This window comes from Canis lupus, chromosome 21, assembly GCF_048164855.1.
Source record: "Canis lupus baileyi chromosome 21, mCanLup2.hap1, whole genome shotgun sequence".
NCBI classification, from domain to species: domain Eukaryota; kingdom Metazoa; phylum Chordata; class Mammalia; order Carnivora; family Canidae; genus Canis; species Canis lupus.
The window spans coordinates 10,843,917-10,903,179 of record NC_132858.1 but is presented as its reverse complement, the minus strand read 5'-3'; the positions used below and the strand labels follow the sequence as shown (position 1 = coordinate 10,903,179).

The 59,263-nt window shown below is 59.1% G+C and overlaps 1 protein-coding gene and 1 long non-coding RNA gene across 2 annotated transcripts; one reads left to right on the top strand and one right to left on the bottom strand.

The window, feature by feature from the left end:
• Positions 1–432: 432 nt before the first annotated feature.
• On the bottom strand, positions 433–28,843 carry MUC6 (mucin 6, oligomeric mucus/gel-forming). The gene is made up of 32 exons (XM_072792031.1): positions 28,786–28,843; positions 25,884–25,946; positions 25,210–25,450; positions 25,013–25,139; positions 24,753–24,843; positions 24,562–24,671; positions 24,202–24,409; positions 23,923–24,045; positions 23,521–23,641; positions 23,257–23,395; positions 23,039–23,143; positions 22,824–22,896; positions 22,598–22,735; positions 22,252–22,413; positions 22,071–22,165; positions 21,844–21,976; positions 21,485–21,734; positions 21,322–21,374; positions 21,117–21,226; positions 20,509–20,660; positions 20,229–20,370; positions 20,035–20,145; positions 19,460–19,645; positions 19,144–19,383; positions 18,900–19,056; positions 18,640–18,780; positions 18,418–18,480; positions 17,996–18,028; positions 16,943–17,170; positions 2,377–16,257; positions 1,554–1,656; positions 433–1,226 (listed from the first exon to the last, which is right to left on the bottom strand). The coding sequence occupies exons 1-32, from the start codon at positions 28,841–28,843 to the stop codon at positions 1,049–1,051; spliced, it is 18,015 nt and encodes a 6,004-aa protein (XP_072648132.1). The 3' UTR covers positions 433–1,048.
• Positions 28,844–31,868: 3,025 nt separating this feature from the next.
• LOC140613309 (uncharacterized) lies at positions 31,869–35,691 on the top strand. The gene is made up of 3 exons (XR_012014460.1): positions 31,869–32,657; positions 33,749–33,913; positions 34,973–35,691. It is a non-coding gene; the product is annotated as an uncharacterized lncRNA (long non-coding RNA).
• The last annotated feature ends 23,572 nt before the right edge of the window (positions 35,692–59,263 follow it).

Below are 59,263 nucleotides of genomic sequence, written 5' to 3'. Positions count from 1 at the left end.
TGTTTGCACCTGAGGTGGCTGGGGCAGGGGCAGGTCTGAGCCAGGGCCTCTGTTCTGTTGGTGGGAGGATGTGTTATATGGGTGAGGGTATTGCTGGCAGACTTGTCCTAAACAAAAACATCTGTTGTTGGCACCTAAGGGGCCCAGGGAGAGCCGGGGTCTGTGCATTCCCCTGCTTTGTTAGCAAGGACTGGGCTCCTCAGAGACATGCCCTGGGGGAGCCCTGTGGAGTGGCAAGGGGCACAGGCAGCCATTTGTTGCAGTGTGGGTCTCAGGAAGGCAACTGGAGGGAGTCACAGTTTGCGTGCTGGTGCCACTGCAGAGGCCCATGCTCAGAGCCCTGTACCTACTACTCTGTGTAGGTGTAGGTTTGGGAACTCATAGATGCCCAGGGTATAGGGAGACAACACAGAGCTCACAGGCCAGCCCCTATGTGTTGGCCAATGCTAGTTTATTTGTTATCTGTTCACAGTGCGTTGGTCTTGCATGGCATGTGTGATGCCCCTCCCCAGGGTGAGCTTGGTTGGTGGGCAGGTGCTGATACTGGCTGGTGCTTGCATCCTCCCCTCCCTTCCCTTCCCCGGCTGTAGTATCCTCGCCTTGATGTCACCTTTACTGCTGCCCTGTGCCTCTTCCTTGCTCGTCCCTTGCTCAGATGCCTTGCATCTCGTGGGACATGTGTCCCCTCTTCTCAGGCCTCCCGCTAGAGTGGCCTTTCCCGTTGCCCCCTCCCAGGCACCTGTTGCTCAGGCTGTTTCTGGGGGCTGGTTCTGGCAGGGATGGGTAGCCACCTTCAAAGTCTGAGAGGCTGTGTGGACGATCGACAGGTATGGCTAGGAGGCACCAGTTTATTGCCACCTGCTCGGCTTAGTCAGGGTCTGCAGCCCCTTCCTGGCAAGTGCCCTGGTAAGCTGTGTGTGGGGGCTTTTTGACGTTGTGCCTTGTGGAAGGTGAGGGGCTGCTGAGCACAGGAAACCAGTGTCAGGAGCGGTAGTGGGGCTGGTGTTGGGAGGGGTGCTTTGTCCTCACACCTGGGGGGCTGTTTCCTCTAGACCCCACAGTGCTGTGGACTACATGCACAGCTGCTGAACATCTGTAGTGTTAATACCAACTGCTGTCCCAGCACTTCAGGGTCTGAGCAGGGCAGCACAAACTGCTTCTGGTAGGAGCTGACGGGGTGGCAGCAGCTACAGTGGGTGTCCACTTGGTTCGTGTAGATGTTGAAGCTGCAAAGAAGCCAGAGCCAGGAGTGTGGGTCAGGGCCACCGCCCCCAGAGTGCTCCCATGGCTGCTGGACCACTCCAGAGAGAAGGATGTGGACCGAGTTTGAGTTAATAGGCGGGACCCTCGGGCAGGCCCCAGCACTCTTGGCCCCTGCTGACCTCCCCGGCTGTCAGGCAGTCAGCCTTAGGCAGGTGCCATGGACATTGGGAGCTGCTGAGGGTACCTGCCTTTCATCCTATCTCACTGGGGCCAGGAACTTGCTCTGGGATGGGGTCGGCTCTAAGCTCCGGTCCCAGCCCTGTTTGGAGGCTGCTTGGGACAGCACTCACCTGGCCGATGCAGGACAGGAACCCTCACAGCGGGTCACTGTCACATTGGCTGTGCACCCTCGGTACGTGACCTCCTCCTCAAGCTCCTTCACGTCACAGACCCCTGGGAGCCAAGATAGGTGTGGTCAGACGCCAGCCCCTGGGCATGGAGGGGGACTGACCCAGACCTGACCCTGAGGACAGGACATGTGACATGGGGATGAATGCGACTCAGTTGAGTATAGAGAGAGCAGATTGCAAGCTGCACAATTGTTTACATGAGGCGAGTATCCCTTCCTGCCTGTAGAGGGGTCTCCCCTGGGCTCCTACCCCTGCACTCGGGCCCCCAGCCCAGGCAATTTCGCCTTGTCCCAGCCCTGCTGACCTCAGATCTCACAGCTCTGCATAGGAACAAAGGCTGACGGTCTCTCATTTTGGGTGTTGCTGCTGAAAGCTGGATACCCTGGGAGTCCCTTAAATCAAGGGTTTTCTGAGGCCTGTGGGGCCACTATTGGGCCCCTCCCCTTGTGGCCCAACACCAGCCCTTTGGCATGGGTGACTGGTCTCCTGCAACCAGAACCTGCCAGAGGAATGGGGGGAGGCTGAGCTGCCTGCTGACCTCAAAAGAAGTGAAGGTGTTATGGGGAAGAAAGGAGATTGCTGTACAATGAATACGAAGCCCCTGTCAGTAGTGTGCACATTGGCTGAGAGGCAAGAGCATGGCTTGGAAGTCAGCGGGCAGTGTGAGAGGACAATGAAGGTGGGAGTCAACAGATGGAGGAGGCTGAGCTGAGTGACGCTAGCACAAAGGAAGCAAGGTGGATGAAAGAGATAAATTGCTTACCTGTAGAGCTGGATGGAGATGTCACCAGAGAGGAGACAGAGGGTCCCACAGTAGATAGGGATCCTATATTAGGAAGGGTTGAGCTCCCATGGCGAGAGGTTGGGGTGGTCAGGATGACAGTGGTCGGCAGCCTACTGATAGTAGATGGTCCAGTGGTGAGATTAGTGGTGGGAGAAGTAATTCCCATGGTGGATGAAAAGATACCAGATGTGGGGTTTCGAGTGGTAAGGGACGTAGACTGTGAAGTAGTAGAATGGGAAGAGAGATTGTGGGAGAAGGGGGTGCTGGGTGTGGTCTTGGTTGAAGAAGGAGGAATGATGGTGCTGGACACCGAGCTAGGACTCACATGGGGAAGAGGCTTAGTGGGCAGAGTAGAGGGGAGAAAAGTATGGGGGGAAGGAGAGGACCTGGAGGACAACATGGGGATGGAGGCACCTGAAGAATAAACAATGGAAGAAACAGAGGCAGTAATTGATGTGCTTGGAGAGCTTGAAGAAGTCAGAGTGTGGGAGATTGAACTTGAGCTGGAGAAGAATGGAGATGGAGTAGGGGATCCAGTGTGTGTGGCAGTGGAAATGGGAGAGGGCATGGGCTGCTGTGTTGGGCTGATGAAGATGTGGGAGGTGCGGGACACAGAGGACATGGTGGAGGTGGACGTGCGCGTGTGTCTAGCAGTGGAGTAGGGAGACGGTGTCGGTTCATATGTTGGGGTGATGACGAGATGGGAGGTGGGGGTCACCGAGGCTGTGGTGGAGGCAGACGTGTGCATGGAGAGGGTTGTCCCAGGGTGCGATGGGCTGGGGAAGGCGGAGGTATGGACGGAAGATACCTCCTGGTGGATAGGTGATGTTGGATGTGATGGTCGGGAGGTGGAGGTTTTGACTGTGCTGACCGAGGTAGGGGTGGCCGTGGTCCGCGTCAGTGGGGGTTTTGTGTGCGTGGGCTGTGTGCCTGTGCTGGGGCTGTGTGGAGACGGGGATGGGGTTCCAGTGTGTCTGGCAGTGGAGTGGGGAGAGGGCGTCGGTTGGTGTGTTGGACTGATGATCAGATGGGAGGTGCTGGTCACCGAGGACGTGGTGGAGGCGGACGCATGGGAGGAGATGGTGGTCTCGGGGCTTGATGGGCTGGGGAAGGCTGTGGTGGTCCGGAAGGATGTCCCTTTGGGGGGACCTGTGGAGTGGACTGTTTTGGTGGGAACAGCAGGCGAGGATGCAGCGTGAGAGGTGTGGGGAGTGTGCGGCTTGCTGGTCGCTGCTGAGCGAGTCCAGGAGGTCGTGGTCACTGTCCTAGGAGGGTGGTTGGAGATGGTGGTGGGATTGGGGGAAGATGCCTCCTGGTGGATCGGTGAGGTTGGATGTGACCGTGGGGAGGTGGAAGTTTTGACTGTGCTGACCGAGGTAGGGGTGGCCGTGGTCCGCGTCAGTGGGGGTTTTGTGTGCGTGGGCTGTGTGCCTGTGCCGGGGCTGTGTGGAGACGGGGATGGGGTTCCAGTGTGTCTGGCAGTGGAGTGAGGAGAGGGGGTCGGTTGGTGTGTTGGGCTGATGACCAGATGGGAGGTGCTGGTCACCGAGGACGTGGTGGAGGCTGACGCTAGGGAGGAGATGGTGGTCTCGGGGCTTGATGGGCTGGGGAAGGCTGTGGTAGTCCGGAAGGATGTCCCCGAAGGCGGACCTGTGGTGTGCGAGGTTTTGGTAGGGACAGAAGGTGTGGGTGCTGAGTGAGACGTTTGGAGCGTGTGGGGCGTGTGTGACTTGCTCGCCGTTGCTGAGTGAGTCGGGGAGGTTGCGAATCCCGTCCTCGGAGTCTGGTTGGAGGTGGTGCTGGAGTGGGTTGAAGAGGCCTCCTGGTGGATGGGTGCTGATGGATACGACTGTCGGGACGTGGAGGTTCTGGTTGTGCTGACCGAGGTAGGGGTGGCAGTGGTCTGGGTCAGTTGGGGTGTGGTGTGCGTGGGCTGTGTGCCTGTATCAGGGCTGTGGGGAGATGAGGATGGGGTTCCAGTGTGTCTGGCAGTGGAGTGGGGAGAGAGTGTCAGGTGTTGCGTTGGAGTGATGACGAGATGGGAGGTGGGGGTCACCGAGGATGTGCTGGAGGCAGACATGTGAGTGGAGACGGTGGTCTCGGGGCGGGAAGGGCTGGGAAAGGCGGTGGTAGTCCGGAAGGATGTCCCGGTAGGGGGACCTGTGGTGTGGACTGTGCTGGTGGGGACAGCAGGTGAGGATGCAGTGTGAGAGGAGTGGGGAGTGTGCGGCTTGCTGGTCACTGTCCTAGGAGGGTGGTTGGAGATGGTGGTGGGATGGGCGGAAGATGCCTCCTGGTGGATAGGTGATGTTGTATGTGACTGTGGGGAGGTGGAAGTTTTGACTGTGCTGACCGAGGTTGGGGTGGCCGTGGTCCGCGTCAGTGGGGGTTTTGTGTGCGTGGGCTGTGTGCCTGTGCCGGGGCTGTGTGGAGTCGGGGATGGGGTTCCAGTGAGTCTGGCAGTGGAGTGGGGAGAGGGGGTCGGTTCGTATGTTGGGCTGATGACCAGGTGGGAGGTGGTGGTTACCGAGGATGTGCTGGAGGCGGACGCATGGGAGGAGATGGTGGTCTCGGGGCTTGATGGGCTGGGGAAGGCTGTGGTGGTCCGGAAGGATGTCCCGGTAGGGGGACCTGTGGAGTGGACTGTTTTGGTGGGAGCAGCAGGCGAGGATGCAGCGTGAGAGGTGTGGGGAGTGTGCGGCTTGCTGGTCGCTGCTGAGCGAGTCCAGGAGGTTGTGGTCACTGTCCTAGGAGAGTGGTTGGAGATTGTGGTGGGATGGGCGGAAGATGCCTCCTCGTGGATAGGTGATGTTCGTTGTGACCGTGGGGAGGTGGAAGTTCTGACTGTGCTGACCGAGGTAGGGGTGGCCGTGGTCCGCGTCAGTGGGGGTTTTGTGTGCGTGGGCTGTATGCCTGTGCCGGGGCTGTGTGGAGACTGGGATGGGGTTCCAGTGTGTCTGGCAGTGGAGTGGGGAGAGGGCGTCGGTTGGTGTGTTGGGCTGATGATCAGATGGGAGGTGCTGGTCACCGAGGACGTGGTGGAGGCGGACACATGGGAGGAGATGGTGGTCTCGGAGCTTGATGGGCTGGGGAAGGCTGTAGTGGTCCGGAAGGATGTCCCGGTAGGGGGACCTGTGGAGTGGACTGTGCTGGTGGGGACAGCAGGCGAGGATGCAGCGTGAGAGGTGTGGGGAGTGTGCGACTTGCTGGTCGCTGCTGAGCGAGTCCAGGAGGTCGTGGTCACTGTCCTAGGAGGGTGGTTGGAGATGGTTGTGGGATGGGCGGAAGATGTCTCCTGGTGGATAGGTGATGTTGGATGTGACCGTGGGGAGGTGGAGGTGTTGACAGTGCTGACCGAGGTAGGGGTGGCCGTGGTCCGCGTCAGTGGGGGTTTTGTGTGCGTGGGCTGTGTGCCTGTGCCGAGGCTGTGTGGAGACGGGGATGGGGTTCCAGTGTGTCTGGTAGTGGAGTGAGGAGAGGGGGTCGGTTGGTGTGTTGGGCTGATGACCAGATGGGAGGTGCTGGTCACCGAGGACGTGGTGGAGGCGGACGCATGGGAGGAGATGGTGGTGTCGGTGCTTGATGGGCTGGGGAAGGCTGTGGTGGTCCGGAAGGATGTCCCGGTAGGGGGACCTGTGGTGTGGGCTGCGCTGGTGGGGACAGCAGGCGAGGATGTAGCGTGAGAGGTGTGGGGAGTGTGCGGCTTGCTGGTCGCTGCTGAGCGAGTCCAGGAGGTTGTGGTCACTGTCGTAGGAGCGTGGTTGGAGATTGTGGTGGGATGGGCGGAAGATGCCTCCTCGTGGATAGGTGATGTTCGTTGTGACCGTGGGGAGGTGGAAGTTTTGACTGTGCTGACCGAGGTAGGGGTGGCCGTGGTCCGCGTCAGTGGGGGTTTTGTGTGCGTGGGCTGTGTGCCTGTGCCGAGGCTGTGTGGAGACGGGGATGGGGTTCCAGTGTGTCTGGCAGTGGAGTGAGGAGAGGGGGTCGGTTGGTGTGTTGGGCTGATGACCAGATGGGAGGTGCTGGTCACCGAGGACGTGGTGGAGGCTGACGCTAGGGAGGAGATGGTGGTCTCGGGGCTTGATGGGCTGGGGAAGGCTGTGGTAGTCCGGAAGGATGTCCCCGAAGGCGGACCTGTGGTGTGCGAGGTTTTGGTAGGGACAGAAGGTGTGGGCGCTGAGTGAGACGTTTGGAGCGTGTGGGGCGTGTGTGACTTGCTCGCCGTTGCTGAGTGAGTCGGGGAGGTTGCGAATCCCGTCCTCGGAGTCTGGTTGGAGGTGGTGCTGGAGTGGGTTGAAGAGGCCTCCTGGTGGATGGGTGCTGATGGATACGACTGTCGGGACGTGGAGGTTCTGGTTGTGCTGACCGAGGTAGGGGTGGCAGTGGTCTGGGTCAGTTGGGGTGTGGTGTGCGTGGGCTGTGTGCCTGTATCAGGGCTGTGGGGAGATGAGGATGGGGTTCCAGTGTGTCTGGCAGTGGAGTGGGGAGAGAGTGTCAGGTGTTGCGTTGGAGTGATGACGAGATGGGAGGTGGGGGTCACCGAGGATGTGCTGGAGGCAGACATGTGAGTGGAGACGGAGGTCTCGGGGCGGGAAGGGCTGGGAAAGGCGGTGGTAGTCCGGAAGGATGTCCCGGTAGGGGGACCTGAGGTGTGGACTGTGCTGGTGGGGACAGCAGGTGAGGATGCAGTGTGAGAGGTGTGGGGAGTGTGCGGCTTGCTGGTCACTGTCCTAGGAGGGTGGTTGGAGATGGTGGTGGGATGGGCAGAAGATGCCTCCTGGTGGATCGGTGATGTTGGATGTGACCGTGGGGAGGTGGAAGTTTTGACTGTGCTGACCAAGGTAGGGGTGGCCGTGGTCCGCGTCAGTGGGGGTTTTGTGTGCGTGGGCTGTGTGCCTGTGCCGGGGCTGTGTGGAGACGGGGATGGGGTTCCAGTGAGTCTGGCAGTGGAGTGGGGAGAGGGGGTCGGTTCGTATGTTGGGCTGATGACCAGGTGGGAGGTGCTGGTCACCGAGGACGTGGTGGAGGCGGACGCATGGGAGGAGATGGTGGTCTCGGAGCTTGATGGGCTGGAGAAGGCTGTGGTGGTCTGGAAGGATGTCCCGGTAGGGGGACCTGTGGAGTGGACTGTTTTGGTGGGAACAGCAGGCGAGGATGCAGCGTGAGAGGTGTGGGGAGTGTGCGGCTTGCTGGTCGCTGCTGAGCGAGTCCAGGAGGTCGTGGTCACTGTCCTAGGAGGGTGGTTGGAGATGGTGGTGGGATGGGGGGAAGATGCCTCCTGGTGGATCGGTGAGGTTGGATGTGACCGTGTGGAGGTGGAAGTTTTGACTGTGCTGACCGAGGTAGGGGTGGCCGTGGTCCGCGTCAGTGGGGATTTTGTGTGCGTGGGCTGTGTGCCAGTGCTGGGGCTGTGTGGAGACGGGGATGGGGTTCCAGTGTGTCTGGTAGTGGAGTGGGGAGAGGGCGTCGGTTGGTGTGTTGGTCTGGTGACCAGATGGGAGGTGCTGGTCACCGAGGACGTGGTGGAGGCGGACGCATGGGAGGAGATGGTGGTCTCGGGGCTTGATGGGCTGGGGAAGGCTGTGGTGGTCCGGAAGGATGTCCCTTTGGGGGGACCTGTGGAGTGGACTGTTTTGGTGGGAACAGCAGGCGAGGATGCAGCGTGAGAGGTGTGGGGAGTGTGCGGCTTGCTGGTCGCTGCTGAGCGAGTCCAGGAGGTCGTGGTCACTGTCCTAGGAGGGTGGTTGGAGATGGTTGTGGGATGGGCGGAAGATGCCTCCTGGTGGATAGGTGATGTTGGATGTGACCGTGGGGAGGTGGAAGTTTTGACTGTGCTGACCGAGGTAGGGGTGGCCGTGGTCCGCGTCAGTGGGGGTTTTGTGTGCGTGGGCTGTGTGCCTGTACTGGGGCTGTGTGGAGACGGGGATGGGGTTCCAGTGTGTCTGGTAGTGGAGTGGGGAGAGGGGGTCGGTTCGTATGTTGGGCTGATGACCAGGTGGGAGGTGGTGGTTACCGAGGATGTGCTGGAGGCAGACATGTGAGTGGAGACGGTGGTCTCGGGGCTTGATGGGCTGGGGAAGGCTGTGGTGGTCCGGAAGGATGTTCCGGTAGGGGGACCTGTGCTGTGGACTGTGCTGGTGGGGACAGCAGGTGAGGATGCAGCGTGAGAGGTGTGGGGAGTGTGCGGCTTGCTGGTTGCTGCTGAGCGAGTCCAGGAGGTCGTGGTCAATGTCCTAGGAGGGTGGTTGGAGATGGTGGTGGGATGGGCAGAAGATGCCTCCTGGTGGATCGGTGAGGTTGGATGTGACCGTGGGGAGGTGGAGGTGTTGACTGTGCTGATCGAGGTAGGGGTGGCCGTGGTCCGCGTCAGTGGGGGTTTTGTGTGCGTGGGCTGTGTGCCTGTGCCGGGGCTGTGTGGAGACTGGGATGGGGTTCCAGTGTGTCTGGCAGTGGAGTGGGGAGAGGGGGTCGGTTGGTGTGTTGGACTGATGATCAGATGGGAGGTGCTGGTCACCGAGGACGTGGTGGAGGCGGACGCATGGGAGGAGATGGTGGTCTCGGGGCTTGATGGGCTGGAGAAGGCTGTGGTGGTCCGGAAGGATGTCCCGGTAGGGGGACCTGTGGAGTGGACTGTGCTGGTGGGGACAGCAGGCGAGGATGCAGCGTGAGAGGTGTGGGGAGTGTGCGGCTTGCTGGTCGCTGCTGAGCGAGTCCAAGAGGTCGTGGTCACTGTCCTAGGAGGGTGGTTGGAGATGGTGGTGGGATGGGGGGAAGATGCCTCCTGGTGGATCAGTGAGGTTGGATGTGACCGTGGGGAGGTGGAAGTTTTGACTGTGCTGACCGAGGTAGGGGTGGCCGTGGTCCGCGTCAGTGGGGGTTTTGTGTGCGTGGGCTGTGTGCCTGTACTGGGGCTGTGTGGAGACGGGGATGGGGTTCCAGTGTGTCTGGTAGTGGAGTGAGGAGAGGGGGTCGGTTGGTGTGTTGGGCTGATGACCAGATGGGAGGTGCTGGTCACCGAGGACGTGGTGGAGGCCGACGCATGGGAGGAGATGGTGGTCTCGGGGCTTGATGGGCTGGGGAAGGCTGTGGTAGTCCGGAAGGATGTCCCTGAAGGCAGACCTGTGGTGTGCGAGGTTTTGGTAGGGACAGAAGGTGTGGGCGCTGAGTGAGACGTTAGGAGCGTGTGGGGTGTGTGTGACTTGCTCGCCGTTGCTGAGTGAGTCGGGGAGGTTGCGAATCCCGTCCTTGGAGTCTGGTTGGAGGTGGTGCTGGAGTGGGTTGAAGAGGCCTCCTGGTGGATGGGTGCTGATGGATACGACTGTCGGGACGTGGAGGTTCTGGTTGTGCTGACCGAGGTAGGGGTGGCGGTGGTCCGGGTCAGTTGGGGTGTGGTGTGCGTGGGCTGTGTGCCTGTATCGGGGCTGTGGGGAGATGAGGATGGGGTTCCAGTGTGTCTGGCAGTGGAGTGGGGAGAGGGTGTCGGGTGTTGTGTTGGAGTGATGATGAGATGGGAGGTGGGGGTCACCGAGGATGTGCTGGAGGCAGACATGTGAGTGGAGACGGTGGTCTCGGGGCGGGAAGGGCTGGGAAAGGCGGTGGTAGTCCGGAAGGATGTCCCGGTAGGGGGACCTGAGGTGTGGACTGTGCTGGTGGGGACAGCAGGTGAGGATGCAGTGTGAGAGGTGTGGGGAGTGTGCGGCTTGCTGGTCACTGTCCTAGGAGGGTGGTTGGAGATGGTGGTGGGATGGGCAGAAGATGCCTCCTGGTGGATCGGTGATGTTGGATGTGACCGTGGGGAGGTGGAAGTTTTGACTGTGCTGACCAAGGTAGGGGTGGCCGTGGTCCGCGTCAGTGGGGGTTTTGTGTGCGTGGGCTGTGTGCCTGTGCCGGGGCTGTGTGGAGACGGGGATGGGGTTCCAGTGAGTCTGGCAGTGGAGTGGGGAGAGGGGGTCGGTTCGTATGTTGGGCTGATGACCAGGTGGGAGGTGCTGGTCACCGAGGACGTGGTGGAGGCGGACGCATGGGAGGAGATGGTGGTCTCGGAGCTTGATGGGCTGGGGAAGGCTGTGGTGGTCCGGAAGGATGTCCCGGTAGGGGGACCTGTGGAGTGGACTGTTTTGGTGGGAGCAGCAGGCGAGGATGCAGCGTGAGAGGTGTGGGGAGTGTGCGGCTTGCTGGTCGCTGCTGAGCGAGTCCAGGAGGTGGTGGTCACTGTCCTAGGAGGGTGGTTGGAGATGGTGGTGGGATGGGCAGAAGATGCCTCCTGGTGGATCGGTGAGGTTGGATGTGACCGTGGGGAGGTGGAAGTTTTGACTGTGCTGACCGAGGTAGGGGTGGCCGTGGTCCGCGTCAGTGGGGGTTTTGTGTGCGTGGGCTGTGTGCCTGTGCTGGGGCTGTGTGGAGACGGGGATGGGGTTCCAGTGTGTCTGGCAGTGGAGTGGGGAGAGGGGGTCGGTTGGTGTGTTGGTCTGGTGACCAGATGGGAGGTGCTGGTCACTGAGGACGTGGTGGAGGCGGACGCATGGGAGGAGATGGTGGTCTCGGGGCTTGATGGGCTGGAGAAGGCTGTGGTCGTCCGGAAGGATGTCCCGGTAGGGGGACCTGTGGAGTGGACTGTGCTGGTGGGGACAGCAGGCGAGGATGCAGCGTGAGAGGTGTGGGGAGTGTGCGGCTTGCTGGTCGCTGCTGAGCGAGTCCAGGAGGTCGTGGTCACTGTCCTAGGAGGGTGGTTGGAGATGGTGGTGGGATGGGGGGAAGATGCCTCCTGGTGGATCGGTGAGGTTGGATGTGACCGTGTGGAGGTGGAAGTTTTGACTGTGCTGACCAAGGTAGGGGTGGCCGTGGTCCGCGTCAGTGGGGGTTTTGTGTGCGTGGGCTGTGTGCCTGTGCCGGGGCTGTGTGGAGACGGGGATGGGGTTCCAGTGTGTCTGGCAGTGGAGTGGGGAGAGGGCGTCGGTTGGTGTGTTGGTCTGGTGACCAGATGGGAGGTGCTGGTCACCGAGGACGTGGTGGAGGCGGACGCATGGGAGTAGATGGTGGTCTCGGAGCTTGATGGGCTGGGGAAGGCTGTGGTGGTCCGGAAGGATGTCCCGGTAGGGGGACCTGTGGAGTGGACTGTTTTGGTGGGAGCAGCAGGCGAGGATGCAGCGTGAGTTGTGTGGGGAGTGTGCGGCTTGCTGGTCGCTGCTGAGCGAGTCCAAGAGGTCGTGGTCACTGTCCTAGGAGGGTGGTTGGAGATGGTGGTGGGATGGGGGGAAGATGCCTCCTGGTGGATCGGTGAGGTTGGATGTGACCGTGGGGAGGTGGAAGTTTTGACTGTGCTGACCGAGGTAGGGGTGGCCGTGGTCCGCGTCAGTGGGGGTTTTGTGTGCGTGGGCTGTGTGCCTGTACTGGGGCTGTGTGGAGACGGGGATGGGGTTCCAGTGTGTCTGGCAGTGGAGTGGGGAGAGGTCGTCGGTTGGTGTGTTGGGCTGATGACCAGATGGGAGGTGCTGGTCACCGAGGACGTGGTGGAGGCGGACGCATGGGAGGAGATGGTGGTCTCGGGGCTTGATGGGCTGGGGAAGGCTGTGGTGGTCCGGAAGGATGTCCCGTTAGGGGGACCTGTGGAGTGGACTGTTTTGGTGGGAACAGCAGGCGAGGATGCAGCGTGAGAGGTGTGGGGAGTGTGCGGCTTGCTGGTCGCTGCTGAGCGAGTCCAGGAGGTCGTGGTCACTGTCCTAGGAGGGTGGTTGGAGATGGTTGTGGGGTGGGCGGAAGATGCCTCCTGGTGGATAGGTGATGTTGGATGTGACCGTGGGGAGGTGGAAGTTTTGACTGTGCTGACCGAGGTAGGGGTGGCCGTGGTCCGCGTCAGTGGGGGTTTTGTGTGCGTGGGCTGTGTGCCTGTGCCGGGGCTGTGTGGAGACGGGGATGGGGTTCCAGTGTGTCTGGCAGTGGAGTGGGGAGAGGGCGTCGGTTGGTGTGTTGGGCTGATGACCAGATGGGAGGTGCTGGTCACCGAGGACGTGGTGGAGGCGGACGCATGGGAGGAGATGGTGGTCTCGGGGCTTGATGGGCTGGGGAAGGCTGTGGTGGTCCGGAAGGATGTCCCGTTAGGGGGACCTGTGGAGTGGACTGTTTTGGTGGGAACAGCAGGCGAGGATGCAGCGTGAGAGGTGTGGGGAGTGTGCGGCTTGCTGGTCGCTGCTGAGCGAGTCCAGGAGGTCGTGGTCACTGTCCTAGGAGGGTGGTTGGAGATGGTGGTGGGATGGGGGGAAGATGCCTCCTGGTGGATCGGTGATGTTGGATGTGACCGTGGGGAGGTGGAAGTTTTGACTGTGCTGACCGAGGTAGGGGTGGCCGTGGTCCGCGTCAGTGGGGATTTTGTGTGCGTGGGCTGTGTGCCTGTACTGGGGCTGTGTGGAGACGGGGATGGGGTTCCAGTGTGTCTGGCAGTGGAGTGGGGAGAGGGGGTCGGTTGGTGTGTTGGACTGATGATCAGATGGGAGGTGCTGGTCACCGAGGACGTGGTGGAGGCGGACGCATGGGAGGAGATGGTGGTCTCGGGGCTTGATGGGCTGGAGAAGGCTGTGGTGGTCCGGAAGGATGTCCCTTTGGGGGGACCTGTGGAGTGGACTGTTTTGGTGGGAGCAGCAGGCGAGGATGCAGCGTGAGAGGTGTGGGGAGTGTGCGGCTTGCTGGTCGCTGCTGAGCGAGTCCAGGAGGTCGTGGTCACTGTCCTAGGAGGGTGGTTGGAGATGGTGGTGGGATGGGCAGAAGATGCCTCCTGGTGGATCGGTGAGGTTGGATGTGACCGTGGGGAGGTGGAAGTTTTGACTGTGCTGACCGAGGTAGGGGTGGCCGTGGTCCGCGTCAGTGGGGGTTTTGTGTGCGTGGGCTGTGTGCCTGTGCTGGGGCTGTGTGGAGACGGGGATGGGGTTCCAGTGTGTCTGGCAGTGGAGTGGGGAGAGGGGGTCGGTTGGTGTGTTGGTCTGGTGACCAGATGGGAGGTGCTGGTCACTGAGGACGTGGTGGAGGCGGACGCATGGGAGGAGATGGTGGTCTCGGGGCTTGATGGGCTGGAGAAGGCTGTGGTCGTCCGGAAGGATGTCCCGGTAGGGGGACCTGTGGAGTGGACTGTGCTGGTGGGGACATAAGGCGAGGATGCAGCGTGAGAGGTGTGGGGAGTGTGCGGCTTGCTGGTCGCTGCTGAGCGAGTCCAGGAGGTCGTGGTCACTGTCCTAGGAGGGTGGTTGGAGATGGTGGTGGGATGGGGGGAAGATGCCTCCTGGTGGATCGGTGAGGTTGGATGTGACCGTGTGGAGGTGGAAGTTTTGACTGTGCTGACCGAGGTAGGGGTGGCCGTGGTCCGCGTCAGTGGGGGTTTTGTGTGCGTGGGCTGTGTGCCTGTGCCGGGGCTGTGTGGAGACGGGGATGGGGTTCCAGTGTGTCTGGCAGTGGAGTGGGGAGAGGGCGTCGGTTGGTGTGTTGGGCTGGTGACCAGATGGGAGGTGCTGGTCACCGAGGACGTGGTGGAGGCGGACGCATGGGAGTAGATGGTGGTCTCGGAGCTTGATGGGCTGGGGAAGGCTGTGGTGGTCCGGAAGGATGTCCCGGTAGGGGGACCTGTGGAGTGGACTGTTTTGGTGGGAGCAGCAGGCGAGGATGCAGCGTGAGTTGTGTGGGGAGTGTGCGGCTTGCTGGTCGCTGCTGAGCGAGTCCAGGAGGTCGTGGTCACTGTCCTAGGAGGGTGGTTGGAGATGGTGGTGGGATGGGGGGAAGATGCCTCCTGGTGGATCGGTGAGGTTGGATGTGACCGTGGGGAGGTGGAAGTTTTGACTGTGCTGACCGAGGTAGGGGTGGCCGTGGTCCGCGTCAGTGGGGGTTTTGTGTGCGTGGGCTGTGTGCCTGTACTGGGGCTGTGTGGAGACGGGGATGGGGTTCCAGTGTGTCTGGCAGTGGAGTGGGGAGAGGTCGTCGGTTGGTGTGTTGGGCTGATGACCAGATGGGAGGTGCTGGTCACCGAGGACGTGGTGGAGGCGGATGCATGGGAGGAGATGGTGGTCTCGGGGCTTGATGGGCTGGGGAAGGCTGTGGTGGTCCGGAAGGATGTCCCGTTAGGGGGACCTGTGGAGTGGACTGTTTTGGTGGGAACAGCAGGCGAGGATGCAGCGTGAGAGGTGTGGGGAGTGTGCGGCTTGCTGGTCGCTGCTGAGCGAGTCCAGGAGGTCGTGGTCACTGTCCTAGGAGGGTGGTTGGAGATGGTTGTGGGGTGGGCGGAAGATGCCTCCTGGTGGATAGGTGATGTTGGATGTGACCGTGGGGAGGTGGAAGTTTTGACTGTGCTGACCGAGGTAGGGGTGGCCGTGGTCCGCGTCAGTGGGGGTTTTGTGTGCGTGGGCTGTGTGCCTGTACTGGGGCTGTGTGGAGACGGGGATGGGGTTCCAGTGTGTCTGGCAGTGGAGTGGGGAGAGGGCGTCGGTTGGTGTGTTGGGCTGATGACCAGATGGGAGGTGCTGGTCACCGAGGACGTGGTGGAGGCGGACGCATGGGAGGAGATGGTGGTCTCGGGGCTTGATGGGCTGGGGAAGGCTGTGGTGGTCCGGAAGGATGTCCCGTTAGGGGGACCTGTGGAGTGGACTGTTTTGGTGGGAACAGCAGGCGAGGATGCAGCGTGAGAGGTGTGGGGAGTGTGCGGCTTGCTGGTCGCTGCTGAGCGAGTCCAGGAGGTCGTGGTCACTGTCCTAGGAGGGTGGTTGGAGATGGTTGTGGGGTGGGCGGAAGATGCCTCCTGGTGGATAGGTGATGTTGGATGTGACCGTGGGGAGGTGGAAGTTTTGACTGTGCTGACCGAGGTAGGGGTGGCCGTGGTCCGCGTCAGTGGGGGTTTTGTGTGCGTGGGCTGTGTGCCTGTGCCGGGGCTGTGTGGAGACGGGGATGGGGTTCCAGTGTGTCTGGCAGTGGAGTGGGGAGAGGGCGTCGGTTCGTATGTTGGGCTGATGACCAGGTGGGAGGTGGTGGTTACCGAGGATGTGCTGGAGGCAGACATGTGAGTGGAGACGGTGGTCTCGGGGCTTGATGGGCTGGGGAAGGCTGTGGTGGTCCGGAAGGATGTTCCGGTAGGGGGACCTGTGCTGTGGACTGTGCTGGTGGGGACAGCAGGTGAGGATGCAGCGTGAGAGGTGTGGGGAGTGTGCGGCTTGCTGGTTGCTGCTGAGCGAGTCCAGGAGGTCGTGGTCAATGTCCTAGGAGGGTGGTTGGAGATGGTGGTGGGATGGGCAGAAGATGCCTCCTGGTGGATCGGTGAGGTTGGATGTGACCGTGGGGAGGTGGAGGTGTTGACTGTGCTGATCGAGGTAGGGGTGGCCGTGGTCCGCGTCAGTGGGGGTTTTGTGTGCGTGGGCTGTGTGCCTGTGCCGGGGCTGTGTGGAGACGGGGATGGGGTTCCAGTGTGTCTGGCAGTGGAGTGGGGAGAGGGGGTCGGTTCGTATGTTGGGCTGATGACGAGGTGGGAGGTGGGGGTCACCGAGGATGTGCTGGAGGCAGACATGTGAGTAGAGAGGGTGGTCTCGGCGTGGGATGGGCTGGGGAAGCCTGTGGTGGTCCGGAAGGATGTCCCGGTGGGGGAACCTGTGGTGTGGAGTGTGTTTGTGGGGACAGCAGGCGAGGGCGTAGGGTGAAAGGTATGGGTGGTGTGTAAAGTGAGAGGTGTGTTTGTGATACGGCTTGTCTCTGTTGTTGTCTCGTGTGTGTGCGGTAGGTAGTGAGTCGTTAGCTGGCTGTTTTCGGTTACTGTAGTCTCCTGGGATCGAATGGTCTCCATGCTCTTTGTTTCCGTGGTCATAGGTGTGTTTCGTGTCGAAGTGTGTTTCGGGGATGCTGTGGGAAATAAGGTGAGTCAGACTTGCCGTTCCCTGTGTGCTCAGTTGCCTCTGTGACCCATTGTGTCCTCTGTTATGCCCCGTTAATCTTTCCCTCCTGTTGGTTCTGTGGTAGCAGTGTTCCTGGCCTTGTTTGTGTGTCTTTTCCTGTATGTATGTCAGTCACTCATGTTTTTTGTTTGCATTTGTATCCCGTTTTAGGTAATTCTTGTGTAGTATGTCTATTCGGTTTCGTCCCTGTGACTCTTGCCCCACTGGTCCCCTGTCCTGGGTCAGGAGGTTATTTTTGTTTGGGTTAGTGTGTTCCTGCTTGGACCACCTGTTCTGTCCTTGGGATGGCTGTTTTCTTCTGGTTACTCTGAATCAATGGGGACATTTTGTTGTTGCATCTGAGGGGTCAGGACTGCACTTTTGTTAGGCACAGTTGTTAGCATTGATATGTCCTCAGTATGTGACTCATTGGGGTGGATGGGTCGTGGTGGTTAGGAGCTGTGGCACTTTCTCCGTGAAGCACTGAAGGAGTATAGTTTGTATGGTGTGCTCAGGGTTGGTGCTTGGTTGGTGTCCCCGCATTTTGGCCAAAAGTGGACCTTGCAGCTCCACAGAGCCCCCTACCACCTCGTTGGGTTCCTGGCATTTGTGTGTCTCCCCTTTTTGGAGACAGGCATATGGGGTTTGCTTACTTGTTGGGGGTCCTCTGGAGGTCTCTGAGATTTCTTTGGTCCTTGGTGCTGCCGTGGTGTGCTCCGTGGACCGAGCTGTGGATTGCATTGCTGAGCTGAACATTGAAGCTGTGAACTTCATTGTGGTCTGTGTCTCGGTGGGTCCTGTCGCTGTAGACTTGAGTGTGGTCATTGGGGTTGGTGCTGATGTAGCCCGTGGGGTGATGGCAGAGATGGATCGAGGTGACTCTGCAGGGAGCAGCACTCAGAACATTCCTCCAGAGCCCTCTGCCCTCTCCCACTGAGTCTAAGGGCTCTGCCCCCCGAACCCCATGGGAATAGGTGGCTTTCCCTCGCTCACAGCCACGGCCTCCCTGGCTGCATGGATTGAGTGGCCTCAGTGGCATTTTCAGGGTCTGTCCACCCACCCTTGCTAATAGGATGCATGTCTTATTGCCTCATGGTGTCTGGGCCGCTGGAAGAGGTTCTGCTGGGTGGGGCGGGGTGGGCTGCACGGAGGCTAATGTGTGCTCCAGGGGGGTATCTAGGTGGCATGTCCTGCATGTTTTCTTTCATTAGGATCAAGGCAGCAAAGAGCGGTCACATTCTGTGATGGGTTATTTTTTGGAATTTGGGCTCTGGCCTCAAGCACAGGGGACTCTGTGCCTAAGAATGACCTCTGGGGAACATTGTGTTATTGAGCACATGTAGGGCCCCATCCCCCACTGCCCACCCTCACCCTGACCTTTATGTCACCCTGCTGTGCTCATGCCTGCCCATGGGGGCTGTGATGGACCTGCCAGGGGCAGGCTCTGTGTGTGCCCCTTGCCCTCTGACTCCTAGTTAGGTGGTACCTGCTGCTCCCTCCGTGCAGAGCAGCCCCAGGGGCACCCCAGGCTTGGTCCCTGGCCCAGCCCACCCCCACCACTGGCTGGGGACACAGGGACCACAGCAGTGTTGCAGGCCAGGCACCCAACAGATACAGACTGGGCTGGCTGGGGGCCATCCTGCTGAGCCAGGATGGAGCTGGGGCTGGGCCTGCTTCACCTTGACACCTAGTGTGTGTGTAATCACCTGTGGTGGGTCTCGGCGTGGTGGGCGGCGACACTGCAAGAAGAGGGGCCGTCAGGAGCGCTGCCCCCCTGCCCAGCTGAGGACCCAGGGGGTGGAGCCGCCGCAGAGGGGCCTGGACCCCTGCTCCTGGTCTTCATCCCTGTCTTAATCCCTGTCCCATCCCACCGTCAGGCAGTGATGCAGGCAGCAGGCTGGCAGGGTTGGGTCTGCCCTTGGCTAGCCACTGGGGAAGTTGATGGCAGGGACAGGGGAGAAAGGGGAGGCTGGTGCTCTCCCTGTTTCTGTTGACTCGGCCCAGATGGCCTGGGTCCTGGGGAGTCTCCGCACCTCAGGGCACCGCCGTGGGGAGGGGGCTGCCAGTAGGTTGGCAGCTCCAGCCCGAGGCTGGGTGGAGTGGGGCTTTGGGCGATTAGGGAGCTTACTGCAGGGAACGCAGGTCCCTGTGTTCTGGTCGAAGTACTCGTGCTGGGAGCAGTTGTAGCAGCCTGGGGAGGGGGTTACACAGGATGTTATGTGGAGCCCCCTCCTCCCCAGGCCTGGCCCTCTCTCTTGTCTGTCCATCCACATCTAGTCCCTGCCTCTGCTTTCACCCCCAAACGCCCGCCCTCCTTGGCCCCTGCCTGTTGCCAGCTGTCAGCCAGTACCTTCGGTGTTGGTGTGTGGGAGACTCTGTGGGTGCTGAGGGCAGAGGCACGGCTGGTAGTGCCATGTGCAGTTGGCATCCTGGTTGTACTGGTACGCCCCATCCTCATGCGTGTGGGTGTTGTAGTAGTCACAGTAGATGGCTGGAAGAGGTGGTGCCTGTCAGGCCCTTGGTGTGCAGCCAGAGGGCCTGAACATGTGCCACAACCACCAGGGAGAGCGCTGCCTCCAGGGAGCTCTGTGGCAGGGGTGGGGCACTCACGGCAGAAGTCCGGGGTCCTCCAGTCCACGCACACGCCCTTGTCCAGGCAGGCCTTGGCATAGGCCGCCACCGCATCACATAGGCACTCGCAGTCCCCAGTGGTGTCGCAGCCACATGCATCTTGTACACAAGCCTCGTAGTAGGGCAGGTGGTACACCTGTGGGAATGGGCCCTCAGTGCCTGCCCTGTGGCCAGGGCTGTGCTGGGAGCCATTGCAGGCCGTGCACCCCGAGGTCGTGCTCACCTGGCTGTGGCAGGCGGCGAAGGTGGGGCTGTTGATGATGCCACATTTGCGCTCTGCCCAGGCGCGGCGGAATGTGTTGAGGCTGCAGGGGTCCAGTGCGAGGCTGGTGTCCCCACACAGTGGGCTGTCCTTCCACGAGTTCACAAATTCCAGCTCACTGGATGCCACATAGTTGCTGCGTGTCTCGAAGTCATCCTTCATGTTTCCGTTGTAGTTGCCACATAAGCCGCACAGCGCATCCTGTAGGGGGCTAGCATCAGGCTGGGTGCTGCCCTTGCCCTTTGGACGGGCCTGGGCCTTGGGGCAGTGCAGGTACCTGGGTGGCACGCGTGATCTTGATGAAGATGGTCATGTGCTTGTTCCAGACGAGGGTCAGATTGTACCTATTGCTGATGGTGATGTCCAGCACCAGATTCAGGGAGCCGGCGTTCACCCGGAAGTGCACATGGGGGTCCTCCCCGCTGACCGTGTAGTTCCTGTCCGCCAGCACGATGGACAGGCCCTGTGGGGCGAGGCTGTCAGGGGGCTGCCGGTCCCCTGGCCGGCAGCTGCTCAGTGTCACTGGGCTTTGTGTCACCTGCCCATGCTGAGGCAGGATGGGTTGCATCTGTTAAGGGAGCCAGGGGGCCAGTGCCTACTGAGGGCCCATCATCTGCCAGGGGCCTGCCTTTTGGAAGCTATTTGCAGAACATTCTAGAATATGGTGGAAAGTGCACCATGGCCTGAGGGTTAGGCTTCTGGCAGAAGCCCTTCCCTTTGTGTGGCTCTCCAGCTCTAGAAGATCCTGCTGTCTGCCGTGCAGATGGGGTGGGGGGTGTCCGGGAACCCTGAGAGCCTGGGACGTGGAGTTCTGGGGACTGACATGTGGGGAAGCGCCACTGGCTCACTCACCCCCAGAGAGATCTTGATGGAGCGGGAGCAGGTGACACCTGACTTCCCACACACAACATTCTCTGTGAGGACTGTGAAGGTGGGCCGTGAGTTGTTGGCCCCGCAGCCGTCCTGTAGGGAAGAGGGAGCTGAGAAGGAGCCTGCCTGCTGGCTCCTGTGGTCCCCACCCCCCATGGCCTAGCTCGGGGCCTTACCGTGGTCAGGATATACCCGCAGCTGCCATCAAACATGAAGCGCTGCCCATCAAAGGTGACCACGTGGCCCTCCCCATACAGAGCGCAGGTGGATGAGCAGCGGGCACTCTGCCAGCACGTCCATTTCCCCCTGGAGCAGGTGCTGGGGAGACAAGTGGGGATTCAGGGGGACGCAGGCCACATATGCATGCCCACCAGGTTGTGACCTTGGTGGGGTTGGTGGGGGACCTGAGGGTTAGCCCCAGGTCACCGGGGGCTTGGGGCTGAGGCTGTGGCTTACCATGTCCTACAGTCAGTGTGGAGCTCTGCGCCCGGGGGGTAGGAGGCCCCTGCAAACTCGCATGGGCACTCCTCAGGGGGTACGCACTGCCCGTTGGCGTTCTCGTAGAGCCCCTCAGCACAGACACAGCCGGGCTCGCACCTGGTGGGTACCTGCAGGGGTTAGGGTGGGTTTGCCAACTGCTGCCATAGCCCTGGGCCCTCACAGTTCTGAGACCTGTAGTATTCCTCCCCATCTGGTCCCCTTGTCCACCCCTGCTCCAGGCCTTCCTCCTGGTAAAACCACTAGACAGATTCTGGTCCTTTGTGTCACCTCTGCAGGTGGTGGGGGGCTTGGCCCACAGTCCTTAGGGCACCCACAGATGAGCATACTCCAGCTGCCTGGCCACCAGGGCTACTCCTGACCCTCTCAGCCCCCTTTGGGTACCAGCCACCATCATCATGGGGTGATGGGGACAGAGGGACAGTGTGGCCCTGCCTTCCTGGGGATTTTGTGAAAATCCTCTTACGGTCCAGGGAGAGGCCCTGGGGGTGGCATCTGTGACAGGCTGTCCAGTGGGAACTGCCCTCTGGGGAGCGCCCCTGCCCCTTGCTCAACTCAAGCCTTACACAGGGGGTGCCGGTGGCCAGCATCTGACATGTAGGGGCACAGGCTGCCCCAAATGTGTTCTCTGAAGACTCATTGCAGGACTGGAAGGTCTTGGGGGCTGAGCAGGTTGCTGCAGGAAAGGAGGTCCGAGCTGGAGTGAGGAGGGCTTGGAGGGGCCACCACACTGGGTAGTCCAAGCCCATCTGCGTCAGCACATCTACATACCCAGGAGCATCTGTGGGCGCCCCGGGCAGCTCAGCCTGCCGTTGATACAGTAGCTGCAAGAGGTAGGCTGTGTGAGCATGTGGGCCCTGGGCTGGGGGTTGCAGGCTAGGCTGGGCTGCTCCCCACCACCACCTCCGCCACCCCCATGGAGCCTGGTGCTCACCAGATGACACCGTTGACCATGGCTGACTGGTCAGCCAGGATGAACTTATTGCTGTCTAGGAGGCAGGGGCACTGGGACTTTCGTACACACTGAGCCTTGTGGTTGAGGTAGGTGCCCTCAGGGCAGTTGCAGCCGTCCACAGGCACGGCACTTGGGTGGCACTCGGCAGCGTGATCAGATAGGGATAGGCACGTGCGGCCGCAGGCCCGGGTGTCATAGCCGAATGTCTGGTTGCCCGTGCAGGGGGTAGCTGTGGGGGACTGGGGGTCAGACCCTCAGAGGATGCTGGGTGGAACCGGTTGGGGCCCTGTTATGACCCCTGCCCCCTTCCACCCCTGCCTGCCCCCGCCAGCACGCACTGCAGTTGTCCACACTGTTCCTCCAGTCCCGTAGCAGGATGCCGCGTGTGGCACACACACGCGCATAGTCACTCAGAGCAGCGCACACGTGTAGGATGGTCTTCTCATAGTTGCAGGCCTGGTACACGCACCTCTGTGGGCAGACATGGCATAGTAGCTGGCATCCAGCCCCCCTTAGGCCCCAGGGCCCACCTTCTTGCCCCCCCTGTCCTGCAGACCCTGCCCACCTTGTAGAAGGGCCTGGGGTTCACCATGGCGTGGCACTTCTCGAACACTGAGCCGTTCCTTACCAGCACTGAGCAGTGGGTCTCTGCACACACCTCTGGGGGTGGGGCACAGGGGTGGCATAGGCCTCTTACTCACCCTGCCTAGGCCTCGGGCCCACCCACAGACTCCCAGGGCACTCACTGTTGAGCTGGCTCATGGAGCAGGGATCAGTCTCACGCTCGAGCGAGGCCGGGCAGTTGCCTGTCCGCCAGGAGTCCACAAAGAGCGAGGCGGTGCCCTCCACGATGCCCGTGCTGGCCATGAAGTCATCTGTCGTGTCTCCGTTGAAGGTCCCGCAGAGCCCTGCACCAGCCGGGCCATGAGAGGGGGCCAGCCTGTGCTCCTGCCCAGCCCTGCACTTCAAAACCCCCCTCTTCCCATCACCATGCCCAGGGCATGAGTGCCAGCCTAGGGTGCTGAGTGCTAACGTGCAAAACTCTGTTGGGCCTTTTCTCTGCTGTGGCTGTGAGGCCAGGGAGGGGCTCACCTCTGGTCTGGCCTCTGAACTGCGGCCCGATGGTAATGTATGCCTGGAACACGGGCTCCAGCTGGATCACGAGCTCCAGCCCAAAGGTGGTGGTCATCTGGATGTGGGTGGACGTCTGCCTGAAGACGGTGATGTTGCCTGTGGGGAGAGGGGGCTCGGGCAGCAGCCTGCTTTGGGACTCTGGCCCAGTGAGGCCCTGGGTGCTGGGCAGGGGCTGAGGACGTACGGGTCTTGTATGGTAGCCACTTGGTGTTCCCGTTGTGGGTGAATACCTCATCCTGAGAAATCACGATCTTGTCCTAGAGGGAGGGTGGCCTGTGAGTCACAGGGGTACCAGGAACAGGGAGCTGCCTCCCCTCCTGCAGGCCCAGTGGGGTAAAGCAGGAGCTGGGACATAACGGGGTGGGTGCAGCCACCACGTGGCTGGTAGGGTGGCCTTACCTCTCGGGACATGTAAATGATGGCAGCTAGGGCGGTCTCCGAGTGAGAGTACCCAGACTTGTCGTACGAGGCCACGAGGGAGGCCCCATCTGGGAGCTGCGGGCTCTGGGAGAGGGGTGAGGCTAAGCACAGGTGGCCGGGGGTGCTCCTTGTGACACCCCTCCCCACCCTGTGGTGACGCCTGGTGGTGGGCCCCCTGGTAGTGTGGTGTGTCCTACCTGGAGGAGGATGTAGGTGCAGGTGCCATGGAAGCGGTAGGGCCTGGCATCAAATGTGGTGACAAAGGAGCCGCCTTCCAGGGAGCAGCGTTGGGGGCAGGGCTGCTCTGTGCACTTCCAGTGGCCCGTGGTGCACTGGCTGTAGGCAGGGTGGGGTTGCACACATGGCACCCCAGATGTTCCAGGATGGCAGTACTGGCTGCCTCCAGGGCTGGGGCTGCCCCATGACCCCCAATTCCCCCCTATTCCCCATCCTGCACTCACCAGGTCTGGCAGGCGGCTGTCACGACCTCCCCAGGGGCGTAGACCACGCCGTTGAGCATGCAGGGGCACTGGGTGACTGGCACGCAGGTGTGGTTTCTGGAGATGTCATCAAGCACCGTCCCTGCAGGAGAGGGGCTTCCTGTGCCCATGGCTCGATGCCTCCCCACCCGCTGTGCACTTGGGCCTTTGCACCCCCAGCGCCTGTGTGTCTAGACCAAGGTACCCTCTTGCTTAGATCAAGTCCCACATCTTCCTAGCCGTCTCTTGGACCCCTGGGGCCCGTGGAGTAGGGGGGTAAGCCTTTCCATTCCCTGGGACAAGTCAGGTGCTGGAGTTGGGTAGGGGCCCACCCTCTGTCTCTGGGTGAGTTTCAAGGGGTCCCAGAGGGAGCGGGTGCCATACCTTTGGGACAGAAGCAGCCAAAGGTGCAGAAGCTGGAACAGGTGTGCTGTGGATTGGAGCAGGTCTTGACGCAGGTCTCACCACATTCTTGGTACACCTGGTTGGCCGGGCATGTACCCACGGCTGCAGGCATGCACAGGCTCTGTGAGGGGGGCTGGGGTACCCTGGCACCCCTGCCCCCGGCCCTGCCCTGGCCAAGAACTTAGCCCAGCCCTCCTCCACCCAGTCTCCTTCAGGCCTGGGGCCCTGGCCTTCCCTGCTGCCCTTCCCAGGACTCACGGCAGAGGCCGGGGCCCCGCCAGTTGCTGACGGCCTGGCCAGCCATGCTGCACTGGCGTGAGTACTCCGACAGCGTGGCACAGCTGCAGTTGTGCTGGCCTCGCAGGACACACTCGGCCATGTCCACCTGGCAGCTCCACATGAATGGCTCTTTGGGCACGTTGCACTCCGGGGCCACCAGTGTCAGTAGCTGGGTGCAAGTCTGGGCCTGGGCAGAGGATCACTCAGGGTCATGGGGGTCAGGGCCACATCCCACACCAGCCTTGGAAGGCCTCAGAGGCCCTGTCGGACCCTGTGGGCCAGCCCCCACCATGGCTGAAGGGCTCCTGCAGCCCCTGGGGTCCCCACCACTTCACGTACGTGCTCTGCCTGTGGGACCTGGGGGTTGGGGACGGCCTTGTAGGTACAGATCTCATCGGGGTCATCCAGCGTCTGGAGGGCAGCATATGTGTGCGGCTCCAAGAATTTGCCTGGGGGTAGGGGTGGGGTGGGGTAGCATCAGCACAACGGGGGCCCAGCCACAGGGAGTCTGGGCCCTGGCCCCCACCTACCTTCCTCGCTCAGAAACTCATTGGTCTGCTCTCCATTGAAGTCCCCACAGAGACCACACAGCTTGCCCATGTGCCGCTTCTCCACCAGCACCTGTGGGCAGACAGGTGGGCCCTGCTGTCAGGGGCCCCAGGACCCTCACCCAGCAAAGCCTAGGTTTCCGGCTGCAGTCTGTGCCCCAGCATAGGAGTATAAAGGCTGCTTGGGACCCCTGTCCTAGAAAGGCAGCACCCCAGTCCTCTGCCTCTGCCAGTGTCCTCACCATGAGGTGAGTCCCCGGGCCCCACATGACCACCAGCTCCAGCTCCAGCTGCTTTGCCACCAGCTGCACGTTCTGGCCAAAGGGTGTGATCTGGAGCCCATTGCTGGTATAGGGCAGGCCGACGACCCTGTGGGAGGAGAGTGGTCAGGGGCTGCCCCCTGGGCTCCCCAGCCTCCCACTGCAGCCACGTGGCCTACCCTACATCCTTCACAGAGATGACTGCCTTCTGCACAGTGACCACAGAGGCCCCCAGCTCCACAATGACCCGGGAGATGCCCCCACCGGGCCCGCGCCGTAGCTGGACACTGAAGGTGGGTGACGTGTCCTTGCAGGTGGCCGCAAAGATGTAGTTGCAGGTCCCCAGAAAGTCATACACATGGCCATCGAATGTGGAGAAGTGGCCGGCCCCCCATGTGGAGCACCAGCCCCTGTCTGGAGCTGTGGAGATAGTGGGCAGAGTCTTGAAGCCCTGTGTCCCCCTGGCTGGTGTGGCAGGGGTGGAGGGTCCTGACCCCACAAGCTGCCCCCCCCGGGGAGCCCATGCTCACCTCCTAGGTTCCAGGTGCTTCTGGCTTGGGTGGGAAGGAGCCCCCGCCCCCCCCGCCCCCCCAGTGCTGGCCCAGCTGTGGGCTGGGTCTGCCCCCTGCCCCAAGCAGGAGCTATGGCCACTGTCTTGTTTGGGGTCTGCAGGGCAGCAGCCACAGCTCAGCTCCCGGGCGGGGCCCCCACCCCTCTTGGCAGCACGGGATTGTTTTCCTCTGGGTGAGGGGCCGGCTAAGTATTTCCTTGGCTGGATTCCCCTCCTGGAAACCCCAGGCCACGGCCACCCTGTGGTGACTCCGTAGGGCAGGAGGCTGCCCATGGCCCTCACCTGTCTGTGAAGAGTTCTGCAGCCTCTGGAGGTCTGGGTGCACAAAGGAGGTTTCATTTAGACCTGTGTGGGCAAGGAATATGCTCAGTGCTGGGGCGCCTGCCTGTGCCCACCAGTGTGCAGCTTGTCAGCCAGGAGTTAGTTGGGGAGTATGGAGCTGGCCGGCAGGCCCCAGCCTGGCTCTGGCCATGCCCTGCATGTCCTCTGATGAGCCCGGTCCAGCCACTCAGTCACTAGCTGAGCCTGTTTGCACGGAATCCCTGCCCATGTGGAATGGCAGGGCGCAGGGCCTGAGGGTGAGGGGATGGCCATCGCCGGTGCTGGAAGGATAGAAAGGCTCCTGGAGAGGGACGAGAGGTGTGTGGTCATATGCCGGTCGTCTGGGCGGAGTGGAGTGAGGTGTCCCCAGGCCCTGCAATGCCTGCTGGTCGACCAGCATCACCCCATACCTACTTATCCCCCACAAGCTCCAGGCACCTCTGGGGTTTGATAAAGAGAACCCCCATCCAGAACAAACAGGCAACCTTGACAGACCAGGCTCCAGGCAGTGCTCGCTCTGGGGCAGTTCCTGTGGGTCTGGATGCCAGGCAGCCTGGCCCCCATGTGGGCTGCTCGGGGTGCTTGTTGGAGGTGGGAGGGGCCGGGTGGTCTTTGAGCAGGTGGCGGTGGAGCCCCGGGAAGGGTGTCCGGCCAGCGTGGGGCTGCTCCCAGGGGTGAGGTCTGAGGCTCCCCAGCAGGCTCCTCCCTCAACCAGGCTCTGAACATGGATGTTTTCCTGCTTCCTTCTTCTCGGTTAGGCTCCCAGACAGCCCTGGGCTCATGGGGCCTGTTGCCAGGTAACATCAGTCACTTGTGCAGGGGCGGGAATCACTGCTGGTAACTCTGAGGGAGGCTAGAGAGGCCTCACTGTGGGTCCCTGCCTCATCCCCACCCCTGCCTGGCCCCTGCTGTGGTCCCGGGGCTCCCATCCTCCACACCCGCTCCAGGCCCTTGATTCTGCCCATGTTCATCAGCCCTTGTGGCGCTTGGGGGTCCTTCCTGATTGTGCCTGCGCCCTTATACTCCCTGTGCCTTTGGCCTGGTGGTGTTTGTGGGTCTCTGCCCGATGGCCAAGGGGTTCCCCAAGGGGCAGGTGGCGCACAGGCTGTGCTGCCCCACTGTTCCAAAGGGCCAGAGACATTTGGTTCTGGGCCTCCTCCCTCCATGGTGTCTGCCATGTGGGTCCCTGTCTCTGACCCTCCTCAACTCATGACCTGCCCCACTGCCAGTTGCATCCACTGCCCGCCTCCCCTGTGGATCACTCCCTGGTCCACACTTGCAGTGGCTCCTCCACCAGCTCTTCCTCATCACCTGGCATCTGTGGTCCTCCCTTCCAATGACACTGTCTGAACAGTGATGCCCCCCAACCCCGCCATTGGCTGCGGGGCTCCTTTGAAGCACTTGGGAGGCAGGCCAAGGGGTTGTCTGTCCTTCCCATCAGAATCTCCAAACAGCCCTGATGCCTGCCCTGGACCCCCAGGGCCTGCAGGGCAGGGCTGGTTTGCCATCTCCAGCCTTTCTCAGCCCCTGGATGGCCGTAGAGTCACTGGAGCACATGCTGTCCTTCTGCGTACTTGGCAAACCTGCCTGCCCCTTTGCTTCTGGCTCCACCTGAACCTGGCTGCCTGACACCTGCCTCCCCCACCCCTGCCTCAAGTTCCAGGCACCCCAGGGCTCCAATGTCTGACCTTGAGCTCATCTCTTCCTTCTGCACCGTTACAGAGTCGGTGCTCAAAGGGCATTTGCAGGAACATGGCCAGACCCTGTCCCTTCCTCCCTGCAGCACTCACAGCTGGACCCCCATAGCTCACCAGAGCTGCAGCCCCTCACCACACCTGCAGACCCGTACCTCACCCTGGCTGGCTTCTGGACCCAGAACCTTCTTATCCTGGTTCTGGGTCCAGGTCTCAGAGGGGATAGGCCCAGGCAGGGCAAAAGTCCTGAGTGCTCAGAGCCACATGGTTTCATGGAAGGGAAGGAGTGGGGAGGGCCCAGAGGGACCCACTAGGCTCAAGATCCCCTGTGCTCCCTGGCTCCCCATCCAAGGCTGGTGGGGCTCTGGGGCCACCAAGGAGGGGGCAGTAGGTCAAGGATTACAGAGAGAGAACAAACATCCTGCTGGCCTCTTCGGCAGACAGGGAGGATGCAGAGGGCTTGGTGCCTGCCGTCAGCAAGAAGCTTCTCTCTGGGCCACTGCAGGACCCCTTGGGGCTGGCCCCCTCCCAGGGTTGGGGGCAGGAACTGCCTTCAGCCTGTGGCCCCGTGGTACCTAAAGTGGCGAGCAGAAGGGACTGGGGGTGTTGGGGGTAAGGGGACTGCTGCTTTGTGGGCACAGTGGACAAGACTGAGTGGGCTCTGGGCCCCTTCCCAGCTTCTGCAAAATGGTGGTGGTCCTGGGCCAGGATGTACCCCTTTGTCCCCCTTTGTTTAATCTACAGTATCTGCATGAGGAGGGTGATGGGGAAACAGGCCCAGAGGCCCCAGGCTCCTGCCCTGCTCCCAACACCCCACAGTCCTCCCAGGACCTGGGACTCGGTGGAAAAGGGACAGTACCAGGGTGGTGCCCAGCGTGCCAGTGTCCCACTGCCCACTGTTGAAGACACTGAGTATCTGAGGGACCCTGCCCCACTGTGCCCAGGGCAGGGGGAGTGGCAGCCTGTGCACCCGCTGAGCTGGGCTCAGAGCTGGCACCCTGATGGAGGTCCTGGCCTTGGCCAGTGTGGGACAGCCACAGGGCGGGAGGGGCCTCTCAGCCATCAGTGTCCTGGGGACCAGCAACTCTGACCTGGTTGATGAGGCAAGGAGGGACCTTCTGAGGGTTTCTGTCCTCCCTGATGGTGCGGCCTGCAGGCCCTTTACTCACCAGCGACGAGCAGGGTGCCCCCATAGGACAGGAGCAACAGCAGCTGAGGCCCAAGCATGATGCGTGGGGAAGAGTGGTGGCTGCTGGACCCGGCCCTCCAGGCGAGGGCAAAGGACCTGTGCAACCTCCACCCACCAGAGTGGCTAGCCCTGGGCGCCTTATGTAGGGGCTGCAGGCCCTGCCCCTGCCGCACCCACTGGGCGCAGTGGTGGCCAAACAGGATCTTGGGCGCTGTTTTATCAGGACTTGGCCTTTGGAAAGCTCCTTGGTGGGCAGTAGCCTCATTATCATCTGCCTCTGGGCAGGGGCTGGCACAGGCCCTCCAGAGCCCTGCAGACATGTCCTATCTTTGCTCCAGGCTGAGACGGCTGGAGGGGCCATTCTGGGGGTGGTTCTGGAGTGTTAGGGTGACACCATTAGCCACACCCTGGGGGCCCAGAGGGGTTTGTCCTGGGTGTGTGGGGGAGCCCAAAGTGCTAGGGCAGCTCCTGGAATGAGCTCTGCCCTTGCCCAGACCCTAGGACCCTGCAAGGTGCCAGCACGCTCGGCTCTACCTCCCCCAGAAGTGAAGCCAGTCCAGACCACTCTTTGGGGTGGGGTCCCAGGGCTAGGGCTCAGATGGAACATATGCCTGGCACCTCCTTCCTAGAGAGCCTTCTCAGTCAGCCTCCTAGAAATGGGAGGGGCAGTGTCAGGTGGTCATGCTGAACCCAGAAAGGCCACCACGACTTTTCTAATGCCCGTGGCTCTAAGCTGCTATTTGACCCAGGAGCAGGGGTGGCAGAGGTGGAGTGGCCACAGGGACTGCCTATCTGGGAGGGCATCTCTGTGGAGGCTGTATGCCAGCATCAGGACGCCGACCTCCCAGGCAGAGGAGTGGGAGCTGTGCCCCCACCTGCCGGAGAAGGAGTGGTTCCTGGGGGCAACGTTTTGGGGAATGGGCAGTTGGCAGGACACATGCCAGCACATCGAGGGGTCAGGGGAAGGGTCATGGTCATGATCAGGGATGAGGGTCATGATCTCAGAGGGTCAGGGTCAGAGCGAGGTGAGAGTCAGGAGGTGTGTGTTTCAGGTCCTGGGGGATTCTGGGGAGCAGGAGTTCTGATGATTCTCTAGGGTGGGCTGGTCCTAAGTGGGAGCCTGTGTGGGACCCCCTGTGGGAGCCTGGGCCCCGGTGCAGGGGTTTCCCCTTTCCTGAGCTTAGTTCTGGCTCCACAGAGACTTGGGGTGCAGGAACCCTGGGCTCCTGTCTGAGGACCCCCTAGGCTGAGCTCTCTATGTGGGGCCACTCCCTCCCCAGCCTAGAGCCCCAGCCAGAAAGCAGTAGATGCTGTTTACTTTATATAAACTTTAGTTCTAATACAACATTATTTTAACTGAAAACGACACTCTGAGGGCACCTAAGCTGGGGCCACGATGGAAGGTTCCCGGGCGTGCTGGGCACTCCTGTTCCCTCCTCACTCAGAAGCAGAGTAGATGAGAGGGGTTCTGAGATCTCTCTGGGTGCCCCTGCCCCGGAACCTCCCCTGGCTGGGGTCTGTCTGTCCATGTTCTGCATGAGGCCGGGTGGGGGCGGGCAGGTCTCCCTGACCCCGGGGACCTCACGCTGTCATGGGGGGGTGATGAGTGGGTGCTGGGGTGGGGGTGGGTCCTCCTTGAGCCTCAGTCCAGGCCAGGATGCTGGGTGCATGAGGGACACCAGACAGGGGGGCCCTGGGGAGGTGACATATCAGGCCTTGGGACAAGCAGGATAAGAGAGAGGCCCAGAACCCTGCTGGAAAAGTGTACTCGGGCCGCCTGTTAGAGTCCCTTCCTGAGGTGGACACGTGAGGCTGTCCCTCTGGTGTCCCCTGCAGCCAGGGCTACCAGTGGAATTGAGGCCCAAGCCTTGTTCTCCCCCCACACCCTTGCAAGACCCCCAGTGGCGTCCCACCCAGTAGGCATCTGACCACAGGGCCTTGGCAAGGGCTACTCCTTGCCTCCCTGCTGACCATGCCTCTGCATTCTCCACCCTGCGCATCGGGTGCTGTCCTGCTTCCCAACAGTGCCTCGACCCTTGCTGTCGTCCACGTGTCCCAGGGCCTGGAGGATGCCTGTGTCTCAGGGCATGCCAGGGGCCGATGACAGATGGAGCCAGAGGCAGGGAACTGTGATCATTTGCGTGCTCCTGGGGAAAGACCCAGGCTTATGGCAGGCAACTGGTCCCCCTGTTGGGGTCCCCAGTGTCACCCCCCAGCAGGGGTTGGGTCACGGGGACAGAGACAGGGCTGCCCACATGGCCTGGAATAGAGAAACCTGAGCACATGTGTACGTGTGAGACTCGGTTTGCGTTTCCTGGAAAATCTTGCCATGCAAGCGTCTGTCCCCTTAGGGCTGTTCACAGCCTCACCACATGGCCCGCACCGTGTCCGGCTCCGTGTCCGCGAGGTGGTGGCCCCTTGGCCGTGGGCCCCCTTTCCCCCTCTGTACGCCGGTTCGGCAGGAAAGCAGGAAGAACACGTGTCTCTTCCCTGGGCTGGGAGCTTTCAGTGTGCTGGGCAAACAGCGGGAGATAAGGTTGTGTGAGTCCATTGTTCTCAGGCCTCGAGGGGCCAGCACCCCCCACCCCCCCACCCAGCAGCCCCAGGAAGCGGAACCCACGGGCCTGACAAACGGGGGATTGTCTGGCCTCACAGCCCTGCCCATGTCCTCTGTGTGCACGACCAGCCAGGGGGGCCAGTGTCCAGGCCACAGGGCCCTGGAGGGTGGGTGCTAGCCCCTTGGACCTGACCTTCGCCTGGGGCCGTGAGCCATTCACTGGAGGCAGGTGCTTTCAGAAAGCTCCCGAACAGCTCGGGGTCTGGCTCTCGTCCCAGGTGGGAAGCCCCCAAGAACCTGGGCTTGCTGGATGCAAGTTCAGGGAGACGCCCGGGTGCACGCTGGCTGGTCCACTTCCCTGGGCCCCGCCTGTCAGCTGTGACGTTCCCTGGGGAAGGGTGAGTAGGGCTTCACCCCCTGAGGCTTGGCCCCGCTGATCACCATCAGATCAAAGGACCAGAAACCATGGCTTTGGGGTGCGTCAGGGAAAGATTGTGATGTGGCAGCTATGCCCCAGCCTGGCAAGCTGCTGCAACCTGTCTGAGGGTGGGCCTGGCAGCCGTGGCGGGTGCTGGGCTGTGTGGTCCACACAGGCAGATGGTGCAGACCAGGGGATCCCAGGCCTGGGAGGGGCCTTGCACACGAGGGACCTCAGGCCCACAGTGAGTCACCCCAAGATCAGTGGGCAGCAGAGATCCCAATAGGTCGGCCACCATCCCAGCAAGTGCCCCTCTTCTCTTTCCCACCAAGTGTTGTTCTGGGCACATCCCCACCCGGCCATCTGCAGCCCTTCCTCCCTCAGACCCCTCCTCCTGGAGCCACAGGTACCTTACACCTCCAGGGTTTCCTATCACATCCCCCAGGCTGGCTCCAGCTTCTCCTTGGCCCTTCCAGACCTCTGCTGGGGGTGGCAGCAGAGCCAGTGAGCCGGGGCTACAGGTGAGGGGCCCTTGCCCCTCTAGGCCCGGCCCCTCCTCCCCAAACTGCCTCTTCTGTAGTCCTGGGGCCACCCTGCTGGTCTCCCCATAACTGACCCTGCTCCGTCTGTACTTTTTTTTTTTAAGATTTTATTTATTTATTCATGAGAGACACACAGAGAGAGGCAGAGACATAGGCAGAGGGAGAAGCAGGCTCTGTGCAGGGAGTCCGACGTGGGACTCAATCCCGGGTCTCCAGGATCACACCCTGAGCTGAAGGCGGCGCTAAACCGCTGGGCCACCGGGCTGCCCTCCATCTGTACTTTCAACCTCTGCTGCACCTTGTTGGCTATTCCTGCCCCTGGGCCTGGATTTAGGGTGGGTGCTGCCATCAAGTGGACAGATGTCATATATGGGGCTGCAGGGGCGGGGGTCAGGTCAGGGAGCCCCCAGCAGGGGAAGCTGAAGCCTGAGCCTCTGGCTGCCACAGGCCCCGTGGAGCCGTGTTCCAGAGCAGGATGGTGTGTTCACTGTGTGGCCTCTCCTGGCCTCTTCACCTTCCTGTCCATTTTCGTTCCTGACCCTGTGCAGAGGCCTGGCAGGAGAGCCAGGAGAGCAGGCCTGGGGCTGGACGCCTCGCAGGATAGGCCTGCCCAACCCTCCCCTTCCACCAGGAGGGGCTCAGCTGCATGGTGCTGGGGAGGTACCTACACTGGACCCTTGCTGCCTCCTGTCCAGCCCCCGCGGTACTTCGGCTAGTGCCCCTACCCTCTGTTGAGGAGGGGAAGCTGTGCCACTTGTTCCCCTAGCTTCCAGGGCAGGGTCCAGAATCCACCGTCCACTCAGCTGTGGGCCAGCCGCCAGTGGCTACGGTAATGTGCCCAGCAGCCCCTGGTTGGCCCCCAGCAGCCCCACACCTTGGCTGCGTGCCCCTCTGTGCTGGGCCCTAATTGCCAGCGGATGTTGAGTGAAAGGCAAACAGATAAGGTTGGCCAGGTGGGGTTTGGGGCTTGGGCCTGGGTGGCAGGCGGGATGAGGAACAGCACAAGTCAGGCTGGGCCGTTACCTGGACTGCCTCTGCCTTCCAAGGACGAGCAAGTATTTGCTTCCTGAGGGGGCTTTGCGGGTGTCCGGGGAGACCCAGGCCACTGTCCTTGTAACCCTAGGTGCAGGTGGCTGGGTGGTGGTGGCCGTCGGGGTAGAGCCAGGATGCCTGTGACCTCCGGGAGCCTGATGTTGCTGAGGGGGTGGTCACGAGGGGGCTTCTGGCTATGGCCATGTCTGTGGACATTTGCTTCTCTCAGCCCTGCAGGCTGGGTGTGCTTGGAGCTCTTCCCGGCTGCAGCTGGTGCCTCCTTGCTGCACGCTCATGTGGGGAGAGGGACAGGAAGGAGATCTTACAGGGGCATGAACCCCTCACAGGTTCCCACCTTCACAACCCCATTACCTCCTAATTCCATTCCCTTTAGGTAAGAGCTTCAACCTACGAATTTGGGGGGATCACAAACAGGTGGCTCATAACAGCGTGGGGGCCTGGCAAGACTCCCAGAAGCACAAGTCAGGTGGTCTCTGAGGGCAGATGCAACTCTGAGCAGGAAGGGCCCTGAGCAGCCCAGGAAGGCTTCCTGGAGGAGGTGAGTAAAAGAGGAGCAGTCAGACCGGCACGGCCCGGAGCTGGGGCTGGGCCTGGAAGTGCCTGCATCAGTGTGGGAACTCAGGGGCTCTTTACTGGTGAAAGGGTGGGGGCCGTAAGAGAGTGTCCTGGCTCTGGAATGAGCTGGGAGAAATGGGTAAACTTAGGACCAAGAGTTGGGAGAAGGGGAGGGGCCCTGCACAAAAGAGTGACACAGCAGTTCAGGCAGTGGCAGGCAGCAGGCGAGGGTGGGCAGGGCTGGGTCTGAAGGGTCCTGGAGCGGCTGGCACTGACCAGGTGTGGCCCACAGATGCTCAAGAAACAGGGCCAGTGCTGCCCTGGCTCACAATGGCCAGTTCTATGTGACTGGCCAAGGAGAACACAGAACACTCTATATGGGACTGGGTAGATTTCTAGGGCCACTCACACCAGGGGCCAGCCCAGGGGAGTCTCAGGGCCTGGACCTGCTGTCCAGCGGCCATGGTGTCGTGCTGGCTGCCTCTAGTGGTTGCCCAGCAAGTACCTGCAGCACCTGGGACTACTCATGGTGGCCAGCCTGCCTGCAAGAGGCAGCTGCTGTGGGCCCCTTAGCACATGGCACTTGATAGCCAAGGCCCTGAAAAAGCCTGAGTGGCAGGGAAGTTCCCTGGGGGTCAGAGGCTGTGGCCCTACCCAGTGTCAGGGGCTGGGGGCTGACACTGGCCTTGGGAGCAGCCGGTTCCATGGTCCTCTTCTGCTAAGGCAGCCCCCCATGACTGGGGGCTAGATGTTGGGCTGCTCCCTGGTTGAAGATCCCACCCACAGAGGTCCCTCTGACCCTAACTCTTCCCCCGACCTGAGCACCAGTGCAGGTGACAAGGATGGCGAGGCAAACTCACCCTCGGAGCCTGGTTTGGGGCACAGCACCTGCTGTGTCCCTGCTTTGCAGTTTCAGGTGGGACACTTGGTGTGGCAGGGCTGAGAGGACCCCACTGGTGGTGGCTGGACGCTGGCCCAAGGACACAAGACACTGGTGGGGGCCCCACACCGGCCCCACAGCATTGCCTTCTGTCTTTTCCAGGCTCAGAGCCGGGTCCCCGTGACCCCATGACCTTCAGAGTTGAACAATTTCTGGAACCGTGGGAGCCAAAGGCCCAGGTGGAGTCTCTCTTCTCCCAGTGGGTAAAAGCACGATTTCTGGGTGGAACTGTTATTTTGATTTTTGTTTTGCTTTTAGCAGTTCTATCAGGCATAACAGATTAAAAAAAAAAAACCCACATGTATTTGAAAAAGTACAATTTAATGAGTTTTGACCCACGCACAAACCCCTGAAAGTATCACTGCCATCGGGACAGCAGCCCCCAGAGGACACCTCCTCTGCCCACGGGGGTCCCATGCACTCTGGAGACCCGTCCGCATCCGCAGCATGCACACCCGCCCTGTGTTCTGGACTTTGACACGGATAGAATCAGGCCACATGGACTGTGGTTGTCGCAGATTTTGTTCAGCATTTTGAGTGACGTCTGAGATTTCATCCACGTTGCTGCCCCATCAATACTTTGTTCAATTGTGTGGCCGAGCGGCGCTCCCTGGTGGGGGAGGCACGCCCCCTCTGCCTGCGCCCCTGTCTGCGCTATGCTCCCCTAGGGGATGTTTCCAGTTTGCGCTGCCAGGATCCTGTGCACACACATTGCGGTGAGTGCGTGCTCCCTTCTCTTGGGAAAGTGCCCAGGCGAGTGCGACCGGACCATATGGCTGGTGTCTTGCTGACTTTTTAGGGACCTGGCCGACTTCCCCAGAGCAGCTGAAGCATTCGCATCCCCCCATCCTACACCGCCCGCCCCCCCCCCCCCCAAGCACATGGAATCCTGAGCAGCAGGAGCATCCTGACAGGTGTATAGTGCTGTCTCGCACCTGTTATTTACCGTCACGTGTCTTCTTTGACCAAGCGTCTGTTCACATCTTTTGCGCATTTTAAAATCAGATTATTTGGTTATGATTCAGTTTTGAGAGTTCTTGATCTATTCTGGGCACTGGTCCTTCCCCAGGCATGGGGTTGGCAAAGATCTTTCTTCCAGTGTGGGGTGTACCCTTATGTTATTTATTTTCTTTCTTTCTTTCTTTCTTTTTCTTTCTTTCTTTCTTTCTTTCTTTCTTTCTTTCTTTCTTTCTTTCTTTCTTTCTTTCTTTCTTTCTTTCTCTCTCTCTCTCTTTCTTTCTTTTCTTCCTTTTCTTTCTTTCTCCTTAATTCCTTCCTTCCTTCCTTCCTTCCTTCCTTCCTTCCTTCCTTCCTTCCTTCCTTCCTTCCTTCCTTCCTTTCTTTCTTTCTTTCCTTCTTATCTATTTGAGAGAAAGCGTGGGAGAGGGCAGGAGGAGAGAGAGAAACACACCCCTCACTGCATGTGGAACGTGACGCAGGGCTCGATCCCATGACCACGAGATAGTGACCTGAGCTGAAACCTAGACCGATTGCGCCACTGGGCGCCCTGTGCCTGGTTATTGTTCATTGTTACCTCCCAGAGAGCAGCTGTTCTTAATCCTGACAAGGTCTAATTTACCAGTTTTTCTTTTATGGGTTGTGCTTCGTTGGTGTCATAGCCAGGAAATCACATTTTATTCACCTGTCATAATCGTCTTTGCTCTAAAACCTGCTTTGGTGTTCATAATTATTACTTGACCTTTCTTTCCATGTATTTGCATGTCTTTCTCTGTGTTTTATTTTGAGCGGCTCACATGTGCCGTTATATTTAAGGTCTTTCTTCAGGCAGCACATGGGGGCGTCTGGCTGTTTGATGCCTTTTCTCTGGGATTTCGGGTGGCTGTCCTTGGCACAGGCATGGAACCCGTGGCCACAGTCACCCTCTTGACATCAGTTCCCATTTCTTCCAGCTGTTCTTGTCCTGCCTTCTATTGGATTAATGAGGTGTTCCTTTGGGATTCAGTGTCCCCTTTGCTGCCTTGGGCTCTATGATCTCAGTCCGGAGGTTTCGGTGGTCACTATGGGGCACACGGTGCTTGTCCTTCCTGTACCCCAGCCGCCCTTAGAAGGTGTTGCTGCCCCGCACACACGCCCGACCCCACACAGCTTCGGGTTGTCTGCTGTCACTGGAAGACTGCCGTCTGTGTGTGGACATCACAGGTTGGGTGTCTGCTCCTGGGACCAGGCAGCTGTGTGTGAGTGGCCTGCCTCTTGCCTTTGTTTTTGGAAGGTATTTCTCAGGATGTCGGCTCCTGTTTCCCAGTGCACATGCTTGTTTCTGGCAAAATCGCCAATTGTCGCATTGTACGTGTTCGTCTTCAGACAACACATTCCTGCCCTGGCTTCTGTTCGGGGTTTCTTTTACTCCCTGCATTTGAGCCGCGTGATGATTTGTCAGGGCATCCTTCTCGGGTGCTGTCCCTGGGGCAGGTGAGCGGTGCGCACCTTGGGGGCTTCTGGCTTTCACGGACGCGGAGCAGAACCTGCTCATGGCCCCACGGCGTGTTTGCGGCCTGTGGCTGCAGAGCCGGCTGCACACGCGTGCTTGCGGGCTGCTTCCAGTGTATCTGGGTCTCACTGCAGACCCACCAGGGTTTTCCTCAGTGGGTCTTACCTGCTGCTCACCCCTGGCTCACGTTCTGTCTCTAAGGCTGTAATTTCTGCCTTTCTTACACTTTCTGTATCCCTGTGCAGCATGTTCATCCTTACAGCTTCTTTTTAAACACATGGGGTTCAGTGACAGTGACCATGCCGACACCCCTGCATGCTAATCCTACCTCCTGTGCCACCACCAGGCTGGCCTCCAGTGACTGATTTTTCTCTGTCATGCGTCAAATTGTTCGGTTCCTTTCCTGCCGGCTGCCCTTTGACTGGGTGTCAGCGGTGCTGGTGCACATCTCACCTTGTGGGGGCCGCGCATCTCTGTCTTCCTACAAATCTTGGGCTTGGAAACAGATTGGGCCTCTTGGGTGTTTCTTCTGTGAACTGTTAGCTGGGATTGGAAGAGCTCAGCCCCAGCAGGACCTGGCGGAGTGATCTTCCCACCGCGCTGCCATCCTGAGGGTTTTCAGCATCTCCCGGGGGGGAGGGCGGGGTAGGGAGGCACAGGCACGCCCCCACCTGCTGGCTCCCCTGTCCTCACCTGCATGCCTTGCCCAGTGACCGGAGGGGCCTCCTGCCCATGTCCACAGCCCTGCCCTCCAGCTGTGTGGCTCTCTGGGTGGCGGCTGAGCTCCTCCTGGTCCCGTCCCTGTGGCCTCCCCTTTCCTGGGATGGTGGCTCTCACCACCTGAGGTCCAGTGTCCTGACCACCGTTTCACACACTTTGTTCCACTTTCCAGCCTTGGGCAGGAGGGGAACCCAGTCTCTGTTGGAGGTGTAAGTCCTGGGACAACCAGGTGTCCCTGTGCCGGCTCTGGAAGCAGGAGTCCAGGTGTGGGCAGGGCTGCCTCCGTGCACACCTCTCCCCCAGCTGCTGGCAGCCTGGCTTCTCTGGGGCTCCCTGGCTTGCAGCTGCACCCCTGCCTCCACCTCCGTGCTCACCTGCTCACCTTGCCTCTCCCTGCGAGCGAGTCTGACTCAAATCTCCCCGTTCCATAAGGACACTGCCATATCAGGTGAAGCCCCCCACCTTCAGTGAGCTCACCTGCAAGGGCCCCCTTCCCAAGTCGGGGCACATTCTGATGTCCTGGAGGTCAGGGCGTCCCTCTAGGAGTTTGGGGGGCAGGATTAAATCCCAGACATACACTTGTGTGTCCCACTACAGGCATTCCTCTGCTCTCTGGACTGTTTTCGGGGCTACATGGTGCGTCTTTTTCATCTTTCAGGGAGTGGGTGGGACAGACGGATCTCCTCCGCAGTGGGCTGTTGTCACTGAAGGAGAAGCTCTTTTCTAGAGACCCCATGGGCTGTTGCTGGGGGATCTGTGGGCTCCTGTCTTGCCTGAGAAGGGCCTGGGTCCCGGATACCCTCGATCCAGACCTGTGTCCCTCAGGCCCCCCTGAGCTTGCTGCTCACCTACCAGGGCACTGCTCCCTATCCCCACCTCTTCCTGGTATGACTGAGATTAATGTGGGCCCCCTGGGCTAGTCAACTCCAGCCCTTGGGCCCCCCGCAGCCTGCCGGACAAGGTGGCAATAACCCCTGATTCCGGCAATCTGCACTTCCTGGCCTGGGCCACACTCTGCTCCCTGTGTCCGAGGCCCGAGCCCTCCCGTGTCCCATGAGCCCCACCCCTCCTGGCTGACCCCAGGTCCGGCCAGGTGCTCCTTGAGAGCTTGTGTTGACTTTCCCACTTGATCAGCTCTGTAATCTGTGGGTCAAAGGCCACATCCGCGTCCTTGCGTCTGTGCACGTGGCGGCAGGCAGATGCCCCAGCCCTGCTCTACCCCTGTGGTCACAGCCGCTGGCCCCGGGTCCGTGCAGCTCTGGGTGTTGCTCTGTGGACCCGGTGCCTCCTGGGTCGCCAGCCCTGACTGGCTGCACTTCCTGGCCATGGCTTTTCCTTGTTCAGGAAAATGGGGACATTGGAAACTTCCCCTGTGGGAGAGGCACCTCCCCAGCCTGTGGCCACTTTGGAGGCTGGATGTGGCTGCTCCTGGCAAGGGAGGGACACACTCCACTTGCTCAGCTTCACTGCCTGGGTGTGTGTGTGGGGGGGTCCTATCTCTTCCCACACCCAGAGCTGAGTGCTAATTCTGGGGACTCCCCAAACTCACAGGCCTTGGGACTTAGTGGTCATGTGACCCCTGCCCCAGGGGCCCTTCTGTATTCATCACAGCCCAGGAGGAGCCCAAGCCAGGCAAGCCCTAAGTAGTGTGGTCATGAAGGGTCCTGGCCATTCCCTGGGGGGGTACCCTGAGACCCTGGACCTCTAGGTGGCATATCTGATAAGCATATCAGGCCAAATCTCAGGAATTCCCTTAAGCCTTGCTCACTGTGGCCGAGCTGCCTAGGGCTAAGGGGTTGGCTCTCTGTGGGGCAGGGCCAGGTGGGGCAGGGGTGGGGGGGCGGGGCGGCAGGAGGCATGACAGAGCAGGAGACCGCTGGCCAACTGGGGACAGAGTTCCTACTGAGTATGACTTTCAGAATGATGAGGTCCCCATGATGCAAGTGCCTGTTGCTTCCTGGCCATCATGGTGCATTTAGCAGAGGGAGAGATGGCCACTGACCCAGGCACAGAGGTGACCCCCCTCCACCACAGCGTGCAGGATGCAGACCTGCATGTCCTGGTGGGTGTGGGGGCGCCGGGCCTGTAGGTGGCAAGGGCCGTGGGAGATGCCCTCCAGGACCCACAGTGCACAAAGACAAAGGGTGTCAGGTGACAGTGGGGTGTCCTCTGACCGTGGTTCCAGGGGCAATGAGGCTGCTCCCCTGACCCCTGACAGTCACACTCACACTCGTGTGTCCATGTGCCCAGGCACTCAGGAGTGTGCACACTCTCATGCTCACATGCATGTGGGGCCCCTCACAGCTGCTGGTTTACAGGCCCATGTACACTCCCTGGACAGAGCACGGGAGCTGGGCGCCACCTGCTGGTAAATGTCAGCATCCTAGCATGCCACCCGCCTCTGGAACATTCCATGGGCCATCATAAGGGCTGGGCCTGCCTGGAGCCAGAAGGGGGGCAGAAGCCCTTGGCTGCACCTGACCCAAGTGGCTTGGAGGTCCCTACGTTCTCTGTGGCTCCCCCAGCTCCCTGGGATCTTACCCCTGGGCCTCCAGAGCTGGGCTTGGGCAGGGGGTGTAAGGCCCTGCACATCAGGCTGTAGGAAACCTCAGCACCCAGAGCAAACCCAGGTGGGCAGACGGTGATTTGCCCTGGGTTGGCCGGGGACCTGGTGGGGCCTGTGTGTGGCTCCGGGGGACAGAAGCCCTTGGCTGCACCTGACCTGAGGGGCTTGGAGGTCCCTATGGTCTCTGTGGCTCTGCTGAGCCTGTCCTGCAAGTGTCCAAAGCCCCAGACACAGGACACCTCATAGCCTGGCCTAGGAGGTAGGAGCAGCTTCCTGAAGGTCAAAGGGAAGGTCGCCTTGCCTCCAGCCCCTTGGGGACCCTTCACCAAGGACTCGGGGTGGGATCTTCTGTGGCATCTTCCTGTGAAGTTGGGTGGTATCTGGGCCCCTTGACACACTGTCCCCACCCCTATCCCAACCCAATTCTGCTTCCCTTCCCAGCCCATGGCTGTGCTTCCCCCCAGCTCCGTGGGATCTTGTCCCTGGGCCCCCAGAGCTGATCATACCCTCAGGAAATGCCCACAACCCAGTCCTGTGCGTCCCTGCTGGGACCCCGTGGGCCGGCCTCTTGGGGATCAGGGTTTCTGCAGAGAGAGGTATGGTCTGGGGCCTGGCCTGGGACTCTGCATGTTCACCCAGACCCTGGCATGTCTGGGGACACCTGGGGGCTGGCTCAGCTGCAGGTGGTCAGAGGGGTTGGGTGGAGAGGTCTCCACCTCCCCAGCCAGCCCTCCTGGCTTCTTTAGGGCTCTAGGTCACTATGCAGAGGCCCCAAATTCTGAGGTGTCACTTGCTGCCCCCAAAGCATCCTAGTGCTCAGTCTGTGCTGCCAGAGCCAAGGGCAAGGTCAATGGTCTTGGTGGAGGTGTCAGGCCAATGTGTTAGGTCCCAGACCCAGGCCCTAGAGCCTGCTCCCCTGACTACTGCAGCCCCAGGGAGAGGACTCTCCCCACAAGATTCTCAGGATGGGACCCCCTGTGCCCCACTCCTTGGAACACTGGCGGCAGGCCCTACTTGGACCTGGGATGTCTCCTGGTGGCCAGAGACCTGCTTGACCTGTCCAGTCTGCCCATCCTGGGGTCACAGCCTGTTTCCTTATGCACCTGTCGTTGGGGACGAGCCGCATCACAGAAGGGAGTGACAGTAGGTCATGCCTACCGAGAACCTGGCCTGTGCTGCCCCTTCAGGCCCAGTCACCTTGGTGGTCACCATGGTTGGGGCTGCTGTTGAGGCAGCAGCTGAGGATGGTATCTGGCCCCAGGTCCCCAAACTCCCAGCCAGCCACACACCCATTTCCCTGAGTCACAGCCTGTGTTAGCTCATGGGCAGACTCCTCCATGGAGCCACATACAGCGATGTGATCTCCACCCGCTGCCAGGTCCTCAGCAGCCCAACTTGTGGGGACCTCACCTCACAGGACCCTGCAGTCCCCTGGCGGCTTGCGGCAACCCACTCGGCACAGAAACTATCCTCTGCCATCAACACCTGCGAGCTTTTATTGAGCACTGGCTGTATGCAGAACCTGCTAAGGGTGGAAGGCCCCAGGGCAAACAGCAGGCTGGCTCTGAAGAGGCCAGTGAGGATCTGGGGCTCCAGACACCCCAGAAGCATGCATCCCCCAACCCAAGGTGCCTGGCCCAGCTTCTTCTCCCCCCTTCCTGTCTGCCTCCCCCTGCCGCCTTCTAGCTGTCCCAGCAGTTTGCTGTCCCTCTAGGGTGCCTGGTGGAGCTGCTGCAGGGGCTTGAGGTGTGGGTGGTGTGGCCACTGCCCTTCTGTTGCCCAGCCCACGTTGGACCTGGGGAAATGACTCCTAGGGACCTTCCCTGTGTCTGGAGTGGTGGGCTGCCCAGCTCTGCCCTCAGGGCCCACCTGGGACTGGGGTAGGACCAGGAGGGACCCCCTGTGCCCTTACCAAAGGGAGTGGTGGGGCTAGGTGTGGCCAGTGTACCCCCCCGCCTGGGGGACAGATGCAGGACGCATGTCCTGCCCTGTCTGGTGGCTGGCACAGTGCTCTTGATGTCCTGGGTCCCGGACCCTAACTCCCCTCCCGCATGCCTTGCCCGGCCTGTCCCTGCACTAATTTCACCCCAAGCCCCAGACCCAACCCCTGGGCCCCAACATGTTAGCCCACAGACCCAGCCCAGCACCCCAAACCCCAACCCTTAGTCCTTGCCTAACCTCTCTCCACAAAGCCCCCTGGCACCTCTGGACTGACCCCCCGATTTTCCAGACTCTTGTCCAACTGTCTCCCCAGCCCCAGCCAGTTGGATACACAGGCGCTCGGGAGGCAGGTGACCCCCACTGAGGCTGCACCCCCATATGAAGAGGGTCAGACACGCAGGCTCGGAGCCCAGCCCTCCCTGGCCACATCTAGGATGTCCACCGGCACGTGTGCCCTGGGCCAGAGGGCGGCCCAATGGGGGCTGGGGATGCTTCATCTCCTGCTCCCTGCACCACTGCCCGGTTTTGGGATCTGGACAAGGGGACAGTGGCCTCTTCCCTCCGTGTCTGGGAAACAAGAAGCGGAGCTGCTCTTCTGGGGCCTCCTGGCTCTCGAGATCCCTGGTTCCTGCAGTCCAGGCTGGTTCCCGGAAGGTGCCAGGAGGAGGAAGGGTGGTGGCGCTGGACCCGCGCCCGCAACAGGACCTGGCCATAAACTGGGACAGGGTGAGGCTGTGATGTGGACACCTGGCCCTGGCAAACTCTCTTCCAGCCTGGCCCCCAGCTGTCAGCTCTTTGCAGGAACTGGCACCTTTGTTTGCAGGAGCTGCGTGGCATTGGCTGCCTGAGCCTGGGCAGGCTCCTCGCTGGGCCCTTGGGGAAGTGAGCAGGTGGCTCACTCCCTGACCCCGACCCTGGAGGCTGTAGACACAGAGCCCACCCCTCCCAGCATCGGGGCATAGGCCTAGAGGGGCCACTAGTGACCAGGCAAGGAAACGGGGGCCCAGGAAACACAGGGCAGGTGTGGAGTCCCCTTGGCTACTGGCTCAGCCCTGGGCTGGGGGCCTGAGCCCGTGGCTCACCTCTTCTGTGGCCGGGACTTGTCTTGGATTGAGGAACATGGTGGATATTGAGGCAGAACTGACCACTGTCCTTTATTTTAGGTTTGACAGGGGCCACTGAGAGGCTGGGCCGTGGCGCTCCCTCGGCTGCTCCCTCGGCTCCCAGGCCATGTGCCCACCAGGGGGATTGTCATAATATTCTCATGTGATGAATCATCTCAGTTGCTCCCTCCAAGGCCCACAACTCCCTTGGGACCCCAAGACCCTCTGGGGGCTGTGAGCTCTGGACACTCTTCATATCAAGACTGAGAAGTGATTTGCCTTTTTCACGAGGCTCATGTGGGGCTGATGGTGCGGAAGCTGCTCTGGCGGAGGCTGTTGGCTCCTTGGCAAGGATGTGTCTTGGCCCGGTGGGGTTCCCTTCCCCACCACACACGCCTGGGGGTTGGGTGGGTTGCCCTGTGACCCGGCGGCAGGTACCCCAGATTGACCTCCATCCAGCCTTGGGCCCGAGGTGAGGCGGGACTTGCCAGGCCCCCAGAAAGTGTGCCCCTGTACCGGGTAAACTGTGCCAGCCCCTGGCGAGAGCTGCTGGCCCTGTTCGGGGGGTGTTCAGACCCAGGATCTTGGCAGTGCTTCTCCCCGAGATGAACAGGGGGGCCCCATCATTTCAGGGAAGCCAGCAGATGTCTTTATGGCCTTTGGGAAATCGGGGCTCCCAAGGGAGGACTTTGAAGCCAGCCCTGCTGGAGAGAGTGCTTCCCAGCCCGAAGGCCCCAGGGATGACAGGAAGTCTGAGAGCAGCGCTGGGGACCGGGTGTCTGCCCATGGAAGGTCTCTGGGACTTGGGGGGTCTTCCCGGCAACTGGCCAATGTGGCCATTGGGTGATCACCATGGCTGAGGCTCCTCCCAGGGCAAGATGGCCCAAGGGACTTTGCTGGGACCCGCGGAAAGCACGTGGTGTAAAAGGTTTGTGTCCCAGAGGACAGCTCCCCTTCAGGAAGCCACCACTTGGGGTGCCTGGGGGCTCAGGCGGTTTAGACCCACTCTTGGTTTTGGCTCAGGTCGTGATTTCAGGGTCCTGGGATCAAGTCCCGTGTCACGCTCTGTGCTCAGCTCAGAGTCTGCTCAGGATTCTCTCTCCCTCTCCAGATTCTCCCCTGCTCATGTCCACGCACTAGCTCTCAAATAAATAAATAAATAAATAAATAAATAAAATCCAAAAAAAAGAAAAAACAAATACACTCTTCATGAATCCTGGCTCCCCAGAAGGCCACCAAATAATATGTTTTTTTTTCTTTAAAGATTTTATTTATTAATTCATGAGAAACACAGGCAGAGGGAGAAGCAGGCTCCACGCAGGGAGCCCGACGCGGGACTCGATCCCGGGTCTCCAGGATCACGTCCTGGGCCAAAGACAGGCGCTAAACCGCTGCGCCACCCAGGGATCCCACCCAGTGATATGTTGATGGAGCTGCATGGGCTCAGCTACCGAGAGGCCCTTAGCAGGGCTGGAGGGGGTGGGCAGGCGAGGGCGGGGTGTCGTGAGGTTTCAGGGTCTGCACTGAGGCAGGGTTCTCAGAGGCTTGGTGAGGATTGGGCAAATCTGAGGGCAAATCTGATTGCCAAATCTGGGCATGTAGAAGGTTGGAGGTGACTGGAGAATCCGTGCACCTGGAGCTAGATCTACCTGTAGCCTCAGGCGGTAGCTTCAGGGAACACCTGCACGTCATCGTCCAGAGCGTTTCCTGCTTCGTGTGCTGCTGAAATGTCGTGCGGCAGAGACGGTCTTGTGCCACGTCCGTCCGTTGTTATTTTTAAAGGGAGGATACATGTGTGTCTTTCAATCATCATAGTTGTGTTTTCTAATATGCTACATATTGAGAGAGAGAACCTGCCGAAACAAACGTTTTCTGGGACCCTTGGCAAGTTTTGACTGTGCACAAGTGTCCTGAGGTCCCAGGTTGAGGAACCACTGCTGTAGAGTCAACAGGAACACCCCTGCAGATCCACAGGCCAGGGCCCCCAGTCCTGGTGGAAACGGGGCATCCAGGAGGCAACCACAGGTCCACGCAGTTCTGAGGCGGACGTTCAAACCCGGCTGTTGAGAACGGCACCTGTTGGAATGACAGCAGCAGGAAGGACGCCAGGGTGCGGACAGGGAACCAGGGAGCCGGGCTGGGCGCGGCCCCCGGAGGTCTGCGTGTCCCCTCACCGGCAGCCCTGCCTCTGGGCCATGTCCCCGGGATCCTCCTGAGGGGCCCCAGCGGGGAGGGAGGACACCCCCGTGGGTGTGGCCCGCAGGAGGGCTGGGCAGGAAGGAGCAGCAGCGTGCGCGGGGCCCGTGCAGGACAAGGTGCTGAGGAAGAGGCAGTCTGTGAATGAGGCACGTGGACCAAAGGGGAAAAGCAACATTCAGAAACTGCACACCTTTTGCCAGAACCCACGTCCACAAAGGCTGCGGAAGAGCTATTCCTGGCAGGGATGGATCTGAGCCGGAGGAAACGTGGGAATGATGAGCAGAGAAAGCGAACGTGTGCGGACAGGAAAGTCCTCGCCCTCGGACCCATGAAACCGAGTCCCTGGGACCGTCCCTGGTCACATCTCCACCAGAGTAATTGCAGTTCTTGAACTTGGGGTTTATCCTTCTGATGAGCACATTCATACTTTTACAACTGTATGCGTTTCCCTGGATACCAGTCACGGTCGCGGCGTGTGTCTTCAAGCAGGAAGTTTGTTGGCTTATTTATTTATTTATTAAAAGATTTTATTTATTTATTCGTGAGAGACACACAGAGAGAGGCAGAGACGGAAGCAGGCTCCATGCAGGGAGCCCGATGTGGGACTTGATCCCGGGTCTCCAGGATCATGCCCTGGGCCAAAGGCAGCGCTAAACCGCTGAGCCACCCGGGCTGCCCCAAGCAGGAAGTTTAAACTGCAAGACAGATTTTAAGGCAAGTCTCAACGTGAATCCAGCCCAAGGGTGCAGACAGGGGGCCTCCTGCCATGGGCACGCAGTGGGGACAGTTTGGAGGGGCTCTTTCTTCTGCCCCAGTGAAGCCTGCAGATGACGCAGCCTTGGGGCGGAGCCAGAGCGACAGCGAGGCTGCTACAGGTTCTTGTTAGTTTGAAATCGTGGTAAAATTCACATAAATGTACCATCTTCACTGTCTCTAAGTCCACAGCTCAGGGGCACTATGCACATTCACACTGTTGTGCAGCCGTCGCCACCGTTCATCATCCCAAATAGAGACTCTGTTCCCCTGAGATACTGACCCCATCCCTCCCCCAGCCCTGTGACCACCGTCCACTCTCTGTCCCCAGGAGACACTGACTCCATCCCTCTCCCTATGACCACTGTCCACTCTGTCCTCAGGAGACACTGGCCCTGTCTCTCCCCTGGCTCTGTGACCCCCCATCCACTCTCTGTCCCCAGGAGACATGGACCCGGTCCTTCCCCCGGCCCTGTGACCCTCATCCACTCTCTGTGCCCAAGAGACACTGACCCCGTCCCTCCCCTGGCCCTGTGACCCATCTACTCTCTGTCCCCAGGAGACACTGACCCCATCCCTCTCCCAGCCCTGTGACCACCATCCACTCTCTATCTCTGTGAATCTGGAGACTCTAGGGCCCTTGTGTGGGTGGAATCATGCAGGATGTGTCCCCTGGTATCTGGCCCGTGTCACTCAGCATCACGTCCCCCAGGTCCACCCATGCTGTGGCAGGTGTCAGCACGTCCCTCCTTGTTCAGGCTGAGTGACCATCCAGCGTGTGGATGGCCCATGTCCCCCTGTCCATCCCCCCCACCCACTGAGGTCCAGAGCGGCTGCTGCAGCCACATCCCCACCCATAGAGCAGGTGGTTGTTTCTGTAGGTTCGTGCTGACACCTGTCACTTCCTGTGTTTTGTGCTGAGAGTGCTCGGCCTGGTCCAGCATGAAGCCTGTTCCTCAAGGCCACAGGGCTTGGCCTGGGTGCCTGGGCCGACCCAGGGGAGCCCCGCCCCTTGTCCTGTCCGGGCCAGAGGCAGAGGGGCTGAGCCACACATCCGTCTTGCGGAGATGGGCCCAGGGATGGAGACCCCGTGGCCTCTTGCCCGTGCGGGGTGTCCAGAGCTCCCTGGACCCTGCTCCCCTTGTCCACAGGACGGGGCCCCGGCCCCCAAGCCAGTGGACTGGACGCCAGATGTGGGTCCTGGGCTGACATTTGTGTCTTTCTTTATGGTGTTTAATTTTCAGAGATGATGCCTGAGGTGCCGGAAGCAGGACTTTATGACCTTGGGTGAACCCGGAGCTGGCGGCTGCGGCCTGTTTGCTTTGTGAATAGTGTCAGTCCTGCCCTCTGCTGCCCCGACTCCCATGGTGGTGTCCTCCCTGTCCTCGCTGTCCCCCTGTCCTCGCTGTCCCTGCTTTTCTCAATATCCCTGCCATCCTCGCCATCCCCGCTGTCCTTCCCATCCTCACTGTCCCCGCTGTCCTCCCCGTCCCCACTGTCCTCACCATCCTCACATCCTCGCCATCCTCCCCGTCCTCCCTGCCCCCACCGTCTCCACCGTCCCTGCCATCCTCCCCGTCCTTGCCGTCGTGGGGACCTGGTGCAGACCGAGGGCCCTAGTGGAGCTGCGCAGCATTTCCGTCCCACTGTCTCAGGGATGATGTGCACCCGATTCTCCTTAAGTAACAGTGACATCTCTGGACGTAAAGCACTGGCCAGCGGCATGGCAACGTGACAGGTGCAGAAACGCAAGGCCGCCTCTGTCAGTCTGGATCCTCCACGGGGGTCCCACTGTCAGCAACTTGGGGCCCTGTCCTGGTCTCCACAGGGGGCCTTTGGGGGTGAGGAGTCTGAGGCACAGCTTCCCGGTGTCCGCCCTTAGAGCGTGGAGTCTCCAGCCCCTGGATGCCGGCGCCCACCTGCTGCTGCCCTTGCTGCTGAGAAGTGACGAGAGGGGCAGGGCCAGAGGTGGGAGGATGGGGGACCGCCTTCCACCCATGGGCACCCTGCCAGCGGGATATCCTTCCTGATGACCCACGGGGCTCCTTGAACCCGAGGTGCACGCTCTCTGGCCTGTACTGATGGGCAGAGGCAGGTGAGGGTCCCCCTGCCTGGAGGATGGCACTGACCGGTCCTCCTGGGCACACAGAGGTTCACCCCCGACGGGCTGGCCATCGCGCTGGGTCGTGGTCGGGCTGGAACAGCGTTTGTGGGTTCTCTTGCTCTGTGCTCGTACGCATGGGTGCTCCTCACTGAATTTCACATTGAATATTTGGTGAGAACATAATTTTTAATGGCCGTGAGGTGTGTCATGGCTTGGCTTCACCACCCCTCACTCAGCCAGGCCCGGTGGCGGGGGGACGGCAGGCGGCTGCAGCTCTGGTGTCGGGGACCTGAGGGTGTGAACACGGAAACCACAGGCTCCAGGGTGCAGGCGCGTCTGTGACCTGAGGGCCCCCGTGGTGCTCAGCACCCCACTAGTGGAGCAGTCACGGCCCCCACCGGATCGCTGGAAACGCCTGAGCAACTGCCGACACGCAGAGCAGCACTGCAAGTCCCTTCCTCTGCATTTTCTTGGGACATGTCTTCTCGTGGGTTTGGTCACGGCTCCCCAACAACTCGAGGCTGGTGAGCTCAGGGCAGCATCGATTGGGGGCCCTTGTGCGGTCGGAGCTGGAGAGGCTGCCGCATGGTGGGGTCGGGACCCACCGCCCCTGAACGAGGTGACCCTGGGCTGGAGCTGTGTCAATGGCCCGGCCTGCACGAACCTGCCCTGACGGGTGGTGACCGGGACGTGTGGGGCCTCTGGGAACTGGGTCAGTTCAGAGCCTGGGTCCTGGGGTCCCCAGAATCTGTGTATTCTCACCCCTTGACTCCCAGGGCACAGTCACCCCAGTAAAACCTGCAGGTCCTTTGAGGAAGGCTGGGAAGAGGGGACCGGCGGACGTTTCCGGCACTGCCTGGGGTCTTCCCTCCAGGCCAGGGTCTGGTCCATGAACTGGCTCAGCCTCAAGGTTGACCAGGGTGGGGGCCGTGTGTCTCTGTTGTCGGGATGAATCCTCCCGACACTGGGATGAATGCTCGCACAGCCCAGGATGTTTCTTTTTCTTTTTCTTTTTCTTTTTCTTTTTTTTTTTTTTTGACACTTTTAATTTAAATTCAGTTTAGTTCACATACAGTGTATTATTAGTTTCAGGGTAGAATTTCATGATTCATCAGTTGCATAGAATCCCCGGGGCTCATCCCATCTTGTGCCTCTTTCATGACCGTCCCTCAGGGACCCCGTCCCTCCACCCCCGCCCCTCTAGCGACCCCCTGACCACCCAGGACGCTTCTGCTCCTCCAGATGGAGTGGGGATCCCGTGTGCGTCCCATCCATGTCCCTGCTGGGAATGCCCCGAGCAACCAGCCATCCCTGCAGGGCTCTGTGAGCCCGAATGTGCTGCCTGCTGCCTGGACTCTGCCGTCCACCTCGGGGAGCTGTGTCCGGCTTGCGTTTGGTGGCCGAGTACCACTGCGTGGCCCTGCCCCCAGGATCCAATTGCTGTCATGGTGTTTAGGATTCCCAGGTCAGAGGCTGCAGATCCCCCACGAGGTGCACCTGCAAAGTGACTGCAGAGCCCCTCGAGCCTGCACAGATGCCCCCTTGGTCGTGGTGAGACAGGTATGCCCGGGACCCCTTGGGGCAGGTGAGGGCTCCACTCTGGCCTCAGTCTCCCTGTGCCTGGATCTCCCGGACAGATGGTGGCTCTGGCTTTTCCCACCTTGCTCACCGTGGCCCCACTGGCCTGGGTTTCAACCAACCCGCCACCCTCTGCCATTGTGAAATGCAGGATCTCTGCTGGGTGGGCCCGTGGCTGCAATGTTGGCCTGACGCCCCTTGACGCCGTCCTCTGCGCAGGCCCTCCTCTGAGACTCAGCCCAGTGGCTTGTTTCCATCAGGGTTTGGTGGGGATGGTCATCAGGTTCCCCTGTGTGGCTGCTTTCTTCCGTCTCATGAGCAGAGAGGCTCCCTCCCCTGAAGGCCAGGTCAGCGTTGGTAGCTTTGTCGTCTTATTTTTACCACATAAGCATTGCTCACATCAAAGATTCTCACTAAAAGTTATTTTAAAACTGAAAATTGTTTCCTTTCTTTTTTTTAAAAATCTTATTTATTTATTCATGAGAGACACAGAGAGGGAGGCAGAGACACAGGCAGAGAAGCAGGCTTCCTGCGGGGAGTCTGATGGGGGACTCGATCCCGGGATCCAGGGATCATGACCTGAACCAAAGGCAGATGCTCAACCCCTGAGCCACCCAGGGGTCCTGAAAATAATTTCCTTTCTGTGTTGAGTAGACACAGAGGAGTGCAGAAGCCGCCTCCCGCTGCCAGCCTCCCTGCCCACTGTGTACCGGCCACGGAGCTGAGAACCAGGAGAAGCAACTCACAGCTCTGGGGCCTGAGATCTGTAACTGGAGGGGTGTGGGCGGCGTGGCCCCTCCTGGAGGCTCCTCAGGCACATCCGTTTCTGCTTCTCCGGCTTCTGGTGGCCCCTGGGCCATGGCCACTCCGCTCCAGCCACTGCTGCCATGCTCAGTGGCCTGCATGTCTGTCTGTGTGTCCCTTCCTGTGTCTGGTAAGGATGCTGCCACTCGGTTTGGGGCCGCCCTAAGTCCGGGTGGTCTCGTCTTGGGGTCTTCCACACACTTTTTCCAGATAAGGTCATGCTCGAGGTTTCCAGGTGGCCTTGTCTTTGGTGGCATCGTGGGGCACCACAGGGCGTGAGGACAAGCATAAGGATCCTGAGTCTCCTTCGCAAACCCGGTAGTGCCTTGAATTCTGTTCTGCATCAGGCCTGGGAGGTGGTGAGAAGCATCTGGACCCCAACGTTTTCCACAGTATCTGCTGGAATGAACACGCTAGAAGGCAACCATCCTCACCCTGGTTGAGATCCCCAAGTGGCAGGAGGAGGATGAGTAGGAGGCCAGTCCCTGCCTGGCTGAACCACTGCGTCTAGCATCTGGTGCCCCCTGGAAGGCCTCAGAGGACAGAGGGACAGTCCTGCCCACGTCCCCATTCACTTGGGGCAGATGGCCCCTTAGCAGCACTGCAGGCCCCAGGGACAGGTGCCTCTGCGCCAAGGATGCTCCTGATCCGGGGTCTCCTCCACCTACAGCAGGAAACACGCCATCCTTGCCTGTGGCTTCAGCCTCTCCTTGAGTTTAGCCAGCTGCAGTCGCAGGTCTGTGCCCGATGCTCTGATCAGGCTCTCAGCTCAGTGTCGGGAAGGTGGACAGACCTGGGCTACAAACCCCTTATGCCGGTGCCTGTCTCCTCCTTGCCTCTCAGCCTGCAGCCACCCCTCTGTGCTCGCTCCGCTCTGTGGGATCCTCTGAGACCCCTTCCAGCTACTTCCCTGAGGTGGGGACACAGGCCAGGGCTTGGGCGGGGCATGGGGAGCACAAGGGGGCATTGTGGGGATGGTGGGCCCCTGGCCCCATCCAGCCCCACATGCAGGAGCTTGGGTGGTTGAGTGCCCTGGGTCCCGGGGGCCCCACCACTCCCCTTCTGTTCTTGGGACTCACAGCCTTCCAACCCCAAGTAATAACCTCATGTAAACTCCCCTCCTCCGAGACACCTGGCATGGTTCAGGCTTCTCCCACCTGGTAAAAGTTTCTCTGTTGTGCTTTGGGAAAGCGGGTCCTGCCTTGCTTCTGGGCCATGTGGGGCTGCCTGGCTGGGACAGCAGTGGGTCCGCCAAGCTCAGACTCCCCAAGAGTGGATTCCCGGCCTCCCACGGGCACCACAGGGCTTCGAGAGGCTGTGGACGGGAAGCGGGGGTGGGGGGAGCAGCCTCTGGAGGCCTTGGGAAGGCTGCACGAGGGCAGCGGCCGCTGCAGTGCCTGTTTCTGTCCACAGCCGGGGCCTCCTGGGGACTCGTCTGTCATCTGTGGCCAGCTGGCAGAGGACTGGGGCCTGGTTCAGGGGTGTCTGCAGGGTGTGCAGGCTGGTCCCCTAGTAAGATGGAAGCCAGGGTACTGGCTCCACTGCAAGTTTCCCCAGGAAGCTCAAGCCAGAGAGCAGAGTCTGAGGCACAGAACTCAAGTCTCACTGTACCCGACAGCCGGTACTGGTGGCCTCACCCTGGCCACTGTCCCCAAAGCTGGACTGTCTTCACGGTCCATTGGTCTGGGAGAAAGGGGAGGATTTTCCCACTGGTGACCTTATCCCCACTGGTCAGAGTGTCGCCTGCTGGGTGGCATCCCCACAACCAGGGGTGTGCATGAATGGGTGCCGGCCAGGTATGCACGGGGGACGCTGGGGAAGACCTGCGTGGGAGGGGGCGCTCAGGTAGGACGTGCCTGCAGGGAGCCACTTGGCGGCCACCCAGAGCTGCTGCCCAGCAGACCAGAGGTGGTGTGTCAGGGGTGCCCGATGGCCCCCAAAGACAGTACGCTGGCCTGGGCATTGGTCGGCTGCTGGCCTGGACTGTGAAGTGGCCGGAGGTCTGGATCCATGCCGGTTCCCAGGCAGTGGCCGAAGATGTGGCCGACTGTTCCCTGGCCCAGAACACAGGGCTGTGGGGCTGAGGGGTCTGGGGAGGAGGGGCTGCACGGGCCTCCACAAGGGGGCAGAGGCCTGTGTGTCCCACGGGAGTGCCCTCCTGAGATGCCGCAGCAAGCCGGTGGGGGGCATGACCAGTTCAGAGGTCATCACCTCCTTCTCGGGTCTCTCTGTGGCTTGCTCAGTGGCCCTCGGGGCAGGACGGGGCTCTGCACAGCTGAACACACACACACACACAGGGTCCCTGGGGCTAGGCCGGCCCCGGGAACTCATCCATCACGGAGGGCCAGAAACCGGTCCCCACGGTTTTTCCAGGTGTGGATTTGCTTTTCCTGCCGCAGAACTTCTGTTAGCCCATCGTCCATGGACGCAGCAGCGTCTCCTCCGCTGCCGTGGACCCCACTCCCGCGGCGTCCTGCTGGTGCACTCATCTTGGGACAGTGAGGCGCAGCGGGGCTTCAGGCAGGTGGCACCCAGAAGCGTTGGTCTGGTATTGAGGCGGGATGGCCCAGGAAGACTGGCTCACCAGGATGAGCCATGGTGGACTGGCCCGGGAGGGGTGGGCTGTGTGCTGGGCAGCGATGTCCGCGCTGCCACCCGGTGGCCTGCTTTTCGAACGTGGCTCTCCTTCCAGCCAGAGTCTTGGCTCTGAAGGGAGGGCTGCTCCCACCTGTGGACACAGGATGGGATAATAGAACCGTGGGTTGAGAGTGGCTTGGGGACCTCTCCTGCCTGTGAGCCACCAGGTGAAATGGGAAGGGTCGTCTTGGCTGGGGCAGTGGGTCCTCACGTCTGCAGGGAAGTCGGACTATGGCCCAGACTGGGAAGAAATACATGGAATCCAGAATAAATGCTTGTTTTCACAAACCTTCTTTTGGGATAGCGTTTGGCTTACAGAACAGTTGCAAAAATAGCACAGAGACGAAGCGAGTGTCCCCCTGAGGTCCCCAGCAGCGCCACGCTCAGCACATGAGTAACCTTGTTCACCTGCGGACCATGCAGACGCCATCCCCACGTCTCTGGCTTTTCCGTTGTCCCTTAGTTGTGTCATGACTCCTCTGCTGGGTGGCAGCTCCTCCTGCGTTCCCTTGTCTCCTCTGACCTTGGCACTTTGAACAGCCCTGGTCAGGTATTTCCTAAAACGTCCCTGAGTTTGAGTTTGTTGGATGCTTTTCTCACGAGCGAGTGGAAGTTTTGCAGAAGTGAGGTGCCGTCTTAGCGCACCGTATCGGGGTGTGTGTGATGTGGCTACACCGGGTTCCTGGTGGGGCCAACTAGCCTCTGTCACTTGGACGACGGGCTGTCTGCCACGTTTCTCCACCACTTCCACTTCCTACCTTTTTTCTACTTCTAGCTAATTTATCATTTTCTTACTTATTAACTGATGAATATCTTCAGGAAGTAACTTGAGTCTGTGCATATAACTTGTTTCTCTTTGAATGTGGGCCGCTGACTGTGGTGTCCATCAGTAAACACTTTCTGTAGCAATGAATCCCACAGGACCTGGTGGTGATTTCTCCTTCCCTCTCTCCTTCTATCTTAAGGAGTTGGAATTCCTCTCTAGGAATGAGCTGTTCTTTCCCTGGTATTTGCTTATCCAATCATTTATATTACAACGGACTTGTTGATATTTGTTTTAGTCCCTGGGTTATAATCTCATTTTACAGCTACTAATTTTTTTGCTTAAATTTCTCCAGCTCCGGCTTTTGGGAGTGGCCTCAGGTGGCCTCTGAGCCCTTCTGACACACTCCATCATTTTTTTGAACACTTCCTTATTTTCTGCCACCACAAGTTTATCTCATAATTTCCTGTCCAGGAGCTCAACTACTTCTCCAGGGAGCCCTGGTTCCTGTTATTGGAGAAGTGTATTTAGAAACCAAGTCCTGGGAGGCACCTGGCTGCCTCAGTCAGTGGAGCGTGTGACTCTTGATCTCAGGGTCATGAGTTCAAGCCCCACGTTGGATGTGGAGCCTACTTAAAATATTTTTTTTTTTTAAAAGCAAGACCTGGGCACTGGGTGTGGTCACTACTCCTTGGGTGTAGGTCCTCTCAGTGGGCCACACTAGAAAAATACATATATGTATGTTACCTACATACACAAATCCATCTGTTTCTCTATTTCTATCTATTATTGATCATTTACCCAGGACATTTTACTTTAAGACACTGGGGGTGGGGCATTTTGTTACGCAGCAATAGCAATAGTAGAAGCACTTGGTGGGGACCTTGTGAACTTTATTTCCAGGCCCTGTGGCCAGATGGCTTCCGAGAAGACACTGTTGAAAGGTGGGGAGGGGGGAATGCATTTCCTTCCCTTTCCAGCCTCTTCAGAGCCTCTCTCCAGTTGCAGAGGATGGCTCCACGTGTGTCAGCTCCCTTGGGCACTCCCACCAACAGCCATGCCAACCCCCTCAGTGCCTCTTCTGCCCTGCCTCCAGCCACAAGAGTGGAAGCTATTCTCTGCAGCTCCTTTTTTTAATAAGGTTTTTTTTGGGGGAAGATTTTATTTATTTATCCATGAGATACACACACACACACACACACACACACACACACACAGGCAGAGGGAGAACCGGCTCCCTGCAGGGAGCCCAATGTGGGACTCCATCCCAGACATGAGCCAAAGGCAGACTATGCTCAATCATGGAGTCATCTAGGCATCCCTCTGCTTCTCCTAATGTCCCTGCCTCAGGGCCCCCTTTTGCTCTGCCAGCCTCTAGCACCTAAGTAACCAATTCTCTGAATCCTCTGTGTTTGAAATCCCTAGTGTGGTTTCCTTTTCCTGTTGGGACAGTAACTGATACAAGGTGGATTTTTGGCTCAGTTCAGGAGCCAAGGGCTGGAGAGAGACTACAGAGCAGGTGAGAGGACAAGTGGGTCCCCAGAGACAGAGCCCCAGGGAGGAGGCTTCACAATTTGTGGGGTTTGGGGGGAAGTATAGCACTAAGTAGTTACAATAGAGAAGAAGAAAGAAGAGTCTCACATCAATAATCTCATCTTCCACCTTAAAAAACTAGAAAAGAAAAAGAAGAGCTAATTAAACCCAGAGTAAGAAAAGAATATCAAAGATAGGATGAAGCAGAAAACAAAATGAAGCACCAGAGGAAAATCAATGAATCAAATTGAAAAGCTGGTTATTTGAGAAGATTATAAAATTAACAAACTGATAGAAAACAGAGAAGACACAAAGTATGAATGCCAGGAATGAGAGGCGACATCACTACAGATCCCACAGAGGTTAGAATGATAACAAAGGGAATATTGTGAACAACTTTCGCTTATAAATGTAGCAACTGAAATGATATGGACAGATTTCTTAAAAGACGTAATTTACTGGAATGATCCTCACTCAAGAAGAAGTAATTTGAAAGGCTCCCTATATTAAAGAAAGAAAACAAAACCAAAAACCTTCACACAAAGAAAGTTCTAGGCCCAGCTCTAGGCTCTAGGCTCACTGGTGAATTCCATTAAACATTTAAGGAATAAATAACACCAATGTGGCACAGACTCTTCCAGAAAAATTGAAAAGGAAGGAATATTTCCTACCCCTTTCTCTGAGGCCATATTAATTACTCTGAAGCCAAAACCATACAGACACCACAAAGGAAGAAAAACTACTATAGACTAACATCCCTCATGAACATAGATGCAAAAATTCTAAACAAACTTTTGGTAAATCTAATAACATAGGACAATCATGTCTAATTGGGGTTTATTCCAGGAATTCAGGGTTGATAATCATCAAAATCAATGTAAAGCACCATATTACCAGGCTAAAGAAGAACCATATAATCCTCTCTAATAGATACAGAAAAAAAGAAAAAGAACATTTAGCAAGGTTCAACACCCATTCCAATAAAAACTCTCAGCAATCTAAAAACAGAAGAGATTTTCCTGATAAAGGGCATTTATTAAAAGTGCACAGCTGACATCATGCTTAATGACTAAATGCTTTTCCCAGGAACACAACCAGGATACAGGCTCACACCTCATCAACCAATGCTGTGCTGAAACCACAGCCAGTGCAGTCAGGAAGAGAGGTTAATAAAAAACATCTAGATTGGCAAGGAAGAAGTAAAATTGTCTTTATTCACAGGTGACACAATCTTCTAGGTAGCAAATCTAGAATCTACAAAAAAGCTGCTATAATTAATGTGTGAGTCTATCAAGGTTGTAGGTTCCAGAAGATCAATGTACAAAAAATGATATTTTTATAAACTGACAACAATCAGAAATTGAAATTAAAACAGCGTTTTCAAAAGTGTGAAAAACATGAAACACTGAGAGAAAAATCTGGCAACAGATGTGAAAGGCCCATGCAAGTGAACACAACACATTGCTGGGAAAAATTAAAGACATAACCAGTGGAGAGATAGACCATGTCTGTGGGTTGGAAGTTGCAGTATCATTAAGGTCAATTCTTCCCAAACTCAGCTGTAGATACGATGCGATCTCAGCCAAAACCCTAGCAGGCTCTTTTGTAGAAGTTGACAATTGATTCTGAGATTCAGATGAAAACGTGGAGGACAGAGAATAGTCAAAACAACCCTTAGACAGAATATGGTTGCAGGGCGGACGTTAGCTGATATTACAGTTACCACTAAGCTACAGTAATCAGAGTAGTGTGTCTGAGCATAAAGGTAGACAAATCGATCGGTGTAACAGAGGAGAGAGTCCAGAAATAAACTCACCTGCATATAAACAACTAATTCTTAAAAAGTTGTGAACACTGTGCCATGAAGAGGGGCAGCCCTGCCCACGAAAGCTGGCAGGACAGCTGGATATCCACGTGCCCATGCACACTTCAATAAACTTCAAGCCTTACCTCATACCGCATGAAAACATTAGCTCAAAATGGATCGTGTAAAACCTAAATGTATAAAATTTCTAGAGGAAAACATAGGAGAAGATATTTGTGACCTTAAGCTAGGGAGAGATTTCTTGTATATTCGTTACAATACCGAAGGCACTGCAGTCCTACATAGAAGAGCAAGTTGGTAAATTGGATCTCATGAAGATGAAACTTCCACTCTTCAGAAGATACTGGAGAGAAAATAAAGAGACAAGCCGTTGGCACGGAGAATATTTACAAATGATGTCTGTGATAAAGGACTGGTGTCTAGAATATAGAAATAACTCCTTAGAGCTCAACAAAAACCACTCAGATAACTCAATAAATAGTACGCCAAAGATTTCAGTAGACACTCCACCAAAGGAGACATATGGACAGATGATAAGCACAGGGAAAGATTCTCAACATTGCTGGTCAATAGGGAAATGCAAATTAAAGCCATAACGAGACACCATCCTACACCTATTGTAGTGGCTAAAAATTAAGAAGACTGATGAGCGTGTACTGTGTAGATCCATTTACATAAAATCCCAGAAAATGCAAACTAATCTGTAGGGTCAGAAAAGAGATCAGAAGACTGATCATCCTAAGTGTTGACAAGGCTGTGGAGTGGGTGGACCTCACACTTAGGTGGCTACGTGATGCACCACCGTGTGGCGGTTCCTGTGATGCTAACCACCCCCCACCCCAGGTAGACAGGTCCACACGAAGACATGCTCACAGCGGATGGGTTTGTGATTGCCTTCAAACTGGAAACAACCCAAATGTCCATCAACAGGAGAATGAATAAACACGCCATTTTATGTCCACACGAAAGAAAAACCACCCAGTAATAAGAGGGCTTGAACGGGTGATACATGCAACGGTGCAGGTGAATCTCAGAGTAGTTATGCTGAGTGAAAGAAGCCACACAGAAGAGTGTGTACTGTGTAGATGCATTTACATAAAATCCCAGAAAATGCAAACTAATCTGTAGGGTCAGAAAAGAGATCAGAGGCACCTCTTAAGCAGGGAAGGAGCATGAGGAGTCTTTCACCGGTGATGGCTGTACGCAAGGTCACCGTGACCATGTATATGTGTCAAACTGATGATTGGACACTTAAGCTAGTTCATTGTGTATGAGCTACATCTCAGTAAAGCCACTTTAAAATATTTTGAATTGCAGCTATTAGGAGAAATTTTATCCTGAATTTTCAAGAGCAGAAATCATGAGTGTTTTCCTTGTTGCAACATAAAATCATAGTCATAATTTATAAGGGGCACAAA

Coding starts and splice junctions, on each gene's coding strand:
- MUC6 (XM_072792031.1), bottom strand. CDS start 28,843: ATGCTTGGGCCTCAGCTGCTGTTGCTCCTGTCCTATGGGGGCACCCTG. Junction 23,396..23,520: donor ACAGCCGCCTGCCAGACCTG/GTGAGTGCAGGA, acceptor CCCTGCCTACAG/CCAGTGCACCACGGGCCACT. Junction 20,146..20,228: donor GCGGGTATATCCTGACCACG/GTAAGGCCCCGA, acceptor TCTTCCCTACAG/GACGGCTGCGGGGCCAACAA.